We start from the raw sequence: 60,948 nt of genomic DNA, 5'->3' as shown, positions 1-60,948 counted from the left end.
CAATGCATTGCTTCCTGATTTGTACAGCAGGTCATGTTAAATTGTAGTATGTTTGTGCTTGTACATGTATACATGTACAATGAGTATTTCTACAAAAAAATAATTAATGGCGCGATGGTTTGACCCTAGAAGAGTTAAGATTCCGAGAAAGACTTGAGATTCGAGAATGACTCTGTTAGGATCCAAACGTCAGGAAACTAACCCTTTTTTGCATTTATACGACAGGTCCTTTTCATTGGCAAGCAGTTTCGACAGCTATTACTTTATCTTGTGTTTATACCGGTACATGTTTTTTTAATTTGTTTAAATTTAATTCATGAACAGGGACCATGGCTTTGCTAAGTGCTGTTTTCTGTGCTTGCTAAGAGGGCAAGTGCCGAATTTCTGCCGGTAACTGTGTAAGCAAAAAATGCCAAGTAATGTGGACTACCCACTTAGACATTAGCAAAAGTTCCCTGCAAACATATGTGAAATACACTTGACGTAAGCATGGAGTTATCTGCTTCCGTGAGCGCTGATTCTTTGCTTACGGTAAGCAGAGCCATGAAGTTGTGATTGGGGGTAGAGGTTTCACTGAGAAAACCATCAAAATGACTCGTCGTCGTCCTATGAGTCATGGCTGACCCTTTGTGACCCTGTTTATGATGTAGTTCCACTTCTGTCTATCCAGTGCAGATCGATAAGCAACGTTTATTGATAAGCCCGTGAGTTCTTTGATTCCGTCTGTCCAATGAAGTTTTTGCGGCCACGTCGGCGACTACCTGCAACACATCCTTGCATAAAGATCTTCTCAAGGTTGTCCCCCTCTCTTCTGGATATGTGACCAAAGTACTGAAGCTTGTTTTTGTTAATTTTTGAGGACAAGGTGGGTCTATCTTCTCCTATCAGGTTTCTAACAAAAACATTGGTCTTGTGCTCTTGCCATGATATTCTCAGCATTCGTCTCCAGCACCACATCTCAAAAGCGTTGATCCTGTTCCTGTCTGCTTTACCCACAGCCCACGTTTCAGACCCATAGGTGGCTATTGGGAAGACGAGAGCATTCATTAGTCGAATTTTGGTAGTTCTGGAGATCCCTCTGTCCTTCCAGATGTCAGTCAAGGAGATAGCTGATGTTCTTGCCATAGCAAGGCGCCTTCTGATGACTTTCAAAATGACTATTTGATATCTTTCAAATTTTATCTATAAAGGTTAAATCTAGTCCACCCTGACCCCTTGTACTCAAAAAGATTTTCAAACTTTGGTTCACTTTTAAAATACGATTCCCGAAAAGAAGAAAAAAAATACAGACAAAACATCTTTGATCAGATTTAAATCCAGTAGCAGAAACCCTGACTCTAAGAATGCCATGAAAGCTCACCCCATCCTGCCCTATCGGCCGTTCCCTAATGCTCCCTGTAGATTTCATCCTTTCGAGCTTGAATGTCAAGTCTAATATTGCCTATCACTCCATCATTGTCCAAGCGTAGAGCCTTACAGATGCACACACATTAGTTTAAAGGGAAGGTATACATGTACGACGCTTGCTAGCTTGGTAATCACTCTTAACATTTATGGGAATAAAAACCTTTGGTTTATAAGCCTTCAGCAGATTTTTGTACAAAGCATTTGGAGAATTTTCACTTTGAAGTTAGTATAATTATAGTGGTTAGGTAAAAAGATCAGTTTTTATGCCCCTAAATTTGAATCTGAGAAGCGTTACTGCATGAAGAAATCATGCTCTTTATTCTCAGAAACTGAGGATAATGTTCCCAGAAGCTTTTGACAATCTATAATTCCAGGGGTGGATTTCACAAAGAGTTCGGACTAGTCTTATCTCGAGTTAGGACTAGTTACTCGTCCTAACTTAGGACTATCCATGCAATTTGTATATTCTCCCAGGGACTAGTCCTAACTCTTTGTGAAATCGACCCCTGGGCTTACCAAAGATGGACTTGCCCTCATTTTATGTACATTTTCTAAATTTGGATCTCAGTTTCAGGTTTTTGTGGTCAGCAATGACCCTCACCCGTGAAAGGAATGGAGTGAGGTTTTTGCAAAGAAAAGGTTTGCATTTGATGGAATTTGATGGAATTTTTTTAGTTCTTGTAATAGCACCTGAAAATCAAAATAAACATCAATCAAAATGTTATACTTTGGGGAGGGGGGGGGGGAGACAACTCCATGTAAAAAAATATTATTACAAGTATTTTGAAAAATATTATTCATACCTGTATTTTATTGTATATAAAACAAACATTTTGGATCAGTAAGTGGTAGGCGGCCAATAATTAGGTTGGCTGGGCTGAGCACTCGAGAAGGAAATGTAATGATAACAAACCTTGCTTGTTTTTTGAGCTCAGCTCAAACAATTTCTAGACCGTGCCCAGAAAATTTGATTGAGATTTTGCTTTCAGAAAGTAGAAAAATAACACCCGGATATTTTATTGTAAAGCAAGATTGTCTGATCTTACATCTTTGGAACCCCTTGCCTGATGCATGTTTCCCTCCACCCTACAATCTACTGGTTTAAAAGGAATATCGATTCCTACCTTTGGTTCCCTTGAGCTATTTTCATCTTAAATATTTTCTTGTAGCCCCTTACCAAGATTGATTTTTAGCCTTGTTTGGAAAGCAACTTGTATAAAAAAATAACCTTCACTGATGCAGCTACAATGTACCACTGAAAGGTGGCGCCTACCCTGTAAGCAGAGAATGGTGATCGTAAGCGCAGAATTCCAACGTAAAAAAAGACTCATGCAAGTGTGCTGTGTTAGTCAGGTAGCATCAGCTAATCACTGACAATTAACAGCCCAACCACAACGATTAGATCCTATTTCCTGTTATTAAAGAAGAGTTGATGATTTTGCCTTGGGGGGGGGGGGGGGGGGGGGGTTCTTGAGTCGTACGACTTTTCACCTCCTGTGAAGGAAGGCAAGCATTTCCAAATCCATACCTGATACTTCACGGAGGCAACGAAGGCAATTGTCTCCGTCCCCCCCTCCCCCCTGGTTCACGCCTTGCCCCTTTGAAATGCTCCAGTTGAAATTTAACATTTCCTCATAGGGTGCCCTTTAACCAAGGAGAAAATGCCTTGTGCCCTTGCCCTTTTAAAAATGAAGCATACAGGCCTGCAAATCTGTCTCATGGAACTTTCTTTAAGGAATCGGGGAGCTTCCTGTGGGTTAGTCGTGTGATGAAGTACGTTTAAGTTTACGGTCAAGGTGGGGAATGTTAGGGCTGAAATGAGTTGACCTTTACTGACTGCAAAGTGGGCCGAGCAAGGACAATTGTGTCGTCGGTTTAGTTCTGTAAATAGTTCCTCTATTTCCTGTTTAGACGGCGTAAATCAGAAACTATGGGGTTTTGGGGTGTTTTTTTTTTAAAGACTTTAATTATTAATACAGATGGTTTTCCATAGTTTGAAACTTTTGGTCAGTTTGGTTTATTGGTTAAAAAAAGTATAAAGTATCTTAAAACCTATAGAGCTCATGAATTCAAAAAAATAGATATAGAATTATTACACTTTGAAAAGAGAGTTGTTGATCAAAGAGGCCACATATCTATAAACAAACTTCACCTTTGCATCTTTTTTTTCCAGAATTTTTGTTTTTGTATTCTTTTCTTAAAAGAATATTACACTTTAAAAAGAGAGTTGATGATCAAAGAGACCATATATCTAAACACAAACATCACTTCTCCTTTCTTTCCCAGTCGTGTCAAGAGTGTGACGGCCAACTTCTTTGGGGTCGGCGACAACGCCAAGGAAGACCAGAAAAGATGGCAGTCTCGAAGGTCGCGGCATCTGAGTCGGCGCCACGGCGGGGTCAAACCTCACTTGGAGGATGAGGTGGAGCGGGACTTCATGTCGATGGGGGCGGTTACGCCCTCCTCTATTCCTCACATCATCGATCCATTGGGTAAGAATACTTTTAGTTTGTCAAAGGGTAATCAATGGTGCTAAGCAATAATTATACAGTGAACCAGCCATAAACAAAATGCATTACATGGTTTGTTGGCTGGTGACCTGTTTCTGCTAAGCAAGATTTTTGTGCCCTCCTCTATTCCTCACATCATCGATCCATTGGGTAAGAATATTTATAATTGTTAAAGGGTTTATTAAAGGCGCTTACAGGTCTGATACTTCGCGCAGGCGATTTCCTCCATGTCCCTTGGACATTGCCTTGGTGTCCTTGAAATGCTCCACTAGACATTTCTTATAGGTGCACTTTACCAAGGAAAAAATGCCTTGGCGCCCCTTGCCCTTTCGGGAACGAAGCATACAGGTCTGTGCGTAGCGAACTTGTTCTGCTAGGCAATATAGGGAACCAGTCATAAACAGTGTACATAACAGGGTGTTTTGGCTGGTGACCTGTTTCTGCTCAGCAAGATTTTGTGTGTTTAAGTGCTATACATGTAATTCCCCCCCCCCCTTTTTTAAATATCAGTTCGTGTTTATTAAATTTATTGGTCATGTTTTGGAGATATCTCTGATGAAAAACCGGAGTGATTATGTGCATGCAGGGAGAGCAATCCGTAAATGGAATACATAAGCTAAAAACCATTATTGTCTGAAACCTTTCTCTGGGATTTATTTTTGGGATAAACAAAAACCCATATTACTTGAAAGTGAAATGATTCTCAAAATGCTCTACACTATTGAAAGCTACTGTACTTGTAACTAAGTAAGTTTGTACAGCCATTTATCTTAAGAGTGATTACCAGACGTATACCTTCCCTTTAAGAGTTTGTTCGCTTTAAACATCCGTAATCCTTGTGAGGTCTCCGATCTCATTACCAGAGAGGTAGTTATATTATTCATAATTATTTTCCCTCTGACATCAGCGAGACCCAAAACACGAACAGCGACGGACGAGACTGACGGCACCCGCCAGCCACTGAATTCCCAGATGAGCACGGTGACGGCAGGTAGCAGTGTCTTTCAGAAGCAGGTCTCACATCGGCTGACGAGGCAGAGCAGCAAGAGGCAGTCGGTGGCCAAAATGGGATGGGATGTCCTACGACAGTCTGTAAGGGTAAGACGATCGGCTGGGTGCGGTGTGGGAAGTTTTTTTGAGAAATGAAAATAGCAGATTCAATTTAATTCAATTCAATAAGACGTTATTCCATACCCTTTTGGGAAAATTGGGCTGGAGTTTCATCTTAGCGAGGGCAAGGTTATTTTCTGTATTTTGCAGAGGGCACTACCTTTGGAAAATCTATGAGACACTTTTGAAGGGGCACCTGAGGCCAATACCAGGTCAACGGAGCCCAATTCCTAGGCCGGGAATTTCATCTTTGAGGGGGCAAGACCATTTTCATTTTGCAAAGGGCACTTCCATTGGAAAATCGTAAAGTCTATGACAATTACCGAAGGTGTCCAGTGCCTTTAAAGAAGGAAGTTATCTCTTTGACGCAGTGCTTGACCTCAATTCATCTCGGCCATTCTCGGATTTATAGAGACTGATGTTGGAAATCGCTTGTCAACGCCAGATAATAATTGATTCCGGAATGTCACATACACGCAGCAATATCAAAAAAAGGCCCGTGCCGCGTCTCTAGTGTTAACCTTTTCAAATATCAATCCTGGCCACTGGGAGACTTTTAAATCTCTTAACGCAATTAATGTTCAATCTATAAATAACAAATGCTTTTGACAAATTGACATTAAAGGGACAGCTCCAAATCCCACTGAATGATTTGCCTAGTGTTTTTTTTAACAGAACTCTGGAATGTACTGAGTTGGCCCCTATGCAGGACCTAGTCCATTGGTGTAAGGGTAAAAACAAAATATATGTTCTTTATCACCGATGCAAAACTAACAATTCTTAAATCCTTGTGGTACTCGCACCTAACCTAATCCAGTTGCCCAACGCATTCAATTCCATACAATGGTCCACACATATAAATCCCTCAATCACTGTGCCCCGGATTATCTCTCCTCTCTCCTTTCACTCCAGACATCTTCTTACTCTCTTCGCTCTACTACTGGTAAATACCTTTCAGTTCACAAAACCCATAAACTTGCAGGTGATAGGGCATTTTCAATTGCTGCTCCCCGACTATGGAATTCTCTACCTACCCTAACCAGAAGCTCTAACAGTGTCCCAGCCTTCAAACGTGCTCTCAAAACCCACCTTTTTGCCTCTTCGTAGCTGGTCGTCTTTATCTTTGTTCTGTCTTTTCCCTCTTCTTTCCTTCTCAGCGCCTTGTATCCTTTGGCAATTTGGCGCTTTATAAATACTGTTATTATTATTATTATTAATAAGACATCTGCTGTAGCAATGCAAAGGTCACACAGGTTCGAATTCCTCAGACAATAGAGACAGTTGCCACAGGGCAAGCTTTTACTTAGTTACGTAAAGATGGTGAACACCCATACACACTTTTGAATGAATGTGTATGGCACAATTGGACCAGGGTTTGCTAAACTGGAAGTTGCTAAGTCTTAATTGTACCAGACAATATTCAAATCTAACTCGCAAATGGCTTATTGAGGTTGTTACTCGGTCCGAAGTCAACTCGGTCTGAAAAGTTGAGTAAAGTTTGGTTGAAGGGGAAGTGGCGGCACGTAATTGGCCGTGTCTCAGAAATTAATAATAATCTCAATTTAAAAAAGACATGTTTCAGATGCTTGTTTTATCCGCATTTAGAATGTTTCTACGGTTTGTTTTCCGGAATTTTTTCTCTTGACATTGGTTTCTTTGATTTTTCTGATTTTCTTCAGCAACCCAAAACCGCTCCCAAGCAGAGTGTGAGTCATGACTGTCTAGTACAGCAGCGCCCGCCGCTACTTCACAGTCGAAGCTTTGCGCCCGCCAGTATGTGTGTCGATTACGAAGATGATGACGACTTGGATTCTACGCAATTCTTTTCACCCGGAGCAGTAAGTTCTCAAATTTCGGCCCATCATCAGCATCAACACTCATTCATTCATAATAGTAATAATAAAGACTTGTAATGGGGACATATCCACCTTGCTGGGTGGTCTTGTTTATATTGTTAAAAAGCATAAGAACCTACTTGGTAACGAGTTAGGGAGAGCTGTTGATAGGATAAAACATTGTGAGAAATGGCTCACTCTGAAGTTTCTCACTCAAATAATTAAAGACATCATGCCTGAAGTCTGTTTTGGGTATCTGAAAAGATGTTTTTTCTTTCTCTATTTCTCTTGCTACTTCGTTGACCAATTGAGTCCAAATGTTCACAGATTTGTTAGTTTTTGCATGTGTTGAGATACACCAAGTGAGAATTCTGGTCTTTGACGATTACCAAAGGTGTCCAGTCCCTGGGGTTCTCTCCAACGTGACACACACACCACCATAGCCGTCACTGAAATTCAATCCTTTGGAGACCCTGGCTGGTTTTTCATTCAACCCTAGAACAATCAGGGAAAAGGAGTGATTCCGGTTGTGTCTGGTCCATAGACGGCACCTTAAAGGCAGGGTATACTTTGGGTGCTTTGTCTAAAACCAGTATCCTCACTAGGTGTATCCCATCATATGCATAAAATAACAAATCTATGAAAATTTGAGCTTAATTTGTCATCATAGTTGCAAGAAAATAATGAAAGAAAGAAAACTTGTCTTGCATACAGTTGTGTGCTGTCAGATCCCTGAGATATGGTTCATACCTGATACCTCTCTCAGATTCATACTTTCTATAACTACACTACTACAAAGGAAGTCATTTCTCACAATGTGTTATACTTTCAACAGCTCTTCAGTGCTCCTTACCAAGTAAGTTTTATGGTCATTTACTTGTGGAGTAATTACTAAAAGCATACCCTACCATTAACACGGCAAAAATTCATGGATTTTTCTGAGCACAAAGAGTAGCCACTGATTTGGAAATGAAATAAAATAATTATTCGATGCATCTTCTGTTCCATTACCAGAAATATAACAATTCTAACAAAACTGCTGGCTTTGTTTTTTTGTTAGCAGCCACCCGTAATCATCTTTCCTGTGTTCATGTTTATTCATCTTTTGTTTTCTGCTCAGCTATCCGACGAACTCAACGACGAGGTATTCTTTGACTTCTCGCCAAAGCCCGTACGGCGCAAAGTCAAAAAAGACCAGGCGGTACTGATTGACCCCATGACCTCTGACCTTACAGATGATGACCTCAAGCTACGCCAAGCTGCCTCCCTGCCAACCGTCGTTGAGAACGAAACTGAAATTGAGCCAGCTGCAAGGAGAGAAAGAGGTGTAGACGAAGCCGATAGTTTTATAGGTTGGTTCTGGGGGGAAGTTTATACAAATTTCAGTTGCCTGTCATTTGTAATATCAAACTCACAAACCCATTTATTAGAATTGAGTTTGAACCAGGCTGTAAGCATAGAGTAGAGGGCACACTGGTGATGCTGCTTGCACAATCGCAACGAGGCCGCAAGGAGACACGCGCGCCATTTTGTAACATGAAATTTGTACGCGCATTGAATGTGAAATACACGTCGTGTGTGTTGATAAAAACACGCTATGTGATGCTGTTTTGTCAACTTAGAAAATGACCGCACACCAAGCCGCGTATCTAGGCTTGTGCGCCCTCTAGTGCGTATATACAACCTTATGGCTATAAGTGACTTGAATACCGGTGTGTGGAAAATTAGGGAAACAAAATGGAGGTTTGAGGGCAAAACACTCTAACTATAGCTGTTTCATTTTGCCTGTAACTCGTGATGTCAAACTCTCATCCCACTTGTTTGAATTGAGTTCGAACCAGGCTATAACTAACTTGAATATCCGTGTGTGGAAAATTGTGGAAGCAAAATATAGTTTGGGGAAGAAAACAAATCAGCAAAATTTAATATATATGGACTTCTGTGAAAGTTTTTAGCTGTTTTCTCAGCAAGTAGGCACGTATTAAAGACACTGAACACTATTGGTAATTGTCAAAGACCAGTCTTCTTACTTTGTATATTTCAACATCTCACAAAATAACAAACCTGTGAAAATATGAACTCATTGGTCGTCGAAGTTGCGAGATGATAATGGAAGAAAAAACACCCTTGTTACACGAAGTTGTGTGCTGTCAGGTGCTTGATTTCGGGACCTTAAAATCTAATTCTAACTCGAAACCAAATTCAAATATTTTAGTGGAAAATTACTTATTTCTCGAAAACTCTGTTTCTTCAGAGGGAGCCGTTTCTCACAATATTTTATACGATTAACAGCTCTCCATTAGTTTTTATGCTAACAATTATTTTGGGTAATTACGAATAGTGTTCAGTGCCTTTAAGCTTTGCCAATATATCAGCATTTTGTTGACTAAAAAAACAATCCATGACCCTAACTTTAATAAATATATTATCACTATCATCTTATTATGAGTCTTGAGGCAACAAGTTGGCGACAGACTGAACCCTGTGACCTTTACCGCATCTCTGACGTCTTTCCAGACTTCCACAACATCCTCCGGATTAATCACTAGTTCATTTAATCCTGACCAAAAAATGTCGGTAGTGAGGCAAAAAACCTTTTATATAAATGTCCTAATCTTGATAAGACGTCAATTCGGCAATCAGAGATGGATGAACTGGGCTTACATCCGATGTATTCTTTCAACTACCTTCTTTGTGACCTTCAACAAGTTCCCTGGTTTCAATGTATGTGGGTGCGGCAATGTACAACAGTTGAAGTGATGTTTGAAGCGTTTGCATGGTGTGGATCAAAAGAAAAACTACAGTTGTGAACATTAAAAACAGGACAAAAACTCTCAAACTTCTTGAGTACTTCACATGTAGTAATTCACTCCCCCTTTTTTTTTTTTTTTTTTTTTTTATATTAAAAAAATAAGTGAACTTGCGAGTACATCCATGTATTAAAACTTTTATTGGAGAAGCCTTGAGAGGAGCTGTCTCTCTCCTGAAGACGAGCAGAGTTTGAAACATTGAGACCAAACTGGATCTTCTCAGAACCAACACTTCTCCTAAAAGAGTTTTCATACACGGTTATACAGCAAGTTTACTACTAAAGTTTTTCTCGTAAAAAAATTAATCACTACATGTGAAGTACCCAAAAAGCTCAAGCAATTTTGTCCTGTTGTGTTCCCCCAAAACTTAGTGACAGCATTTTGGAGTGTTGACATCTATTTATGATTATGATTTGTCTGAAGTTTGGTAGATGTTATTGCACTAGTAGAAGCATTACGCAGTTCTTATATATCGCTTTCTCAAAAGCGCTCAGTATTTTTTTCTACAAGGTATGTGGAGCTATGTTTTCAAAGTATGAGACCTATTCCTTTTCAGAGCTTGTAGCTTATTTGATTTTCTGGACAGATTTTGTGTCTGAGTGTCGACAGTTTACACCTTTTTTTTCTTTTGTGAATGGCAGGCAAGATATCCTCCAGCCTCCCATACATTCCAGCATCTGCAATTGGAGATGAAGAGCCTACAGAAGTGGAACCCACCCCTACAGAGGCTAAACCGATGCCACAGGTTCCCCAGATGCCGCTACCCCCACTGCCCGTGGTGCGGACCCCATCAGCTGGAGAGCCTCTAGACGGGAGGGTCGCCATGGCAATGGCACAGATGATGTAAGTACAGGAATGTGATTTCTCCTTTTTTAACTGGAAATCTTTTTTTTTTTAACCCTCCCTCAACATAACAAACCAATTTTGATTTTTTTTTCAAATTCAAATCAAACCAAATCAAGTCATCAAAGAAAAGATAGACTGTCCTGTTCTTTCTGAAATTCTTTTAGTCATAAAGTTCTTTCAGTTATGAGTAATGCTGAACATGATGTTTGAACCTGTTTTTGAAAATGTAAAGAGTTTCGGAGCAGTTATAGAAAACAATTTTTTTTACTGGAATTTGACCTTTTTTCTTCTTCATTCAGACCAACAGGTATTGGCTGGCGGAAGAAAAACACAGAAGACCGTTTCCGAGTGGCGCCCATTCTTGCAGAGGACACGACCGATGGCGTTCTGCCCTCGATACGTAGGAATAAAATCGCAGAGCAGATCATGCAAGGGGCTTACGATAATGCGGACAGGAGGCAGATAGGAAAGGGGCTGGTGGGGAGGGTTCTGAATCGGAGTTATAAATCAAGGAGGATGGACAGTAATGTCAGGAAACAGATCGAAGAGATTGAAGATCACAGGTAAAATTCCTGTTTATTTGTATTTATTTAATTTTGGAGCTGAACAAAGAACATTTTACCAGAGTAGGACTTAAATCTGCGACCTCCAGATTAACATGCCAGTGCTCCACCAACTGAGCTATCGAGCCCTAATATTTTTAACCTGTTTATCTGATCTTTTTTCTTTAGGCCTTTCTTCACGTACTGGGTTACAACCGTTCAAATAGTCATCGTCATCGTTTCCATAGCATTCTATGGGTTTGCACCAATCGGCTTCAGCTTTTCGCAGAGGACAGATCTGGTAAGCAATCGCCTTCATGTTTCGACCCAATTCACATTTCATCATCATTAGAATAATCATGGTTGTGCTAATTTGGGACTCGATGTGTTTTGTACAATGTGGTTGCCATTCTAGGCGACCCAGGGTTTACACAAATTTATGTGTAATAGACCCTTCCCATGAAATGTTCTATCTACATTTACTGGCCCTACTGGTTTGCAAACGCCATAGAGTTGTGCACTCATCAGACCCATAGTGGCAACTGCGTTATGCCGCCATTAACCACATTCAAAACAGCGCGATGTTCCCCCGTTTTGGTATTTGCCAACCAAAATGTTACTGCTCGATCACGCACCTTGTGCAATTTACATATTTCATGGGGAGGGTCTATTTGAAACCCAAAACTGACTTGGTTGGTTTACTTAAGCCAAGTTATTCAAGTGCGGACTCTGGTCAGATTAACTCATTTGAATGTTTGGTATGGTCTCGACCAAATGTTAATCCAATGTAAATAAGGGAATAAAAGGGTAGCGACGAGTTCTTACACGGCTGTTTAAAGCCGGCAGGGTCGATCGAATTGCCCTGTGATAAATTTAACCCACGGCAACGACCCTGCAAGGTTTTAAACGGACGTTTAAGAACGAGTCACTACTCTTTCATCCCATTCATAAATGCCCTTTTGTTAAAAAACGTTAAAAAAATACAAGCACAGACACCTTTGACAGTTGAAAATTCAAGGTTTGAAATATTTTTTTCAAAAACTTTGTGAAGAGTCTGTTGTGCGTGGGTTGTGTGTACGGGCGCGCGCTTAGAAATAGATTATAAGTAGATTACGCGCTGCTACTAATAGCTATGAAATGTGTTCCGCGTGATAATCTTGCGCGTCTGACACGCGGAAGCCAGCCGGTTATAAACACTGTCATTATTAACCGTTTAAACACCCCCACGTGACGCGCTCTCCACCAATAGGAGTAGAGAAACTGTCTGGGGTATTTATGAATGTAGCTTTACTCTAAGTCTGTCTGGGGGGAAAAATCAGAACCATATTTTAAGAGAAGTCAATGTTTTTATTTCTTAATATAAATGCTTTAAATGATTGATGGGTTGTTTCTTCTTTTTGGTTGTTTTTGCATGTACAGGTCCAGCAGTCTAATCTAGTAATACAGACAGTAGGTTACATGGAGCCAGATAACTTCTGGATTGGTCCTAGACCGGTAAGCTTTAATGAATTCTCGTCATCAAGTTTATCTTACTTGTGCATCTATACTTCTAATTCCAAATAGGGGTCAGACAAGTGCTCTTTAAGTCTGAGTACCGGAAAAAGAACAGCACTAGAGTAGCGGGTCGACATCTAAATGAAAAAGAAGTTTTTGTGCCCAATGGTGTCTCATGTGTGCGAACAATGTTAGACTCCTGAACCCCTCAGAGAACAGAGCGTCCAAAAGCGGCTTGTACCAAAAATGTCTGTAGCGGCCACCAATGGCAGCAAAGTTTGACCTACTTCCATTCACATATAAGAAGTCAAAGTAGAGGTCATGTCCAGATAAAAAAAAGTGTCATAGTTTATCAACATAGTATCCTAATTTCTTAACACAAAAGTAAATTTTCTGTTTCATGTTATTGACAATGTTTGCCTATTATTATTATTATTGTTATTATTGTTATTGTTGTTGTTGTTGTTGTTGTTGTTGCTGTTGCTGTTGCTGTTGCTGTTGCTGTTGCTGTTGCTGTTGCTGTTGCTGTTGCTGTTGCTGTTGTTGTTGTTGTTGTGCGTTTTCTGACTATGATACAGAAAAGAATGGTCTCGAAAGGGTTATTAAGCCATGACGATGCTTGAACACTAACTCGACTACATGATACAACTGACGTGTCAGTTCTAAAATATTTTTGTCCGTCTTTCCACCCTTTCAGGCAGATTTAATACATTTAGGAGCTAAGTTTTCACCGTGTATGCATCGAGACAGTCAAGTGCATCTTCAAATCGATGACGCAAGAGGCGCAGAGAGTGACACCGGTTGTTGTATAAGGACAGATAAATCTGGCTGTGTACAAACAGAAAGAAAAGACTGCCCGGTGAGTGGAGGCAATTAAAAAATGTTAAAGGAGTTAGTTTGAAAAAAATAGAGTAAGCTGGTTGCAATCTGCTTATCAACCAAAATGGACCTATGGTATAAATTCAAAAAAATTGTTAAATCTACATGCATATTGATCTGGTGGGATTCAAACCCACGAACCCCGGCATTTTATATCACGGCCAAATTTGCAAACTTCATAGAGCTGCCTAAAAAAACTTATTCCAACGGCGTGTAATTTTAGGCTTTGTAGTGTTTTCTACTTTTTAGATTTTTACTGACTTGTCTCATTAGGCGCCCTGTAAATATTGTTTTATTATTTTTATTATAAATTAGGGGGGGGTAGAGATGGTAGTGTGATTGATTGCTTGTACATGTTTTCCATACTGGCCGCCGGGGCAGAATACTTTTAAGGAATTGAGATGGTTCAGGAATGCCTTCTGTCTAATGAATACACAAACTCCTCCAGGAAAAAAAAACGACAAACCATCAATGGGAGGAGAGAAGTTTTCAGAGCTCAGCACCGAGGCTTTGTAACTCCCTCCCGGAAACTGTGAAACTCTCCAAATCACTCAAAAAAGTTTATTTTTCTTATTTTGTTTTGCTGCTCAATAGTTTTTCTCTTGTAGAGCAGCGCAATGAGCGCCGCTTGCGGCGGACACCGGCGCTTTAAAAGTGTCCATTATTATTAATAAATAGGAGTAGTTACTCTGTAAGGCACTTTGATAGACGGGTTTTAAAGTTGCTATCTAGTGCCTAAGTGGATCTATTGCTTTATTGATGAATTCTTTTACGAGATGCTGTTTTTATCTGTTGGATTGATTTCAGACAAGGTTTTCAAATTTCATGAAGTGGCCAGACAACACTGACCCCGAAAACTCAAGAGTGTCTGGCCCCGTTTGTGGTCAAGATCCAAGGTGCGTACTTGTTATCCTCCTTGTTATTGTATTTGATTCTTCTGTTTTGGTTTGTTTGTTTATTGTTTGTTTGGGTTTTGGGGGAGGGGGTTTTTTGGGGTTTAGATTTAACAAAACTGTTGTGTCTGTGCAAAAATGTTGTATCTGCTAAATTAGCACTTAAAATAGCCTGACGTACATACAAAACAAGTACATGTCAAGGTATGGGGTTTTTGCGCAAAATCAAGATAAAAGGTCTTTGCACTGAAGCAACGAAATTAGGAAATTTATTATTATTTGGAATGTTTTATTATTGTTGTTTTTTTATTTTATTTTTTTATACATTATTTAGTAGTCATTTCTGTTTAAGTTTGTCCCTGGTATTCCAATTGATGTCTCCCTTACCTGTTAACATACATGTGTTTATACTAGTCGTAAGCACTCACTAGATTCTTTTGATCACACCACAAAAGCGCCCTCAAGATCTGAATTATACCCTCTAGTAATCTGTCTTATTTTCACCTGTTTGTCCTTTTGTCTGCCTGTCTCTCACCTAATTTTGTTTAACTATCTTTATTTATCAATGTTCAATTATTGAATAGATCGTGTGCAACGCCTGCATCAGTCGCTCCATACGAATGGAAAGATAACATCACCAATTGGCCTGTAAGTAACCCAATTCATTACTTAAGAAACTTGTTCAGTTTGGGTTTTGTTTTGTCCCGAATTTTTCATTTTAAATGCTCCCAAAAGAGCAATAGCACTCTGCAATAATGATTTCACTTTTGCAGAATACGTCAGACAAATACATACCATGTAGCTCTCCCGCAACCACCGCATTGGCGCGCCAAACCCCAGTACCCGCAATTAACGCATTGGCATACCAAACCCATAAAACTTTGACATGTAGTAGTAGTAGTAATGGCTTCTAGCGCGCATATCTGTCAATCAGTGTCTCTCAAGGAGCTTTATTATACAGTAAAGGTTCCTGCAAGGTTTGTGGGACTACGTTTTAATTATGAGATCCACTCCTTTTACGTAGAACCATATGCTGCCAATCAAACCAATGCGACGATCATGGTTTTTGACAAATTGCATGCGATATGGGTACTGGGCTTCTTTATATTTAGCATCAGTGCAGAGTTCCTTTGTTCTATTATCCAAAGTAAGGAGACTCTTCCTAACTTCTTAATCAGCGTCTTGTCCCAAATATTTTGTCTACTCACAAAGAGTTGGCCAGGTACTGAGCACAGACTCATCCAAGTTAACATACATTCTCTCTGCAGATATGCTGGGAAAGCTATGAGATACCAGACCAGGAGCACACAACGTGTGAACTGACTGGTCGGCCATGTTGTATTGGTATCTATGGTACATGTCAGATTGTTAGCCAAGATCAGTGCACGTTTGTCAATGGTTACTATCATGAGGAAGCTACTCTCTGCTCTCAGGTATGTACTCCACGCATATCCAACCCCCCACCCCACCCCCCCCCCCCCCCCCCCCACCCCACCCTGACTTCAAGCTGCCCTTTCCCCAAACCCAATGTATTTCCATTTTCATAGACCTGCTTCAAATATAAAATATTACTTATAGCAGAAAATATTGCTTAACAATTTTCTGCTTAGCAGAAATGAGCAGGATACCAGTCACAAATTGTTCATGTTACATAGTATTTTTGCTGGCAATCCTGTTCTGATAAGCATAATTTGGTTGTGCTTAACCAATTTTTTGTGCTTTAAAAGCATCTCTATGAAATTTGGCCCAGGTCTGAAACCTACTTTAAGGGAGGGTATACCTACTCAACAAAACTAACGACCACTAAAACTTGCTCAGTTAGAAGCACTGCAGCTGTTGATAATGTATAAGAATTTGAGAAACGATTCCCTTCTGTGGTTTTAGAGAAAGGGGTTAAAAAAAAAGAAACGTTTCTCAGATTGTGTTTAGCAATTACGGATTATTATTCTTGCGTGGACATAACCATCACAAAACTTAAATTGACCTTGGAGCCCCTCTTTAAAAAGGAGACAAAGATGGCACTTTGACTTCAATCTTTATCGATTGACTCCATAGGTGAACTGCATGTACGATGTCTGTGGTCTGGTCATCTTTGTTGATCCAGAGTTTCCTGACCAGATCTACCGCATCTTTCTTTCACTGTTCCTTCATGCTGGGTAAGTCATTTATAGCTAGATCAGATTTTTAGACAATTCTTTTTTTTTTCCAATGAAAGGCAGTGGAGACTATTGGTAATGACTCAAAATAATTGTTAGCATAAAAACATACTTGGTAACAAGCAATGGAGAGCTGTTGATAGTATTAAACATTGGGAGGAACGACTCCTTCTGAAGTAAAGTAGTTTTCAAGAAAGAGGTACTTTTCCATGAATTTGATTTTGAGACCTCAGAATTAGATTTTGAGGTCTCGAAATCAAGCATCTGAAAGCACACAACTTCGTGTGACAAGGGTGTTTTTTGTTTATTATTATCTCGCAACTTCGAGAGGACCAATTGAGTTCAAATTTTCAAAGGTTTGTTATTTCGTGCATATGTTGCGATACTCCAAGTGAGAAGACTGGTCTTTGACAGTTACCAATAGTGAATAGTGTCCAGTGTCTTTAAAGATATTGACAAAATAGGGAGAATTTAACATAGGGCTAGATAGCCCCATTTGGTAGAGCGTCGTAGGTTGAAATTCCATTCCAGTAATTTTCCAAATTCTTTGTTACTTGTTACAATTTATTTGTTTGAAGCTGCTTATTTGTAATCTGCTTATTTGTAATTGTATTTTTCACTCTTTGTGTATTTTATTGTTCTCTTTATGCGCTTTGAGGCTTTTGCAATAGGCTATTACTTGTCAGCTGAACCTCATGGTGTTTGGGTGTTGTGTAATTTTAATGAATTCTTTCCTCCTTGCCATTTCGATTATTATTTTTGTGTGCATTGTTTTCAAGTTTGTATTGTTTTAAAGATATATTTAAACTAAAAATATTACATGATAAATATCATATTTACATGTACATGTATAGTAGGCATGGATGCCTGCCCTCATTGTTTCATCATTTTGTCTTATACCTTTGAAGTTGTTATATAAGTCAAACATATTCTTTACACTCTGTAGTAGAGCTATGTTACATATTGTTAAATCTGTGTACTGTGATACATTCTTACTAGAGCAAGAATTGCATGTGCAACCTCTGGATTATTGTGCCAAAGCTTTACCAACTGAGCTATCTAGCCCTTATGTTGGCGATCTTCCTATTTTGTCAATGTATTTTTGTTCGGGGGTGCCAGTCAGAAGCCCTTCATCCTGTAACAGCCATAAGAATTGCTTCTGACTGGCACCCTCAAACAAAGATATTGGCAAGAAAGAAACATCGCCAACATAGAGCTAGATAGCTCGAGGTAACAGGTTCAATTCCCGCTCTTTTCAATGTTTCTTTGTTCAACCCCAAATTATTTTAAACAAAAAGTTTTCCTTATTGTGTATTAAAGCCATTGGACTTTCGGTAAACAGTATTAACCAGGCCCACACTTCGTGTATCACAACTTATATATAAAATAACAAACCTGTGAAAATTTAGGCTCAATCGGTCATCAGAGTCGGGAGAAAATAACGGCTAAACCCACCCTTGTTTCCACACGTTTCGCCGTGTCATGACATGTGTTTAAAATAAATCGAGAATATTAGTTGTTTTACCCTGTAAGTTATTTGTAAATCTGTGAACTTTAAAAAAAAATTCTGTTCCGAAAGTGTCCAATGGCTTTAAATGATGGTTATCTTTTACCTTCTATCTTTACAGTTACACAATTAAAATGAAGTTTAAAAAACATTCAGTTATTGTTACTTATTGACCTTGTTGTAGGTGTTATTTTTTAGGTGTTATTTATTTTGTTTATTTGTCTATTGTAAAGTTTTTATTTCATTTTGTAGACTGTTCCTTGACAAGCCCCACCTTTTGGAATGTGCCTCCACATTCATATATTTACCTCTTTTTGATGATGATATGTGTAAATAAACATTGCTTTGAATTTGAATTTTTAATTCATCAAATTAGTAACAAAACTTACCGAATTCTTCTCAATTTATTTGTTGCATTGCAGAATTTTCCACTGTATCTTGAGCTCCATTATGCAAATGACTATCCTACGAGATCTGGAGAAGCTGGCAGGATGTTTCCGGATATCGGTCATTTACATATTCAGCGGCATCGGAGGCAATATAACTAGTGCAATATTCATTCCGTACAGAGCAGAGGTAAGACTGCCTCGGAGACTCATCCGAAGGGAATCTTGTTTAAACATGCTGAGGCCTGGCCCCAGTTTCACGGAGCTGCTTATAAGCACAAAAAGTAGCTAAGCACAACACAATGAGGTTACCAGCTAAAACACCATGTCACATGTACAATCTGTGACTGGTACCCTGCTTATTTTTGCTAAGCAGAATAAGTTTAAGAAGTATTTTCTGCTGAAGCAGCTCTATGAAATTGGGCCCTGATAATTTTACCCCAACTGTGTCTTGGTATACATGTAGTTATCAAGAACTAGGCCTCACCATGTTCCAACAACTTAGTGATGTTTGAAGCTTTGCATGGTGTGGGTAATAAGAATTAACTATAAATAATAGATAACATGGGGGTATAACCGGGGAAATAAATCTCTGTTGGGGGAGTGTTGGCTCTTAAGTTACGAACAGTCTTGACGTTACAAAAATGCAGACGATCATTTTGTCTTATCCATTTTTTTATCTCTCTCTCTCTTAGACTGGACCAGCTGGAGCCCAGTTTGGCCTTCTTGCCTGCCTCGTCGTTGAGGTCCTCCAGAGCTGGCAGATTCTCAAGTCTCCCTTCAAGGCTCTGGCCAAGTTGCTCTTCATCATCGGGCTCCTCTTCATCCTGGGGCTTCTCCCGTGGATCGACAACTACGCCCATCTCGGCGGCTTCATCTGTGGCACCTTCCTCTCCTTCATCTTCCTCCCGTACATCTACTTCGGGGAGTTTGACCGCACCCGGAAACGATTCCAGATCCTCATCAGCATCTTCCTCCTGACGGCCTACTTCTGCCTCGTCTTCACCGTCTTCTACCTCCGCCTCCTCAAGGACTGCACCTGGTGCCAGTACTTCAACTGCGTGCCACTGACGGACGACTTCTGCAACGACATGGATCTCAGACTGGAGAAGATTCCCACGTGAGACGGTGCTTTTTGTTGATGGGTCACAAGAGGGCGCCCTTCGCATCCGACAGTGCCTACCTGTTTTTCGATTGGCAAGATATGTGGCTTTTCCCTCAACTTCCGAGAAACCAGTGAAGGACGAACTGTCTTCAAGTTTTTAACATCCATCAAATTCAGTTGTGCTTCATGTAATGAAATCTTTGTTAAGAAGAGCAGTCATGTCGACAAAATTCTAAACTACTGTGGTTTCTATGAAGTAGAACCCGGAGATTCCTGTGTGTCTCAAAGAGGCAATATGGAGATACTGATATAGATTTGAATCTTATCTGGTACAGTGGCTTGACGACAATCATAGAAAGTATAACCAGGCCTTTTGTGCTCAATCATACTTTACACAAGTGTCTTGCATCTGTTGCATACAGTAAGGGGCTCTTAAGAAAAGAAAGATGGCACCCTCTTCTTTCCTCGAGTCTCCATGTATTTTTTATGAAAGTCCCAGATGCCCATTTAGTCACCTACTCATTTCATTTTTAATAGTCGTTTCCCTTGTGTTTAAACATTTTTAATTGATGTTATGAATTGTGTTTAATGGTCATTCCAACAAAATTGAGTAAATTTGGGGTTTTAGTTTTGTTACGTTTTGTACAAAACAATGCAAGATATTCTCAATCTTCCTAAGGGTGGATACACAACAGTAATTTTTTAAATGGTGCCTTTGTTACATAATTTTGCTATATTTAAATCCTTATTTGACCATTCTTGTTTGGATCCCTGTATACCCAGTATGATAACCTTGATGATGGATCTAGTAGCTGGGGGAACTGTGATGGCACAGCCTTGTTTTTGAGCTCATGAACAATAGAGGGCGCTGTTCAATTTTAGTTTAGATCTGGGATCCTTCATTGAATGTTGTTCGGTAACCTTATTCCGGTGAGCATAACTTTATTGTACTTGGCAACTTTGTCTTTCTGTATGAAATTGGACCTGGCAAGAACACCAGTTGGTTCTCTTACTTGAAGCTGTCTTTAATTTTGGAAGTTTCAATTTACCCACCAGCCCCTATCAACTCTTTTGACTTTACCATAGTGGCTGTTTTGTCTCCTCCACACGCACTCCCCCCCCCCCCCCCCCACCCCCATCCCAACCCTCCCCACCCACACCCCCCCCCCCTTCCCATCCCCATCCCCACCCATCAAATATATCCCAATATAAGACTTATTTTGGTAGTTCGTTGACCCCAATCACTCTAGATACATTAAGACACTTTTCAAGCACGAGAGATATAAGTTTGTCAGCTTTTATTGTACAATAATCAAACCAGATATATACATGTATTTACATTCCTGTATTTTTTACAATTGTATGATTGTATATATACATCTTGGTGTTTTTTTTTATAGTTTTTTTGCTTTTCTTTTTTACAAATCTGGTACAAATATCTGAAAAACGAAAACACTTTTTACATCCCTTTTTAATACATTGTATCTACACCATGTACATTTATGTATATTACAAAATCAAACGCAAACAATTGACATTGGTAGATTACGACCACAAAACTGCTAGTGTGTGTTTTTCTTCTTTAGGTTTTGGAAACGAATTAGAGAAATAAAAGTGCCAGCTATTTGTCACTTTTTTCTCCTCATTTTCTTGGTGAAAACTGCTGTTAATTATTGATGATGGAAACAAAACAGGTTGTATGCTAAATGTTAAAGATCCAAAAATTGTATATCTATGTCAAAGGTCATAGTTTACATGTCACGTTGTGATGAGTTAAAGTGCTGATTTAGATTGGGTTTTTTCTGGACATTAAATTTTACGAGGAAAATATTATATATATATATGTTAAACTGAAATAATTTTTTTGTTTTTTATTTCATTTCAGTTTGGATTATCTCTAGGCTTAGATATAAAAAGAGTAAATCCCAGGTTATGTTTTTTCTCTTAAGTGTCAAAACAGGTTTTCTAAAGTTTTACAAATTAAATTATTGAGACAACTCGTTTGAATTAAATTAAATTAACACTTGTGCGTAATACATATTTTGTTTTTGGTCCAACAAAAAATGAAGATTAATTGGATCTCATTACACCGGTGTTTGACACCATTTTGGTTTTTAAACAAACTTTTAAGACAAAAAATGGCAGTGACATTTTATACACTGGTAAGTGTTTAGTAAACTTTTAAAAACTATTTACAGAAGAATCAAGAAGTTAAAAATGTCATAAAGCTGCTTATCGTGGAATATTTAGCAAATTAAGTGCTTGAGAGCCAACCACAAAAAGTTTTGGTACAAATGTCTTCTGACTGGTATCCTGTTTCTGCTAAACAGGATTTTCTCTGCTCTCAATTCCTTCTGTAGCGCATAAGCAAATTCTAAATTAATTTTGTTTTATAATAGGTGCCCTGATAAGATTACTTGGCAGAAATAATTGCTTAGCAGTTTTTTTTATAAAGCTAAGCAGCTTTATGACCTGAATGATGATTCATTATTTTCACACACAACACATTAAAAATATTCCTTAAAAACGAACACACTGGTGACTTTTAAAACCACACCAACAGAAAAGTACATAAGGCAATTTTCCTATAATAATGTTGTACAACATTTTTTTGCGGGTTTTATTTTTCAAGTTGATGTGATCATTAAAGCGCATTTGAACGAAAAAATTACTATTGTTAATGCCAGTTTTAAAGCTTTTAACAAATATTTAAATGATTTTTGGGGTTGAACAAAGAATATTTAAATGTTACACTTTGTGAAAGATGCACTTTTTGTTCACTGTTTGGCAAGAGTTATAAACACTGCAATTAAAGAGGTTTGATGTTCACTGTGTGAAAGATATTTTTTTCAAACATGAGATTTTAGTTTATTTTAGAATTAAATCAACGAGTTTATATTATCAAAAACCTTTTTGTAAATGGTATCATTATTAAGATTATATTATTGAAAAAAATCGTTATACGAATTTGTTCAATCAACGAAATAAAAAGTGGATACAAAGTTCCAGAAAATTAACATTTCTTTCAAGTAGCACCTTTTTAATTTGTGGACTTGGTTGGTTTTATGCTTAGAGTTAACCATCTTTTACATCAAATATTGCAAGTTACAAACAAAACGGAAGAATATCTTATCTTAACAAAGAAGTTTGTCGATCTGCGCACGAAGTTCAGAAAGTGGTCTTGAACTCCCGTCGGCTCGTGAAGCCAATGAGAACCTTCCTTCTGAAATCATCGGGAAGCCGTGCTTTCTCCTCATCTCTGATTGGTCGGACAGAGCTGAGTGGCGATCCTCGTCGTCAAAAAAGACATCGTCGTTGGCGGCGCCCTCTCGGATATCGCCGAGTCTTCCGGAAACGGTGTTTCGGCGAACGTGTGTCTTTGGACGTCTCACTGAAAGGTGGGAAAATAAAGTGAAAGTTTTGTAAAAAATAATGATCAACCAAACACAATGTGTAGCTGAATTGGTGCCATTTTCAAAATATTTTGATCAACTGAACACTTGTGAAGCTGACTGAACTTCCGACATTTTAAAAATGTGTACCGGTTTTTGTTTATAACAATCAAAATGAACTATTCATATGAAAATCTTCTGTGTATAAAAGTTTGTTTGGTGGAGTTTTTTGCAAAATAAATCTGAAAACCTGAAGATCAACTTCATAACGGAGCAATTCAAAAGTGTTTCCCGTCGTTTTTGCGCGGGGAAAAAAAGAGTAAACAAATGAAATGAAAGAGATGAGAACATGTCTTACCTGCTGATCCTGGTCGTTGGTTGAGTGAAGGCAGTCCACAGCTCTCGGTCATACTCTCTGTCCCGGAATCTGCTCGTGATGTTTTTCTCTTTGGAGAGTAATCAGCCAGGGAGAGGGATGTCATGTCAAATATATCATCGTCACTGAAAGACTGGGAGCCCTTTCTGGTGTCAGTGTCGGCCATGTCTTCGCACCATGAGGACTCGGACCCGTAGCACGAGTCGAACTCGGTCTCGACGACTGACGACACCCTGGCGCACATCCTGCAGAGCCCGCTGCTCCGACGCCTGTCGGTCACGCCGGTCTTGGACTCTGCGATCTTGGGGAGTTGTAATCGAGAGCTCTTCGACGATCCACGGGTTTGTTTGGCCCAGTCGAACGCACTCAGGAAGCTGGAATCGGACACGGTGGTGGAGGCCTTTCCCTGTCTGATGAGGATCGTTGCACAGACGTCGAATCCCATGCTGAGGGCTTGCATGAGAGGGGTGACACCGTTAAAGTCGGTGACGTCGACGCTCGATCCCAACTCGACCAGTGAATCCACCATCAGTTTAACCGAAGCTGCACTGCCTGATGTAGCGGCGTGAAACAGTGCGGTGCGTCCACTGACGTCATTATGATTCAAGTCCAAGTTGGAGTCCCTGTACTGAAGCAGGAGTTCCACCTCCTGGTCCTTTCCCTGTAGACACGCCCACATTAGGGCACACCTACCGGTGGCATCAGCAATGGACACAATGGCACCCTTCTTGAGCAGCATCTTGGTGATCTTATTGCGCTCTTTAGGGTCCTCAATGAAGATGGCATGGATGAGGGGTGTCTTACCGCATTCGTCTCTCTCGTTGGGACCGGTACCTGCAGCCAAGAGCATCCCAACCTGACGGTGGCGAGCAGACCTGATGGCACGCACAAGGGCATGGTGGCTTGATTTGCACTCCTGCGGGAACATGATTGATTTCTCAAGAAGTTGGTGATTCTGGCAAGAGAAGATTGACAACTTTCTCAATTCGGCCTTGTCGAGATGAAGCTACAACAAACAGCGTTTAATCTCGGGACTACGGAGCTTAACAAACAGCGTGAATTGCTGAGTATCTTGCTCAAGAAAACCCGATAGATCAGACGGTCAGTAGGTAGCTACAAGACAACTGTTCCCGCTTGTGGCGAAGATCGAATGACGACGAGTCAGCCCATCGCAGTTTCTTAAATATAATTCTCAACATCTGTGAATAACCACTGAGCAATAGCCAATCGACGGTGCAGAGAAGTCATAGTCGGCTGCTTTCGTCACCAGCCATTCACTGCAAAAGAAATCTCCGTCACTCATCGCGTCTCGGCTCCGTACCTTGCGTCGTCTGCACATCGCTTAGGTGTTTTCCCACTTCGGTGTGGGTTACTCGCCGACGTCACTACACGGTCTGTGACGGGGTAGATGTTATTTTGCATTCAGAGATGACCGACTCACTGAACGCGGGAGTCATGTTTTTATGAATGGCCGATCGTGTATGTTTATCACTGACTCATTTAGATAGGTCATGGTTTATAGGTTTAAATAAATAATTTTGGAGAGACCTGGGCTTGCAGACAAACAGAATTTGGGTTAACACCTCATGATATTTAGTTTACAAAAACATCGCCTTTGTGAATTTTAAGTGAGTGATACAAGAGCTGGCGTGTTTTTTAAGGTGTCGAATTTTGTTGATTTCTTTCCATTGAAAATAAAATAATATTAATACAAGAGAATTAAACTTATAGTCATCAGACATGATCGTAAAACGAGATATTAACCTTCAAGTTGACATTAGCTTCTTCTTTTTTTTACCTAGGTGCTTCTAAAATTTTCTTTGAGTTTCTGAACACCATAATTCATTTTCAAACCATAATGTCCCATAGTTGCTCTTTCACAAAAACAAGAAAGGAGATTGAGGCTTTAAGAACGGAGTTTGATTCCATAAAATGTTGAAGGCACTGGATACCTGTGGTAATTTTAAGACATCCTCACATGGTGTATCCCAGCATATGCATCCAATACAAATCTGTGAAAATTCGGACTCAAATTGGTCATCGAAGTTGCAAGAGAACAATGGAAGAGCACAATTAGTTTTTGAGCAATATTTTGGCGTGCTAAAGCAATTTTCTAGTGTTTAACAACTTTATGGAATTAAAGGCAGTGGACACTTTTGGTAACTCCTCAATATAATTTCTAGTAGAACAAAACCTTACTTGGTAACGAGTAATGTGGAGAGGTTGATGGTATAAAACAACGTGAGAAAAGGCTGTCTGAAGTGACGTATAGTTTTTGAGAAAGAAGTAATTTTCCACGAACTTGATTTCGAGACCTCAGAATTAGATTTCGGTGTCTCTTAATCAAGCATCAATAAAAGCACACAACGTCATGTGACTATGGTGTTTTTTTCTTTCATAGTCTACTATTTAAACTCCGTTTGTTAAAAGGCACCGACACTGTTGGTTTTTACTTAAAACAACAGAGTGAAATGGGGAGCTGTTGATAAAACATTGTGACAAACTGTCCTGAACTAAAACGTAGGTTTTTTTAGAAAGTGGTAATTTCTCACTCGCTAAAAGACTGCATGCAGGCTTGATGCCTTTTTATTAGGCATCTGAAAGAGCAAGAGTACAACTTTGTGCAACAAGGGTGGTTTTTCTTTCATTATTCTCTTGCAACCTCGATGGCTTACTGAGTTCTAGTTTTCACATTGTTATTTTATTTGTGAAAAAGCAAAAAACGAGGTGTTATAGTTAGAAAATGAAATAGAGTACAGAAAAAAATTCAGAAACACCTTTAAAAAAAAAATTAGCTGTATGTCAATTTGAAGGTTAATATTATGCCCTTTTATGATTTCTGGCAGTCACTTACAATAGCATTTTTATATAGCTCTTCAATCTCATTCTGCAATGATATTCCCAAAATAAGCAGCTCAATCATTATTTTATTCAAGTCCTTCTCAATTTTATCATTTTACGTCAGACGTAAACTTTCCAAGATGCCATGATATTGTGGTCTCCTGATTATAAACATCACAAACTGAATCTGAACATCAGTAGAAAACAAACTCACAAGAACTATCCACGCAAACACATCCCGTCTTGAGCTAAACGCAGTCGTCATGGGGCAGTGGCTTTCGTAAGCAGAGATGTTAAACAACGCGGGCAGCTCCTTCTCGGTATCAATGGGTTATTTTAGGCGCCAGCCTCTTATAATAGCTAGTGATGCAACTGTTCTTCTTTGTAAGTGAAACTGGATATTACTCGATGCGATGCATGATGCCTACTGTCTTGTGCCATGGGGAAATAATTTCTTCCTCTATGCTTGTGCATAGTATGATGATAAACAGTTGATTTAAAGGTACTGAACACTATTGGTAATTACTCAATATAATTGTTAGCATAAAAACATACTTGGTATTGGTAACGAGTAATGGAGCTGTTGATAGTATAAAACATTGTGAGAAATGGCTCCCTCTAACGTAGTTTTTGAGGAAGTTATAATTCTCAGTAAAACATTGATTTCGAGACCTCATGCGTGAGTTCTCGAAATCAAGCATCTGAAAGCACACAATTTTTTAATTATAAATAAACTAGTGAAGACATTTAATTGTGGCGACAAATATAGCACCAGTGACGTTTCCAACCCTGATCTAGTGTATAATGAAGGCATTCACTTGCCAATTAAACCCATTTTGTAGTATACGTACGGATTTAATTAAAGCTTTTTTTAAACCGTGCAGGAGGGCAGCGTAGTTAAAACTGACTAAATATATAACAATCGCTAACTGGTTGATAGATAATGACTTCTTTTTTTAATCAAATAGATATTTTTTAATAATCTTTTTGTACCAATTAGGACAGCTCTCTTTAAATAGAGGGTGACATGTTAAAATTAGATCTTTATGGGACAGGAACGTTGTTATATGAGGACCGCAACGCAAAGAATCACAAAGCTGGCGAATCGAATGTCTAAATGGTTTAAAGATTATGATGGTAGAAAGCTTCCATTAAAATATTACTTACTGCGAGTTGCTTTGTAGTTTTTGAGAAATGAGTAATACAAGCCACGGAAATATTTTTGCATTTATTTTGCATGTAAAACAAATTTTCGTGACACTGTTTTACTCATTTCTCAAAAACTATACTGCATCTCAGCAAGTGCCTTTAAAGACAATGTGGACACTATTGGTAATTGTCAAAGACAAGTCTTCTCACTTGGTGTATCTCAACATATGCATAAAATAACAAATCTGTGAAAATTTGAGCTCAATTGGTCGTTGAAGTTGTGAGAACAATGAAAGAAAAACACCCTTGTCAAACGAAGTTGTGTGCTTTCAGATGCTTGATTTCGAGACCTCAAAATCTGGGGTCTCGAAATCGAATTCGTGGGAAACTACTTCTTTCTCGAAAACTACGTTACTTCAGAGGAAGGCGTTTCTCACAATGTTTTATACTATCAACAGCTCCCAATTACTCGTTACCAAGTAAGGTTTTATGCTAATAACTATTTTGAGTAATTACCAATAGTGTCCACAGCCTTTAAATACCGTGTCCAGTGTGGTCTGCGTTTCTTGGGCACAGTGAACTTTCACATGGTGCTTAAACATATTATTTGTGTGCAACAAACAGAGGGGAAATTCCTCCTTGACATTTCTCTCCGTCGGAAATAAATCTGCCATCCGGAAAAAGGGCAACTTAGAAAGGAAAGACAAGCAACAGATCTTCAATAATGTTATATTACCCTTTTATGCTCTGATGCTGATCGTCTGTAACTAGTTGGGCGTAAACTTTACTTGGGAATGTGAATGTCCATCGACATTTAGTCTTTTGTCACTTCAACAATAAACCTTTTCTTGGTTGTTAAGAAGACAGACCTTTGTTGATATGTTTGTGTATAGCCATTTGGACGAATTAAATTCACCTTTAGAATCATATCAATACTCATTCCTTTGTTCAGATGGTTTTTGTTTGGAAACAACCCAACAACAGGTGGGGTGGGTCGGAAATCCAATAAAGCGATATGAGATACAAATGGTTTGTATTTTTTAAGTTCTTCATTTGCGGTTTTACATTGTATTATACAGAAAAGTTGATGATGATGCTGATTCACCTCATTTGTATGATGCAATATATGTGTTTCTATTCAAAAGCATTCAAAGGCGCGAGCTCCAGTTATGGGTGCGTTCGTTCGACCCCGGTGTGTGGCGTTTTTTTTCCCCAGGACGAACATGGGTAATTATCTGCACACGTTCGTCCTGATAAAAAAAAAAAACGCCACACGACGGGGTCGACCCAGGGAAGCTAAACGAACGCACCCAAAGTTAGCATTTCAATATCAGAAATGAAGATCAGAGTCATGCGCGAAGCTTTGAAGTGTTCCGGGTTGTCAATTTCGCGACGAAATGATGGGAGGGAGTTCCACAGGCGAGGAGTAATAGAGGAAAATGTTGGAGAAACACCTTGTGTAACTGTAATATCTTTACTTTTTTTTTTTTTTGATTGCCGATGACAATTATAGATACAACTTTAGCCGGTGGTTTATATTTAAGAGGACCATGGCCATTCTGGCATGCCCATTTTCTAATTGCCAATTATATATAATAAGGGTGCATCCCCACCAAAGGAGAAAACAGAGCGTCGTGCTCATTAATATTTTGTAGGCCCTGAAAATATTCTATATTAGACAGATTTGAGAGCCCCCAGAAAGTGTTTCAGTGTAAAAAATATTGCCCAATTGTGACCTGGGGGGTTGTTGACTTCCAGCTTGAGGTCTTTGGATGACATAGGCCCTGAAATAAATGGTTCTATTTGCTGAGAGGTGAAGGGACATTTTTCAAGATTGATGCATGCTCGGACGTTTTGAAAATTAGACCTGTGAAGGGGTGTTTTTACTTGGAGGGAGAATAACTCGACGGGCCCAGGGACTCCCTATATAAAATTGAGCAGATAATGAAAGTTCAAAAGTCAATCAATAACTTTCCCTTTTAAGTTAAAAGCTGTGAGACTTTTAAGTATTTTTCGTGTATTTTTGAATATTTAGCATTTTGCACTGTGTGCTATGGGAAATTATTTGGTGGGGTGCACCGTTTCTTTGGAATAGTCTTCCTGTGCATATTCACCAAGCTAATACTTTACAATGTTTTAAGTCCTTGTTGAAAACTCATTTGTTTAAAGCTTCTTTTTGTAATTTGCCTATTTGTATCTTGTATCTTTCTCTAATTGTTTATTTTATTGTTTCTTTAATGCGCTTAGAGGCTTTTGCATTAGGCGCTTCACAAATGTCTTATTATATAAGGGGTTTGTATTTCAGGACTGTAGGCCTATACTTTGTTTTTGGAACGGCAAGGGCGCATAGGCATTTTCGCATTGATAGGGCACCCTATGAGGAAATTGTCTGGAGCATTTGAAGGGCACGAAGGCATTGGTTGCTATGGGTGGGGCATGAATGTACTTCTAAGGACACGAAGGCATTGGTTGCTATGAGTGGGGCATGAATGTACTTCTAATGGCACGAAGGCATTGGTTGCTATGGGTGGGGCATGAATGTACCCTCTCCATGTTGTTGTGCACTCTAAATAATAATAATTATCTTAATTAAGACTGCCCTCTAGGGTCTGGTAACAGAAACAACCCACTTGCCTCATGGCCCAAAATCACGAACACGAAACCCATCGCACCCCTCTTGTATATATACCCGAACCCCAAATCACAAAGTACCACAAACAAAACAAAAAAACCTTTATCCATCGTTACAACAACGCAGCAACCACTTGCCAAATGTTTATTGACAAGTCAAAAGTCTCAGCTCGCATGTTGAGTCCGTGCGCAAATACTCGTGTGGGGGATTTAAACTGTTTGTAAATTTACTCTTTGTATTTAATTTGCCTTTCTTGTTTAACACTCGAGAAGGATGGATGAGTCTGGTCCCCTTTTTAGCGTGATGAGAATAGTATTACTTTATATATCTAGCATACAGTGGAACACGACCAACCTGTGATACGGGTTTGTTAGCCATCATCATTATTATTTAATCAACACATTAACGGCTGAGATAGCGACGCTCTGATGTTTTATTAAAAACTGAAACCGTCGATTCCAGTCCGCGGTTTGTGTTGTTACGTAAACGATGTGAATTAATTATCCGTGACGCAATGTCACTGTGTCTACGTGTCAACGGGACAATAGCTAGACTGGTGAATTGAATTAGGCCTAAAGCACAACCTTCAAAAAACCAAGTAGGCAGTATTGTTGCTTTTGTTATTATAAATAATGAAACTGATGAGAGCAAAAAAATGTGGCCTGACATTTCGACCCCCCTGGCAGAGTCTTTCTTGAAAGCTGTCCCTTTTAGCCTTCGAGAAAGACCCTGCAAAGGTGCAACACGTCACAGGCCCCTAACTATTTTTTTTTTAAATAGACACTTTTGGTTTATAAGCAGTCTGCAACAAATTATGCCCTAACTATTATGCCGAGTAACATGCCTGTGATTTTTTTCACATGACCATGGAAAGTACAGAGTATACAGTGCTAACACACATCGGTGTATGGGTAAAAAACAAAATTAATACTCTTTATCCCCGATGCAAATTTAACATCTCTTAAATTATGCCCTGTTTCGATTTTCTCGAAACTGACAAGGTAATTTGTGGTTTTCATTTGAAGACAATCATTTAATACTTTGCTAATTTCGATGTTTGGGCTCAAGGACAATCAAATTATGCTAACAGTTGCCACAAAATATTAAATACCATGCCTCAAATGTGTAATTTTGTGGCTAATATCCCGTTGGTTGTTTTTCTGAGCAGAACATTTCTCAGCATTTCAGTGGCCTTTTTAATGGAAAGTAACTACAACTGTGAACTGAATAAGAGATAATAAATTAGCACCATTGACGCAAACCGCTGTGGATTGGAATCGACGTCTTTCAACTCAATGAAGTAACTTTCAAGTACCAGTAATTTTGCGGGGTACAGCCATGTTGTTTTAATCTTATCGGCTCTTTTCGGCAGACATACATCTCAAGCAAAAGTTTACCTGTGCGCAGGTTTACTTGGTAGATCATGCAAGCTCAAAACAACACATTTGACTTGCCAAGTGAGTTTACTGGCCAAAATATATTATGTGCCTAGACAAGTTTAATTGTAAATGGTCTTTGAAGCTTTGCATGGTGTGAAGAATAAGAAGTATACTTGCGGGTACAACCAAAGTTACTTTGAGGGAGTGTTGGCTCTGAAAAGAACTGGTGTGGAGATTCTCCTGAAGACGAGCAGAGTATACTGTTCGAAACGTCCATACCACACCAGATCTTTTTTAGAGCCAACGCTCCCTCAAAGAGATACTATACCCGCAAGTTTACTATTTAGCACTTCTTAAAGGCAGTGGACACTATTGGTAATTACTCAAAATAGTTATAAAACCTTACTTGGTAACGAGAAATTGGGAGAGGTTGATAGTATTAAACATTGTGAGAAACGGCTCCCTCCCTCTGGAGTGAATTAGTTTTCGAGAAAGAAGTTATTTTTATGAATTTGATTTCGAGACCTCAGATTTATAGTGTTAGGTCTCGAAATCAAATATCTGAAAGCACACAACTTCGTGTGACAAGGGTGTTTTTTCTTTCATCATAATCTCGCAACTTCGATGACCGATTGAGCTCAAATTTTCACAGGTTTGTTATATGTACATGTTGAGATACACCAAGTGGGAAGACTGGTCTTTGACAGTTACACCAACAGTGTCCAGTGTCTTTAAGTTTAATTGTGTTCAAAGGCGATGTATTAAATGCGATTTGTTGGATTCGGATTCAGTTATAACGTTCTAACAACATCCCATAGGCTTGGATGAAAGTTATCTAATAAAACTATTATTTATTAATTAGGCAAATAATCCTTCCTTGAAAGGTTGTGTGTACTAAATAAGCATCAGAAAGCCCACAACTTGTGTGACAAGTGTGTTTTTTCTTCCGTTATTATCTCGCAACTTCGACGACCAATTGAGTTCAATTTTCACATGTTTGTTATTTTATATATATGTTGAGATACACCAAGTGAAAAGACTGGTCTTTGACAGTAACCAAAGGTGTTCGGTGTCTTTAAAAAGACGAGCTCTCAAATATTCCTTGACTGAGTCTAGATCTTTGTTATACAAGATATTTAAAATAAAACGGTTATTTTTTGATAATTTACTAATTAATTTTAATTTAATCTGTTTCTATCCAATTACACGGAAAATTCAAACAAATTGCACAGTGTTTGTTTTTGTTGTTTGACAAATTCATGTTTATTTTTTAGAAAAGCTTTCATATTTTCTTTTTTAATTCTTGTCCAGTCCATTCGTACGAGAAGTTTACTGGCACCTATAGTTACTGACAGTTTTTTATGTTTTTAAAAACAAAATTGAAGCATGAATGTGAACTCATAAATAAAGGAACTGCACTGCAAATAAAAATACACTTATTTGTTCGTTGGCGTTTAGACCAGACTTCGGAAATTTTGATGTCGAATTTTAAAATAAAATCAAACAAAAAGTGCTGGTCAAATTGTGTCACTCTTCAAAACGGAAACATTTTCGTATCTAACAACAACTTTCTAACTCGTTATGAAATAAATAAGTATTAAATTTACTCAAATGAGATATTCCTTGTGGTAAAAATGAGTGCAAAAGTGGTTGCAGGATGAGGACATCTTTCTTTGAAAAATGCCGAAATTTGACAATTTTAAAACGGCAAGTGTTCAAAAGACACTCAAAGCATGCGTGTATAACTAGACTTTCTCGTCTAATTAAAGAAGGGTTGCCATATTTCTTTTGCCTCTCATTTTTCCAGTGTTTTATGATTCAAAATTTTAGTTTCACTTAAAAATCAATCAGTCAGAGTCTATGTTAAATTGATTTGATTTCCTTAATCGTTTCTCTGACACAAGTTTCTTAGCAGCAATCACGCCACCAGCTATACTCGCTATATCTCTAGACTCCTGCCAAGCAAGATGAGGTGCGAGGGTATGTTGCAACCTCAAGAACCTATCGTCTTCAAGAGGGTCATTGTCACAACCTCTGGTGGCCGAACTCCTCTTTCGCCTCCGATGGTGCCCTCGCATCTTCCTGCCGTGCTGTGTGGGGAGTCTCGGGCACTCTTTGATTTGAATTCTTGGCAGAGCCTCCGAGATAAACGTCGGCGACGGTCCGGTGAGGTGTACCTCTCTAAACGGAACGGTCTCTGCTCGGTGATGGGGTTTCCTTCTAGCAGAGGTCACTCCCTCATCAGTTGTGAGGGCCTCATGGTTAGCCAAGTCCGCTTCAGCTTCAGATGTTATGAGTACCGAGGGAAGTCGAATACCCTCGGCAGAGGTTGTGGGTTTGTCTAAGGTTTTTGTTTTCTGCAGAGAGGGCAGTGAAATATTTCCCTGTCTGCCCTCTCCGACCCTCGAACCAGAAGCAACTCCATTGTTGCTTTTCACGGCCCGCACTCCCCTAGTGATGTCAGGGAGAGAATCCGCTCCGTCTGAATGTTTCTCCTTAATTTCCGGTAAACCCACATTCTTGTTCTCACCTTTCTCACCCTCAAGGTTCGTTTCTTCACCTTCTTCCTCGATGTCCCGCGACTCCTCATGGTCACCCTTCTTTCTCGCCAAAGAATTGAGGCTGTTCGCCCTCCTTGAGTGTTCCCTAACCCACGTACTCTGCCTATGTTCCATTCTGTTTATAAACGTCTTCTTCTGGTGAGTGATAAAAGTAGCCGTTTTCTTCCTTGCATTGTGGATGTCTGAGAGCCTCATATCCAAGAGTCGCTCCTGGCTCGTGTTGTCGTTAAGGAGTATCCGCCCGACGTGGCTCTTGCCCGGTAGGTTCTGTCGAAGCGCCGTGCTCTCAGCCGTACGCTCGGCCCGTCCGGCGAAGATGGTCACAAGATTGCCGGCAAAACTTGGACGCTTGTCGACATGAACTGTCTTTGACATCGAGGCCTTCATCATGGTAAAATAATCTCTCAAAAGTTAGTTCCAAATTGTCAAACCAAACCTGGTTGTCGGGTAGCCGTTGTTGCACCCTCCCCTTGCTGCCAGACCATTGCCGCTAATGGGCCACTACCCGTTATGTTCGTTTTACGCACAATACTTGATTAACAAATCATGCTCACGATCGTGTTGAAGACTGAAATATAACCCACTATCACGGCGATAAACTATCACAATATTGTGTGAAAAGGGTCCTTGATGTCGTGACTCCACTACAAACTGTTTACTCGTTGTTCACGTTCACTCAAATATTACCGAGGTTGAAAACTATGATTCCTCGCTTGGAGACACTTCATGGCTCTACACAAAGAGCAAGGACCAGATAAGCAGCGAAAAGGAAGATGTTTAGGCCCCTATGCCCACCAGATACTTCCCCATCCGTGAAGCATGCGACCCACCTCCATGGTTAAAAATTCACTGGAAACCACTTGGCATGACAACGAAAGGAAAGTCACCTCCCGTAGTGAGGATCTTTGGAGTCAATCTGCTCGATTGTGTACACAGTCTATTGTTATGCTGTTTGCAAACACTGGGGAAAATCATCTGCCTTGCTGCGTGTGGTATGCAGCAACCCGTGTGGTTCACAATCGGGTTACATGTTCTCCATGTTCTAACGCAGGTGTGAAACACCAATGGCTACTCAATGACGAGAAGGACCATCCCCCCGGTCTTGAAAATCGGCTCTTTCTTCTCTAATGGGGGTAAAGAGTTTGAAGAGATAGTGGTCTTGTGCCCCTTCACTTATCCTTTCTTTCCACCACGGCCAAATGAATGAGCAATCTGTGAAGCCTGCTGGTAGCCCACTCTTGCCTGGGTGTCAGTGCGTGCTTGCACCCTGGGGGTAGGCCTACTCTCGCATACCTTTCATAGTGTTGATGGAACTTTTGACGCGTGACGAGGAAAAATTGATTTGTGTCTGTCGGCAGTGACACCAAATCGATGAAAATCAACAATGTCCCGAGTTGCGACCGTCGTTTTTTTTTTAAGTGAAAAAAAAAAATTGCTGACAGAAAACTTTAGCATTGCAGTGCCGTGACGGTTAGCAACGAGGAAATAAAACAATAATTACTCACTTTTGTAACTTGCACTGATGCCTCAAACAATGACAGACACTAATTTAATTTGCCGTTAATATTGTTTTCTTCTCTCTAAATGTTATAGAGTAAAAAACACCACTCTTTACATTTCGAGCTGTCCTCCATACGGCTCTTCAAAAAGAGTGGTTATTATATCACTCTTTTAGAGGGTTTCACTCCAGGACAGAGTGAAAAATCACCCAAAAAGATGCAAAATTCAATCTAAAAGAGTGGAAGACCACTCGAAAAAGAAATGTCCTTCATATGGCTCTTCAAAGAGTGCTTTTTCACTCTTTTACATTAAGAGAGTTTGAGAAATTGTTTTTTTGGTATGCTACACAATATGTTGTTACTGCAAACTGAATATACATTGATACCTCACCATACCATGCCTCAAAACCCATAAACAATAACTTCAGGTGATTACAGTTCTGTAAATGAGTTGCATATTTCAAACTCACAAAGTTGTGAGTTTTTTTTTCAAACAAAAAGAATAGACCTCTTTCAATAAATTACGAAGGACAGACGGGTGAAACGAATCGCAACAAATTTCACTTGTCAATATTTTGACTACGATCATGTTTTGGAAATGAAAAGGATGTTCTTGTCAAACCATGGAAGTAAAACCTTTGAGCCCGGAGCGTTTTCACTTGGTTCTTTCCAAGGGAACCCCGCTATCTTATACAGGTTTTGATATTGTATGCCTTCAAATGGCCGTCTTCAACCGGGTTTGTTGTTAAAGATTTAGCGAGAATCAATTCTTGCCAAGAAGGAATGCTCAAGGTCATAGGGCCGAGTCGGGTGAAGACCTTAGCAACAACGCCAGCAATGGTTACGCCTGGCCTTTAATGGCCAGATGGGGGCGCTATAGGGGTACTAGATTTACGTGGGATCCTAATGCGAAATACAAAAAAATGCTTAACAAATGAACAAGTCTTTCAGCCTTCTCCATGTTTAAACCAATCAAATATATTTTATAGACAACTAAACTTTAGATTTCTTTTCAATTTGTGGCATGTTAGCCGGTTGGAGGTTTAACTAATCCAGAAGAACACTGTTGTGCTTAAACTCATAAACTCGCTGTCAGCTTTTCACGAGGCACCGCTCCTCAATTCCCAAAGCCAAGGATCAACTTGAACGCCTAAATTGACTAACTGGGTTCGGATAGGTTGTTGTATTTTATACTATCCATTGACCTAAAAAACGTCACTACTCAAAAGTACCTGTGGGTTTACATTAACATGATAGCAGGAAAGAGAGAGAGAGAAAGGGGGGGGGGGCACTGTCAGTTAAATGCTTCTAATAGTGAACTCATACCACTCATGTGTGTGCTCAGAAATATTATCGAATGTCAAGTGTACTTCGAACCAACCAATACCACGCAACATTGCATATCATCTGCATCAGCATCGGCAGCAGTTGTCAGCAGCGTGGGGTTCGAATCTCGGTCATGACACCATGTTCCCATGAGCAAAGCTGCGCATTAATTTGAAGTTGAGATGACATATCCATTCTCTCTCTACCGAAGTTCCTATAGTGAAGGACACCTACATTATAGTAGCGTGAAAGGGAAGGGGGGGGGTAAACCTTGACTCAGCCCAGGAATAAGTTGTAAACGTGCCAGGGGTGACAGTTGATTTGGGTCAATAGCTCTGGCCTAAGGATTACTGAGTATAGCCCTAACCTGTGCGGCCCGGAGCTGCGATGCATGTTAGGCATTAATTGCTCATCCAATGTAGGCATACTATAATATTCTTAACCCCGTGTACAAATCGCGGGTAGGCCCTGCCCGTTGTTAAAAATATAGGATTGGAGCTGCCTCTAGCTATCGACCATCGGTGATGAAGACATCTTTGAAATGGCAATAAAGGTCGTGGGTTCGAATTTGTCATGGATATATTGAGTCGCTTGAATATCATTAAATCTAAATTTGTGGATCAATTCTGCTAAAAAATACTTTCAAATGAAGATGGTTAGGTCTATAAATAAACAATATTTAATATTTAGTTAAGAAAACCCCTCCCCGCCCATCCCAACGTCTCATTTTGACCTTGACCCTCTGACTCACTGAACTTTGGCCAAAAAGTTCGACAACTTCTTCTATTTTTTTTTTAATTCATAGAAACATTACTTTATTTATATTTAAACCTCAAATCAACCAAAAAACGTAACCCGTAAACCCCAAAACAGGCATGGATTAGAAGAGGTTTTCATAAGCAATTAGAGTTCATTTTTGCATGGAGGAAGAAATAAATGATTCCTGTAAGTAGAGAAATAGAATTTGCCACCCCATGAGGGATGAGCCACTGAACTGAGGTAGACCTTTAACATGTTACAATAAAAACCCCGGTTCATCCGTGGTCTGTAGTCTGTACTGTACGCATGATTCACGTTGACCGGATGGCGACCCAACGCATCAAATAATATTAGGATTACGTGTGTGAGTCTGGTAAGTGCATAGAGGCGGGTGCTAGACGTGGTAGTGTGCGGCGCCGATCTCGACAGGAAAATAGCGATCTATTTTGCAGGTTCGTGGTATAAAAATGAATTAATAACTGAGTGCTATTTGTAACAATAAATTAGAACAATGTGTATATTTTGCGAAAGTCATTGATTTAGAATTGAAATACATTCAGCTTTGCACGACGTTGTTAAAAATGTAAAAAATAGATTAGACCGGTAGAGGGCTGTCTTGGTTATTCAACTTCTCAATGGTGTTTTGAGTTTAACTAGTTTCGTGAGGAATTTAAAAATTTTGAAGAAAATGAAATCGAAAAGCACAGTTTTGTTGTTTGTATGTTTGTACGATTATCAGAGCTGTGTTGGGAAAAGTTTCCGTATGGCGCCACCACTTTTTCATTCGATAGAAAATAATATAGGAACTTATTTACCTGATTGATATATCCCTTTTTGTAAAAATGAGTGAAAAAGTGGTGGCGCCATACGGAAAGTTATCCCTGTGTTGTGTTGATAGAATTCCCCTCTGAATGTGCTATAGACATCCAAAACCTGTTCTCTTTTCTATTTTGCAGGTTCGTGGTATAAAAATGAATTAATAATTGAGTGCTATTTGTAACAATAAATTAGAACAATGTGTATATTTTGCGAAAGTCATTGATTTAGAATTGAAATACATTCAGCTTTGCACGACGTTGTTAAAAATGTAAAAAATAGATTAGACCGGTAGAGGGCTGTCTTGGTTATTCAACTTCTCAATGGTGTTTTGAGTTTAACTAGTTTCGTGAGGAATTTCAAAATTTTGAAGAAAATGAAAAGCATAGTTTTGTTGTTTGTACGATTATCAGAGCTGTGTATGCTGCAAGACATCCTCTCGGAATGTACTATAGACATCCAAAGCCCCCTTCTTCTTTTTCATTTAGGCCGAAATTTAATTATGATTAGATTTGTCTGTTTTTATTTGAAAACAAATTTTAATATTTATAATAGTTATTAAAGTTAAACTTATAATATATTTTAGGCCTACAATACAATTAGCCTAGCCTATTTTGAACTTTTTAATAAAAAAGAGATATTAAAATTGTTAATATTTTTAAATGTTTTAAATGTTAACAAGTTTATCGAAAATGTTCAAGTTTTATGTGTATTTTGTTCCCGGTTTTTGTATTAAAATTGTCTTTCTTGGAAAAATCTGACTGCATAATAAAGGGGGTAAAGAATTGAAAAAAAAATGTTTACATTTTTCAAGTTTATTTTTAATTAATTTAAGCCATTTCAGGCAGTGTATATTTTGGAAGCAACAAAGGAAAATATCAAAGGTGGAAAGAGGGATTTTCTCCCTCTTCTTACTTGTAAACTTTTAAATGTTCTTGCATTCCGGAATTTCAAATCTCGAAACTTCAACGAATTCAGAACTCTGCCGCCAGACTTGTTACGCGTTCATCTACACGGCAACACATAACCCCCATACTCCGCAATCTCCACTGGTTACCTGTCAATAAGCGCATCATTTTCAAAATTCTACTTGTCACGTACAAATGCATCCACGGCTCGTCACCGTCATACCTTCGCGAAATCACAGAACCATTACGCACCCTTCGCTCCAGCTCGGCACTGCTACTCAAGGTTCCTGCCATTCGAACCAAGACGTATGGACATCGGTCCTTCACACACTCATCACCTGCTCTATGGAACTCTCTCCCACAACACATCAAGACTGCTAGAACTGAACTTGAATTCAAAACTGTACTGAAGACCTACCTGTTTAACATTTAACTCTTTGTTATTGTATGTAAAGCGCATCGAGACACTGTGTGATGCGCTATATAAGAACTGTTATATTATTATTATTATTATTAATGTGAGTCGGAAGCGAAGGTAAAGGTTATAATTTGTTTCCCTTCATTTTGATTTTCCTCCAGTGCAGCCTGTACACATCAGCAATAAGTTTTAAAGCAGACTGTCAAGAGATTGTTGAATGCTTGATTGGGGGCAATCATGTATGGACATAGGGATGTACGCATCCTACTTATAGGAGATTGTAAGTATTAAGAAATAGGCCTACATTGACATTGACATAACCACTGTGTTCATTTATTTGCCAATTAGTTGAAGGGTGTCATGGCCGAGCGGTTTAGAGCATCGAATTTAAGTCCTGGTGGTTAAGTTGTCGGAGTTTGAATCCCAGTCGTGACACTTGTGTCATTGAGCAAAATGCTTTGTTATAATTGTTTATCTTCACACAGGGGTATAAATGGTTAACGTCAATGGTAGATGTTGATAGTGTATTTGAAAAAGCCTTTGGAGCACCAAACATGACTCCCAGGGAGCTGAGAAAGATTAATAAAGGAATGCTGTTTGCCGAATGGCCAGGGCACTAATGTAAAGCGAGCCAAGCCCTTTATTACAGTTAACAATCTATCCCCCTACAAATCCAGTTATTTTGTTTGAGAAAGAGAACTTTACAATAAAAAGGTTTCAAGTGAAAATCGTTTGGAAGTTAACTGTTTTGTGCAAAACAAAGCTGTATGTCTGAATTTAGATAATCACAATTTAAATAATTTTGTTTTGTCTAGCTGGAGTAGGGAAAACTTCACTGATCCTGACGCTAGTGAGCGATGAATTCCCAGAGGATGAGGTGAGTTGATTGCCAGCCAGAGCGGTGGTTTTGAAATTTGTCACCCCACTTTTGTATTTCATTCGCTTTTTTTTCTTACAAGCGAGCCATTTGGACACCCCTGTTTAGAATGGTGACAACCTTCTTTATTGAAAGAGTTGAAACCAACGAAGAATGTTCAGCTTTGCACAACCTACTAGTGTTAAAGAACTACCCCAACTCATTTAGAGATAGTCATTACATGGTGTTACCACAAACCTTTCATAGCCTACTTTATGTTTTACAAATGTATGGACATGTCTAGTATAGGTGAGCAATTTAGCATCCTGTCTTTTTAATAAGGCATTTGTGAGTTAGATTTGAATTAGGCTTGGTGCAATGCGTTGTTCACTAACATGTGAATGTTGGAATTACTCAGACTGCTACCAGTGTTGGTATGCCCCATGGTTCAGGGCAAGCTTTTTTATTGCAACCTCCAGATCAGCAAAGACATGTATCCTTGTGCCATACATTTCTTTGGAAATTTGGTACAAGGAGGTGAATAAGAAATATTGCACAAGGGAAAAATCTTGTATTAAGCATAAACCAAATGCATTTAAAAAGCATACTAAAATGTTTTTCATTCTTTTAAGAGTTTTACAATTAAACTCAGGGGTTTTGATTTTTTGTACCTAAGAGTTCATGAGTTTTGGGGTGGTGGTAAACTGAATCCCAAGGGTTGGTGACCCTTTGGCTGAAAATGTTCACTTCAAGTTTTCTTTTTCTTTGATCAGATTCCTGCCAGGGCGGAGGAGATCACAATTCCTCCAGATGTCACACCAGAGAAAGTCCCGACACACATTGTGGACTACTCATGTGAGTACAATCAAACACAGTTTCAAGCCTTGCACCTCGCTCTTGAAGGTCAATTGGAATGAATTTATAAACAATTTAAACCCTTTTTTCTTTGCAGCGAGAGAGCAGAGCGATGAAATCCTAATGGAGGAAATTGCCAGAGTAAGTGGTTTTTCCTTTTTCAAGATTCTAACAACCTTTGCCCACCCCACACCCTGATCATTGTAAAAAACACTACTTAGGTTGGGGGGGGGGGGAAGGAAAGTACTAGATCTTGTGTGTTGTTTTAATACACATACAAAAAACAGTCACTTATTGTAAAAAGTTCACCCCTTTGCTCCTGGTTTGATTTGCAGCATATTTTTCAACAGCACCTTGTAAAACACTTCATGGTGCTATGTAAAGGAATTGGTCTTATACTTCAAAAGGCAGCTCCACATACCTTGTAAGAAAAATCATAAGCGCTTTGAGAAGTCCATTGGGAATGATGAACTCCTTATATAAAAATCATTACTATTGTTATTTAATCAGGTGATCCCCTGGCTGCCGCTTCCCAGATTGTATCATAATTTGGGTGTGATCCCTGGCTACACAGTGGTTAACGGTTGTATCGCATCTGACTGGCACCCCTGATCGAAGATATTGACAAAAATAGGGAGACCGCCAATATAGGGTTAGATAGCTCAGTTGGTAGAGCGCCGGAACAATAATCCGGAGGTCGTTGGTTCGAGTCCCTCTCTAGTCAATTCTATGTTCAACCCCCAAAATCAATTAAATCAAAGAGCATTCAAGTAGCAAAATTGCTTCTTCTCCCAAACAGGCCGATGTGATATGCATCGTCTACGCCGTCAACCATCGTGAGAGCATTGATAGCATCACAGACTACTGGTTACCACTGGCAAGGAATACCCTAGGTGCTGACCATAGCACCCCTATCATCCTGGTGGGTAACAAGTCAGACCAGGCGGATGCCAACAGTCTGGAAGGGGTGGTCCCGATTATGAACGACTACTCGGAGATTGAGACTTGTGTTGAGGTAAGAGTTGTCCTGTCGTCGGAGAATTGTTTTGTTTGTTCTTCTTTGTAGGGTTTGCAATTACTGAAATTGCAGCATGATATGTTTCAGCCAGTTTGATTTGAAATGATCTTGGTTAAGCTTGGGCGATATCGATGTATTTTATTCACGATATATCGCCGACAATATGTCGCGATATTCGATATTATCGCGATATTCGATATAATCGCAATTAATTAAATTTGACATCATCAGTCTTCAAACTCCCAGTGAAAGTTGTAGAAGAGACAGTCATAGCATAAGAGGGGTGTTCTAATGACCTATTATTTTACTCCAAACCTATGGGGTGCAAGATGTCTCAGCTAGGAAATACATCGAGATATTGCGATATTTAATCGATATCGCGATATAGATCGCGATATATCGATATTTCGATTAAAACCAAATCGATCCGATATCGAAATCGTTTCCAAATTAATATCGCGATATTCGATAATATCGTGATATTGCCCAAGCTTAATCTTGGTTATTGATAAATCATGTAGGTCCTGGGGTGGCAGAGCTTTCTTTGTCGCAGCCGCAGCCCTCCGGTTATGGAACTCACTTCCAAATCATGTTCAGACTTCCCCATCGCTTGAGACTTTCAAAAACAGGTTGAAAATGCATCTAATGCAACTCGCTTATGGTCAGAGTCATGTGTAAATGCTTGTTCTGTTGGTTCATTGCTAAATCTTATGATTGTGGACATGATGTATGTTGATTTTGTTTTTATGATCTATTTGGCTCTGTATATGCGGATTGTGTGCATTATAAATGTTCTGTATCCTATTTTTATAATAATAAATGGTGCAGTTATGGCCAAGTTTGCACGAGGACCATTGATCGACTAGAGGTTGATTTTGCCCAGTACCAGCACTTGTTTTTGAGCATGAGTAACCAGTTAATATCAGCTACTAGCGGACAAATGGTCTCACATGACCATGTCCCCAGACAACAGCTTTGTCAAAAACAGTGACTCTGACTGCAGCTATGGCTAGATCATTGTACCCAGTATCCACAGCCGAAGATGCTCAAGCCGGATCTATTGTGACTTGTATTATGATTCAAATTTAGCCAAAGTAAAAACAAAAATATCCCACTGTTATCACAGATTTAGTTGCGCTATTCCTCTTACATGCCCCTTTTTGATCGTTCATCTATTTTTTTTGCAGTGTTCTTCGAAGAACCTAAAAAACATCTCAGAGGTGTTCTTCTACGCTCAGAAGGCCGTGCTGCACCCAACTGGTCCCCTGTACTCAGCAGAGGACAAAGAGCTCAAACCTGAATGCAAGAGGGCGCTGTGTAGGATATTTACGATATGCGATCTGGACAACGATGGCGTATTGAACGATTATGAGCTTAACCTATTTCAGGTGGGTACTAAGACATGTTTTTAAAAAACAGTCATGTGTTAGCATTTAACCCCCAAAAATTAGCCTGTTCCTTTTTACCGGTCTTTTCTAACATCTTTTGTTCCTGTTTTCTTGTTTTTTATGTGTGTGTTTTTGTACACAGAGGCGATGTTTCAATGCACCGTTGCAGCCCCAGGCTCTGGATGATGTCAAAGCAGTGGTTAGGAAAAACATCCCAGAAGGAGTCGTCAATAACGGACTCTCACAAATAGGTAAGGCCAACAGGCTGCCATCTTGTTGGTCTCTCATTCAAAGCAATTTTTAAACTCTTTTTATTGATATATGTGTATTTTTTATGAGAGATCGCTTAACATCACAAGGCCTTGGATGGTCGCTTTAGGGAGAGGGCTACACTTTACTGATTTGGTCTGTCGACCCAAACCAACTGTCACTGTATACTCTACTATATGGGGCCAGGTATGAGATTGTTCAGACCTTTGGCTGAATTCAGACTTTTTATGTGGGCCTGGTGAAGAAAATCAGGCAATATTTGTTTCCACAAATAAAGAAATTCTGCTCATTATTTTGTCTACTTCTCTAGTGCTTTGGACTCTGTTTCCAAAAGCTCCTTGGAATCTATAACCCCAGGGAATACCAAACAGTAGAAATGCCATCATTTCAACATACCTTCGAATGTGTATCCAAGTTTCAGACTTTTTCATTAGTAATGACTCTCACCCCTGAGGGGCTGACACAGGGTTACCTCCTTCACAGTTCATAAGGATGTAGGCTTGTTTGCTTGATTAGTGTTTGTCAACGTTCAATTATCAACATCTTGATTGATTTTTCCCTGCTTTTTTTGTTTGTGACCGGCAGGTTTTTTATTCCTTCACACATTATTCATTCAACGAGGTAGACACGAGACCACATGGACTGTGCTTAGGAAGTTTGGTTATACGGATCATCTCAAACTCACTGCAGATTATCTACGACCAAGGTACGTATGCAGAGCTGTAAATATACCCTCGACAAGTTGACTATCAAAGCTTTATTTTTTTAATTATTATTATTATTATTTTTTTTTTTTTGGGGGGGGGGGGAGTGGGGCATGGGGGACAGAGACAACCATGTTTGATTTTTTTTAATTGACTTTAGGGGAAGGGGTGTGGAGGGTAGGGAATATAAGAATAGATGGGATTATCTCAGAGGATATTGGTTATATTTACAAAAATAAAAATAAAACAATAATAATAAAAAACCTAAAATTCTGGAAAAACCCATCATGATTAAATAGCCTGAAAAGTCTATTAGAGTCTATACACTATTTTGTACATGTTGATAAGCACTTGCAATTAATCAAATAGTCTTACTCTTTTCCAAGGACCAAATATCATGCCTGTGTTATTTGTTTAACCCCATCAAAACTATTAGAAGACTTCATGGTTCTGTGACGACGATTCTTTCGTCCCAAAGTTGACAATTGCAAATTCTATATTTGTAATTCCAGTTCAACCTTTTCTCTTTTGTGTGTTTCAGGTTACGAGTTGGTCGAGGCAGCTCAACGGAGCTGAGTCATCTAGGCTACCAGTTTCTAACCTCACTTTTCGAAAAATATGATCAGGTAAAAAATCTTGTGTAACGGACAATAGTAATAATAATAAAGGATCAAAGGCGCTTTCAATGTGCATAAGGAGCTCTCAATGCGCTTAACAAACCACATACTCTAACATGTATGTGTCCCGTGCTCCAACCACCAGGACTTCTTTCACTTTCACCTGCCAAATATTAGCCAGGTCTTGGTACTTCAGGATCTTTACACTTATCACATGAATTCACAATGCTTAGATCTTGAATCACTGGCTTGATATGTTGAAAGTTTTTATCACAGCTTTTCACAATTTTGACTGTTATAAAACTTTGAGGTAAATTCTTTGGGATTAACTTTTGTTGCCTCTCAGGACAAGGATGGTGCCTTATCCCCATCAGAGCTGCAGAATTTCTTCCAGACGTGTCCAGTCATGCCGTGGGGTCCTGACGTCAACATGACGGTGTGCACCAACGAGAAAGGCTGGATTACACTGCAAGGATGCTTAGCTCAATGGACGTAAGTATCATGGTGTTAAGTCCTTGTCACAATTTCATAAAGCCTGTAAGCACAAAAAATGTGCTAAGCACAGAATAGTGTTGCTTAACAGAAATAATTTTTTGGGGCCTGATTTTCTGTGAATTTACGTTGATGTGTGTTTGGTTATTCTTGTATTCTCAAACAGACTCACAACTCTTCTGGACGTATCGAGGACCCTTGAATATCTAGCGTACTTTGGTTACCGTTACGTTATGGCGGAGCATGAGAACCAACTCTCTGCCATCATTGGTAAGTCTTCCAAATTTCTGGCTACGGCTACAGCTATGGGTAGGGGTGGATCCCTGCATCATCATGTGTTGAAGTATACCTCGTCCTTAACAACTTCCTTAGCAACAGTCATAGCTGTAGATGTAGGTTATGGCCTTATTTTCATTATATTCTTCTATTTTGGAAAAAAAAAAGGAAATTAAGAATACCCCATGGGGACAAACAACCCCCTGGAAAAGGGACATTACAAGGATTATTTTGAATACCTGATGGCCCTCTGTGTTAGGGTGAAACAAAGTGTAGCACGCTAGATGCATGCCTGTGCATGGTACACGATGGTATGTTCTGGGTGGATGTACACGTCAGCCGTCCAACTTACTGGACAAAATGCAGGGTGCTCCAGCCTTTGAAAAGTATCTGCCTTGGGCCATTCCAGTTACTTGTGTGTGTTAAAGGAACACGTTGCCTTGGATCGGTCGAGTTGGTCTTTGGAAAGCGTTTGTAACCGTTTGTTATAAAATGCATATGGTTAGAAAGATGTTGAAAAAGTAGAATACAATGATCCACACAAACATGCCTCGAAATAACACGGTTTTCCTTTTACCTCGTCGACTAACACTGTCAGCCATTTATGGGAGTCAAATTTTTGACTCCCATAAATGGCCAACCGTGTAAAAGGAAAACCGTGCAATTTCGAGACAAATTTGTGTGGATCATTGTATTCTACTTTTTAAACATCTTTCCAACCATATGCATTTCACTACAAACGGTTCCAAACGCTTTTTAAAGACCAACTCGTCCGATCCAAGGCAACGTGTTCCTTAAACATGTAATACTGGGCTTGCACCCTAAGGTTTGCTGAGCTTCTCACACACTGACAGATTTCAATCAAATCGTTCCCGAAATATTTTTAAAATTGGGTTGATGTTGGAGGAAAAATCTCCCCTTACCTTAACCAATATTTTCCCTCCATAGTATCAAGAGCCAAGAGGATCGATCTCGAGAAGCGGCAGACGTCTCGTAACGTCTTCCAGTGCAATGTGATCGGTCCAAGAGGGGCAGGAAAGACTGCGTTCTTGCAGGGAGTGAACAATCGGACCGTAGACTCCAGCAGTCACTCCATGAGGGAACATCTGTCTGCATACACCATCAATACTGTACAGGTGTATGGTCAAGAGAAACACTTATTGGTGAGATATTTTGCCTGTATTTATCCTCTTTTGCTTGCATTTTCCTGTACTCGTGTTAACCTGCCATAACATGTGTTCTGGATTGACCTAAACTACCTGTTTTTATCTAAATTTACCTACATTTATTTAAAGGCAGTTCACACTATTGGTAATTGTCAAAGACTAGCCTTCACAGTTGGTGTCTCTCAACATATGCATAAAGTAACAAACCTGTGAAAATTTGAGCTCAATCGGTCATCAAAGTTGCGAGATAATAATGAAAGAAGAAACGCCCTTGTCACACGAAGTTGTGTGTGTTTAGTTGGTTGATTTCGAGACCTCAAGTTCTAAACTTGAGGTCTCAAAATCAAATTCGTGGAAAATTACTTCTTTCTCCAAAACTACGGCACTTCAGAGGGAGCTGTTTCTCACAATGTTTTATACCACCAACCTCTCCCCATTACTTGTCACCAAGAAAGGTTTTATGCTAATAATTATTTTGAGTAATAACCAATAGTGTCCACAGCCTTTTAATATACCTACATTTACCTGTGTTTACCTGTATTTCTGCATTTACCCATATTTATCTGAATGCGCCTGTACATTACCTTCATCCACCTGTTTCCTGTGTTAACCTGTTTTACCTGTATATACATGTACCTGTAATTGCCTGTACTTACCCCTTTACCTGTGTTTACCTGTACTTGCCTTCAATTACCTGCATTTACCTGTATTTATCTGTTTTCGGTATTTACCTTCATATACCTGTATTTACCTAAATTTACCTGCATTTTACCTGCATTTTACCTGCATTTACATGTGTTTAACTGTAATTGCCTGTATTTACCTGTACATGTAGTTGCCTGTATTTACCTTGTTTTGTAGTTTTTGTGGTTTTCAATTTACATACATGTACTAGAACCCTTACTACTGGAGGGTGCAAAACACAGCTTTCAGTTTTGATGTTTTCATATCAGTTTACAATACGAGTGACAAAAAGTATAGTCTATTCAATGAGACTCGTAAATTTGGTTACTGTTTGCTTTTACAAAGATCAGAACAAGATTTGTGTTTGGCGTCACCATACTGTAGGTTAAAACTACTGATATTACTTTTTTTATTGTTTCTGTTTTTTTAGTTTGGGTTTGAACAAAGACAAATTTACTGAGCTATCCAGCCTTTTGGTAGCGTTCTCCCGATTAGTCAATATCTTTGTTCAGGGGTGCCAGTCAGTTTCCTTTGTGGATAAATAACTTGTTTTATGGTTGTTGTTCTGATAGCTTCACGAGATTGACGTTGGTCTCCAAGATGAACTGACATCAGAAGACTTGGAATGTGACGTAGTGTGTCTCATGTATGATATATCAGATCCAAGGACGTTTGAGTATTGTGCTAAGAGCTTCAAGGTAACTTCATTCGGTGTTTGGGCTTTTTTTTTTTCTCTCTTCTGCTTCCTCCCCTCGACTCTCCAAGATTACCTTTTACTTCTCTTTTGTTTTCATCTCAAATCGCATCTCTGTGATTGTGATGTGCGCTCTACAAAAATGGTTCGGTATTATTTCTCTATATCATAACCCTTCATGGATTAGCTCCATCCCACAAACAAGGACAAATGAATACATGTATCTTGTTATTGGTGTGACTATTATTATAACTCAAAATTTAAACTGAGCTAAGCCTTGAAACACATCAGACAATAGGCCATATGCCAAAGAGCCATCGTGAGAATATACTCGCTATGCATATTTGGAAACCGGTAACAGTTAAAAAAAGCTGTAAGTATGGACGCCCTACTGTAGTTGACATGAATCATTGCAAAGTTTTATAAATGGTTGCTACATTGCTAAAAAAAATTAAAATTCTTTTGCCCACTTATCATGCGCATTGGCTATTGAACATCAATATGAAGTGAGCATGAACTTGATGTCAGTAACGCTTCTTAGACTCAACATTTTGGGCCATGACAAAACTTATATCTTTTTCAATAACCACATTAATTCAAAGTAAGATAATTCACAAAATCTCAAAGTTTCCTTTACCAATAATATCTTTTTCATAACCCCATCACTTCAAAGTGAAATACTTCTCAAAATGCTTTATACTATCCAAAGCTACTGTACGTCTAAACAAAACTTTTGATCGCCATTAATTTTGTGAGTGATTACCAACTTTATACCTTCCCTTTTAATAGCAACATTTTGAGAACAGCAGCATCCCGTGCCTGTTTGTGGCCTCTAAGAGTGACATGCACCCAGTACGGCAGAACTACACTCTCCAGCCGGCCCAGTTCTGTGCAAGCCACAATCTACCCCCTCCCCAGACCTACTCCAGTAAAGGGAGACCCAATAAAGATATCTACATCAAGCTGGCTACACTAGCTGCATACCCGTGAGTACAGTGTTCTTTGGATTTTATCGATAGCTTAACTTTTGTTTGGGGGGGGGGGGGGGTTTGGCGGGCTGTACACAAAAAGTCCATTCTTCTGTAAGATTACTGTGGTCCAGAGGGTAGACTGCAGGACTTGCAATTACAAGGTTATGGGTTCGAATTTTCCAAAGGTAATTATGGTCCAGTGGTTAGACTGCAGTTATTGCTATCACAAGGTTTTGGGTTTAAATCCCACCAAGCTAACCATGGTCCAGTGGTTAGACTGCAGGACTTGCAATTTCAAGGTTGTTGGTTCGAATCCTACCGAACTATCATCTGATTTCACAACGACTTTTGATTTTAGTCTTGATTTGTAAATTTTTGCTTTGAATTATGGCTGCAGCTTTTGTGGACTTGAATACTATTCCTAGTTCTGTATTTGCATTGCATGGCGGTGTTTATACCATTTAGCAAATTGAATGAAAAATTGTAATCATTACTAGACAAGGCTATATTCCCAGAAAAATCTACCCCCCCCTTCCCAACCCTCTTCCTTTCAATCAAGTCTGTCTCAGTGCATTTTTAATATGATAATTGTGCTCATATATTTGACATTTGGAGACAAAGTTCAGTTCTTGCATTTATTTATGTTCTCTTAAACCCTTAACCCCGAGACTGATATTTTTTATCGGTGGAATTTTTGTCAGATTTGTCCCCTGAGAAAAGAATGCAGAACCTTAAACAGTTAATAACAATGACTTCTATTGTAATGCTCATAGAATTGTGAACTCTTACTCAGATACTACACACGCGCTCCCACGCTGTCCATCACATCATAAAGGGTGCTGTTTTTGTTACATTGATGTGACAGCCAGCGCAAACGCGCATAGAGTAACTGGGTTAAGAGTTCATAATCTATGTATAGCATGCCTGCTGTGTTTATGATAATAGTCCACTTCAAGTGTTTTGCTCAAGGACACAAGCATCATGACTGTGATTCGAACCCACACACTGATGACTCGGTCACCAGAACTTTAGTCCAACAACCTAGACCGATCAGCCATAACATGTCTTTTTTATTTTAAAACCACATTTTTGACTCTCATTATAAAAAAAAGAGGCTTTTCAGGTAAACAAATTCTCATTAAAACTAAATAGTTCATAAAAAAATATCATGCTAAAGACTTACTGGTAGTTTCAAAGTACATATGAAAAGGGGGGGGGGATGGTGTGAGGGGGACGGGCTTGGGGGAGGGGTTTCTTAAAGAACCATACATTTGTAAAGTCCTCTCTTGTTGATGTCTGCAATAGACTTTGTGCATTTTCATACAAAATCAGGTGATGTCCTTGTTGCTTTCATTGTACACTTTGTTGTCAATTTGTAAACGATGCTGATTTAACCACTCTGATGATTCAACCATCAGACCTCGAACCAAATGAGTAGACCATTACTCATTAGGTTTCTATACACAAAATAATGAATGGGTTTTGAAATATTTCTCATAAGACTCTTATTAAGAGTCCACCCGTTTCCCGTCACCAACCGAAATTAGATAAACACAGATCGTCATCTGACCCAGTTTCTCCCCCAGACTTCCTTTGATCACACTTGGTCCAGGTATTCACTGATCACCCCCTTTGATATGATTTTCTGTTAAGTTTTTTTTCTGACACTCTCTCCTTCCCTTCCCCTTGGTATATCTACATTTCCTCTCTTTGTCTACAGCCTCGTTAAGGGGGTACTGGTTGAGCACCCCGCTGCCTTGTGGATCAGGGACAAACTGATGCTAGCTTCGGGTCCTCTTGCTTCAAGGTTCTCATGTCGCTTCACTCTCTGTTACGCCTCCCCTCCCACTGCCCCTACACCTGCACTGTAACCCCCTTCCTTACTTCACAAAAAAACGTGATTATATCCAACTGCTTCTTCTATTGTTCGTGTGTTCCCCTAATCACTACCAAAAAAAAAAAAAAAAAAAAAAAAACAACAACAACTCTGAAAGATACAATATTCACGTTTACAAACATAGGAGTCAAAGTACATGAATAAGCTTTAAACTACCCATACTAGTGGTTTAAACACGCTCTATGATATATTTTCACTAAGACAAAGAGCACACATACATGTACCTCTACTTTCCATCACACAAGGGCCAATCCCAGGCTAAACAGTGAAAAACAAGTGTCTGTAAAACTCGCCTGCTGCTAGCTTGGCCCATTTTCAAAACCATGGCCTTTGGCTTTGGCTGCGAACTTGGCTGCGGCTGTGGCTGCGGCTGTGGCCATGGCTGTGTTTATGTGTGCCATCTCTTTGAATCCCCAAACTGAAAGTGTATGTTCTTAAACTTACTGATGGAGCCATAGCCTAAGCCTAAACTTTGGTTGTAAATAAAAAGTACATGGGCCTCATCTCTAGAACTTCTTCCCCCTCGACTCTCCCACACTGTTTTTCCCTTCTTCTTTTTTTTGCTGTTTGTTCCGTTGGAGAATGTGCAACCAGATTGTCCTGTGAATGACAGTGTTCGATTCTGTACTCTGTTTTGCATCCTGTACAGTAGTGTGACGGGTATTGTGATGAATATTGAGTTGGCATGACAACCCCTTCTCGTCAAATTGTGATTCTTATTTTTTTTTTTTTCCTAATAGTCAGCAGATGGAAGTCAGAGAGACATTCCCAATTAATGATAAAAAATAAATTTAAATTAATAAACAACAAGAGAAACTGACTAGGTAAATGTTTCAAAAAAGGTGGGGTTTGTTAAAGAGAAATTTAGCAGAGCAGGATTTGACCCAATGACCTCCGGATTAACGTGCCGGTGCTCTACCAACTGAGCTATCTAGCCCTGTGTTTGCGGTCTCCCTAATGTAAATATTTTGTAGGGGGGGTGCTAATCAGAAGCCATACATCCAGGTACTTTCTTTGTTCAATCACAAAACTAAATTGAAACAAATAAATAGCAAAACTCAGCAATTGTGATAGGGAAGAGTGTTTACCAAAATAGGAGAATTTTACACAATTTTAATGTGAGTTTAGAGACCTTCTCTCGGACTATTGGAAAAAATAATGATTGCATCACACAACTGAATTTGATTGTGGAGCTCCCTATTGATCAGGTTTTAAAAAAAATTAAATAAATTAATTTTGCATGCATTTTGTCGTTGAATTTTACCAAGCTTTTGATTTCAGAATTACTTTTGCATGTTGAAAAATTGTTGATATTATTTTCTCCTTGTTGTTGCACATAATGGAGCTCTCATTTGACTGTAAAGCTACTTAAGATTAAAAGGTTGAATCAAGCGAGATTAGACTGGTGCCAGTTGAAATATCTTTAATACGTTTAACTAGACTTGTTCCTAGACTGCATGATTGCTATGTGTCTCACTTTGCAGGCATGAAATTGTAACACAAAAACAAAAGATGAAATGAAAAAAAAATCAATGATTTTGTATAGTATTTTTCAATTTTGAATGGTTAAACTGAGAATAAAAAAAGAAGAAATCAGCTGATCGGGAGAAAAGTTGCATGCCTGACTTTGTATGAGATGTAAAGATTCAAACATGGTAGATGCACAAAAGTTTCATCAAATTTAACACCTCTCGTTGGTTAGAACTTTAATTTTTTGAACCTTTAAAATATTTTTGGTCCGAGTGGGTGGACCAAAACAAATGTAAATTTTTCTCAAAGAAGTGCCTCCTTACTAGAGGAAAGTTGCTGTGCCCCTTTAAGAACGAAATGATTTCAAGGCCAGCATTTCAACCATGCATAGCTTCAAAGCAATCTGTGCAAAATACTTGTAGCATAAATCTATGCCTTCTTCAGGAGGATAAATAAACAAATCCTAATCATTTCAAAAATATTTATAATGGTTTTGATTTCCAACCCGCTTTATTTTCTCCGCAGACATCTTAAAGGTGTGTCGCAAGAGAGTCACTCTATCTGGTTGAAGGTCGGCATCTGCGCTGCCGTCGCGGCCGTCGGAGGAATAGTCATCTACAGATACTACAAGAGTCATTGATTGGTAGCCACCATGCCTGGACACCAGGGAATAATAATAGTATGTACAGAAAAAAAAATGATGCAATTTATAAGAAACCAAAATGGTAGATGCATACCTGCCAACTGTACAGACTTAATTGGAATTGCAGTTTTTTGAGATTAAAGGCCGATGAGAGATAGCAATTAAGAAGATCAAGAAGCTCTGTCAATAGAGGGCGCCATTTGCCTGGGACAGTATATGGTTTTTTGGGGGGAGAAAAAGTGATTTTTGTACATTGTTTGAAGTACATCATTTGTATGTGTACTTGTTATAAGCATTACTCTCACCTGACTACTTGCGTCACTGTCTGTGGACTCTTAAAATTGGTGTTCCTATTTCTGAGGTTTTAATGTTGGCAGGTATGTAGATGGGGTTTATGGATACCCTCATTTAAGATGGTATACCAAGGACTGGGGGGGGGGCACACTGTTGAAGAAGAAAGGTAGAGGGACAAATGCAAAAAAAAAACGACTTTAAAATTGGAAACCTTTTCAGAATGCATGACGTAATTGTTACTCTGTGACAGATTCTAGAGGTATAGGACAACGGAATGTGTTGGGAATGTTGGTAAGCGCTTTCCCTAATGATGAATCAATCCGCTTAATGGAAATCCCTATTTTGGAAAGCAATGGTTTCAACTGGTGGTAAAGATTCCAGAGTTCTTAGGGGGAGGGGGTGCTGTGCTTTTTTTTAATCGGACCCAACTGGACTCTTAGAAGTTTGGAGTATAGTCTGTTCCGTATGTAACAGAAAGTCCTCGGCAAATGTTTTTTCAAAGTCCGGGGTGCGTTTTGGATTGACAAGATCTAATTGACCTACCGGTAGTCGTTTGACAAATGTACTGTATTTAATCCAGCCAAATGGTCTGCGCTCAAGCTGGGGCTTACATCAATGAGTTCCGGAGCAGGGGGATGGGGAAGGTATGTTTATTGTCAACGTGGCCCAATCATTTTAGCCAGTATTGTAGCGTGGCGAATGTCTCTCATTCTGATGAATTTGTTATTGTTTCAAATTTTAGTTTGATATGTGGTTCACTGCAATCAAACAATGCCCGTGTTTCCATGAAGGTTATGTCCAGACAAGTGGCTTTGCTGTGGCTGTGGCTGTGGTTGATTGCTTCAGCTGCAGTACAGTAATCCAGCTGTAGCCATATCCACAGAGAGTCTTTCAGACATTGCTTATAGTAATTTGTATTCATAAATGGGCTTAAATTTAGTAATCCAATAGACCATTCGTTTCTGTTTAATCATTACTGTTTGCAAGACATGGCTACTGCTGTTTGTTTTGACATAATTTTTCCCGGTAAAAAACTTCTTTATTGGGGAAAAATTATATGAAAACAGAGATTTTGTTTTGTTTTCTAAGTGTATATATACATGTACTTTGCTAAAACACTGGAAACATTCAAAAATGTCAAATCAGGGCACGGCCTTCAGTTTGACCTTTTGGAAGAAGGTCAAATCTTGTGGGCATTTTGGTGCAAATCACTTGCGACTACTGGTCTTGAAAGGGTTGAGCCTAGCAGTGAATATCAGCAAGAAGGCTCTAAAGCAGTCACAGTAAGTTCGCATGCAGCTTTGCATGAAAGTATAAACTCGTCGGCTCACTATAAGTTCATTAATTGCAATTTCACATCTGTAACGATCAAAGGTCTTTAAGGGAAAAAAAGCCTATACATTTGGGGAAAAAAATAATCAAAATCAACAAATAAATGTTTTACTTAAAGAAAATGAAAGATTCTTTTTTTGCCAAATATATATACTTTGAAGACCACTCCTTAGAGTAATAAACTTCATTTACCAGATACCAAGTCATGCCATTTGTGCCCTTGAGCAAGGCACTAAACAATAAATGCTTTGTCAAAAGTTGGGAAGAGCCAGGCTCCTAGTGGATGATACCCATGCCTTCATCCTTATGGACTGTAAATCCTGTTTCAGCCCCATGAGTAGGTGTCAACAGGCCCCTTGGTGGCATTTGATTTGGGTTGACGGCCCAAATCAGTGTAGACCCCACCAGGCTCCTAGTGAATGATATCCATGCCTACACCCGTATGTACTGTTTCAGCTTTGTGATATTAGGCGATCTCTCAATAAAAGAAATAAATTTAAAAAAAAAATGATTCAGGAAATAAAGAAAAATTCATACAAACTGCAGTAATGACTTTATAGTCCCGAGCAGACGAGCTGGCTACTATTATTGCATCCCAATACGTGCGATACGTTTTAATTATTTTATATTACTGATCTGCTAATTTCATAGTGCAGATGGCACCTAAGGATTTATGTACAGATTTTTGAGTTGGAGAATTGCCAAGAGTTGCCATAAGTTAGAATTGTATCTAAGTTATGAGAAAACGCATGCAGGTGAAATCAATTGACTGTTTTAGATGTTATTTAAAAAAAAAAACTATAAACCTAAAATCAGTTTGTTTTAAAAAAGAGTAGGTAATTGCACTTGCAGCGTCATTGAAAATATTATATAGGAAACACAATTATCAGGGATAACAATTGCGGATAAATTTGCGGATATTGCAGATAATTTTTTAATGTTCTGTTTCTTGGATGATTGTTGTTTTTAACTCTCCTATTGTCGGACCATTTAGTATCATCCACTGTACTTTTGAATGAGAAAAAAATTGATAAGTTTATCACAGTTTGAATTGTCTCTGAAAGGAGTTTGCATGTATATTAAACAGTTTCATATGACTGAGTGCATTTTTGCAGGATTTATTTAATAACGACAGAAGTAAAGTCGGTCTGGCAGAATACACAAAATGAAAAAAGCATTAAAAGGTAGATCAGAGGAACAATCAGACAGGTAGTGGTTGATAAAGAAAGCTTTTATTTTGCTCACCACTTCAACCCATAACATTGCCTTTATTCACCGTGGCCAAATGGTTAGAACGACTTGCAATCACAAGGTTGTGGGCACGAAGCCGGCCATGGTAAACACCATTTTTACAATGCCCATAAAGTATTGTCTGTTGTTACCGAATTACAATTTCTTGATTTGTGCAATTCATAATCACATACATCAATAACCAGTGTTTGTATGAGAGAGTTTGGCTGTTGCCAACTTGGCGTTTGTGTCACCTTGTTGGAGCTTCGCCTAGTTCCTTTGACGGGAAAGATCATCTTAACAACAAACAATCATCCAGTCAGACATAAAAGTGGGGACTGTTTAGAGTGCTTGTTTTTAAGGTTGTATGTTTTAAATACTTGGGTATCAGAAGTAACAGACCTTACACACATGACTTCATTTGAGTAGGGAGCTCTTGGCTAGAGGGCAAGTAAAGGATGCTCATTGCCTTACCCTATGCGGCTCGCGCTTTCCATTGTTTCATCATCGTCTTATCTCTAAGATGTCGTGTGACGACGTCAATGCATAATGTCTTCAGGAGACCTTTTTAGGGGTGCATGGTGGCAATAGGTTTACACACATGCAACCAGTATTTTGTGAATTCTGGGGTATATGGTGACAGTATGATTTCGCACGTTCACCCATTGCTTCTTAATTGTGCAACGTGTGATGTGTGCATGCAAGGGGGGGGGGGGGGGTCGAAACTTGGGTTCACCAGTTCCAAGGTTTTGCAGGGTTTTAAATGTTTTTACCATCATCTGCGGGTACATTATTTCATACCTACCCAACTGTCACATTTGAGAAAAAAATTGACATTCTTATGATGTGTTAAGTACAATAAATTTTAGCAGATTCCTGAGGCAATAGACCTTTATCATGGTGCAGACATCTTGAGTTTCTCCTATTGATATCAATGTTACCAAACTGAGGCTGGAAGAACAAAATAGTCTGGTTTCTATTTGCAAAATGGTTATTAGCATTCATTATTGTTATTAGATACGAAAACATGACCAAGATGGAGGCATCATGATTATGGTCTATAACAGCTAGAGGATGGGATATCTCTCTTGAAGATTGTTTCTGTAAAAAAAAAAAAATAAGTAACTACTTTTTGATCTTTTTGCAATATAATATTTCACAAAAGTAGTTTTTTGGATGATGTACACGTGAGAGTCAAAACCTTCACCTCATCTAGGTGACCTAACTATTTTACACATTTTCCTTTGTTTTTAAAATTTCTGATTATGTATTTAATCCAAGTAACTTTGAAATAAACCGGACATTTTCAGATCAAAATATTGTCTGTCGAGAATGATTTGAAGCTTTGCTTGGTTGACGAAGGTAATGAGTACTAGGAATATGATCCTTTAATATTAACCTTATTATGGAAGAAGTGGAAGTCCGAAACAGAAACTTGACCAGAAAAAAAACTAATAGAAGTGGAATTGTATCCCAATAAAAACTGTTTTAATATCAAATAAGGCAGTTTATTTAATCTGATTGTTACATATTAATGGTAATTACAGATCCCTAAAAAGGCACAGGGACCTCTTAAAGACACTGGACACTATTGGTAATTGTCAAAGACCAGTCTTCTCACTTGGTGTATCTCAACAAATGCATAAAATAACAAAGCTGTGAAAATTTGAGCTCAATCGGTCATCAAAGTTGCGAGATAATAATGAAAGAAAAAACACCCTTGTCACACAGAGTTGTGTGCGTTCAGATGCTTGATTTCGAGACCTCAAATTCTAAATCTGAGGTCTCGAAATCAAATTCATGGAAAATTACATTACTTCAAAGGGAGCTGTTTCTCACAATGTTTTATACTATCAACCTCTCCCCATTACTCGTTACCAAGTAAAGGTCTTATGCTAACAACTATTTTGAGTAATTACCAATAGTGTCCACTGCCTTTAAGTACATTATAAAATTATTTGGTTTTGTCCTAACAAAAAAATCACAGGCATATTACTTTGGTGGGATTCGAACCAACGACCTTTGTCAAGAGCAGATGTTCCACCAATCAGACCACCAAGACAGGCTGGCAGCCTAAGTAATTGTTCACCTTTGGGATGCTGGGCATATTTACAGGGGTTAAGGTGTTTTGGAGATGCTGGGTCCACATTGTGTCAAAAACCTGTAGTTTTTCTTTCTGATGATGCACAGTGTCTATAAACCTTCTGAATTGTAACATCTGAAGGGGTACTGGGTCTTGAATATGGGCGAACCCAGGCCACCAAGCCATTTTACAGGAATGTTCATATTCAGCAAATCTCATTCTTGTAGAGTCGGGTAAACCTCCTGAATTGTAATATCTGGGGGGATCCGGGTCTAGAATAAGGGCAAACATGGGCCAGCAAACCAGTTTTCAGAAATGTTCACATATTCGCCAAATCTCATTTCTTTCTGTAGTGGGCAAACCATTGATCAAGTTAAACACCCCCCCCCCCAAGCCTTAGTCACAGGTTCATATATCCCATGCATTTCCTCATTCAAAAAATATTACAAACATATTTAGAAAAATGTCAAACTATAGTTATAGTTTAAAAAAAAAAACATTTCAGTTTATGCAATTAATATCACTTGCTTCATTTTCATACAAAATACATAAACAGGAGACTAATCAAAAAAAATTGTGTATTGCTGTTGGCACCAGCACACCAATAAAATAATAACAATAACAATAATAGTGGTTATTTTTAATGTGGCATGTCTGTTATAAATTACAATCCTGGCGCCGTAATGCCAAATTTTACGCGACCATAATACAATACCTTGCAACAGACACAGCCAGCATTATGGAGTAGGGTCGGGGGAAGCAAAGCAAATTTTTTGTCCCCATTTTAAAGGGACACATGGCTTGGATCGGTTAAGTTGGTCTATGAAAAGCGCTTATAACCTTTTGTTATAAAATGTAATGGTTAGAACAATGTTTTGAAAGTAGAATACTATGATACGCAATTATGCCTCGAAATTGCACTATTTTCCTTTCACTTTGCGAAATAACTGGGTAGGCCATTTTTTTAGGGAAAGATTTAACGCAAAAATTTGACGAGTCCCGTCTGAATGATTGAGCAACTCGCCTGATCTTAACGTATCCCTGAAAGGTTAAGGGTCTTTATGACCCAATTTGCATAAGACTTCTACTTTTGAGCATGTTTTCATCGGCAGAGCTATACGTCGGTTTATGAATGGACAATGCAAGCTGTTTTTCTCGTAATTTAAACCAAAAAACATCAAAACAATTTTGACAACATAAATTGTGTCATCACTTTAACTAATTATATAAATGCTATACAAAAAGTAATTATACAATGAAATAGAGAAAATGAGATGTCAATTGCATAGGAATATATAGCTATTTTGTTGCAAATTTAAAAACTTAAAAACATCTGTTCATTTTGTTGTCCTTTTCCGAAAATAGTTCATTAATTACCTTTATCCGTAGAAAATTATTTTGTATGCAACGTTTTTGACTCTTGTGAAACAAATTGGTTTTAAATTAACAAAAGCTGTGCCACAAAAGTGTACAGTTCCATAAGTTTCACATCATGGTGTCATGTTGTAACCTCACCAACCAAATATAACCGCAGCCGTTCACAACAGCAAGTGCAGCACCGGCCCACGTAATCGCAAACGACCAACCGAAGTATAAGAGGTCATACGGCGATAGGCCAAGCTCATCAACCGTCCACTCCGAGAGAAGCTGGTCACTGCGGACTGTGAAGACAATTAGACCGGCGGTGAGAACGGCGCCTGTGGGGAGAGAGACAATGTGTGAATCACTGAGGGTAATTAACCCTCGGGTTGATATATACGGTGACCGTCGGTCTGGTCATGTTTACGGATGACCGATCTATTGGGGACGGACACCATGGCTCCAAGGATAAAAACACACAAGGCTTGTCATTAATTTTTAAATGATATAGTTTTTCATTACCACTCTTTATGTTTTGCGTAAGGTTACCTCTTTTGGTAAGGAGTAAAGAAAATTGAAATGGTATATAATTTCAAAATTGCTTAAGCAAATGATAAACCATATAAATATGATGATTGGAGTGACGTATTACTCTAACCTTGTCAAATCTACTTTGTTTGGAAAAGGAAATTATATATTGCAACTAAATATCAATTATACACAATGTCCCACAACGACAAGTTATTAAAAAGATGGGAGTTATATTAAATGGAGGAATGATTGCAATCCCAACCATGTCAAGCTCGTTCCCACGGGTCAGGAATCCACACTCAGTCATGTTATAAACGCTGGCAACGAGTGTGAGGAATAAGGGGAAATCCCAGACTGAGCAATATTTGGAGAAACACGTGCACGATGTCACGGACCTCATTGGACAACACTTTCGGTTGCCACTTTTCATGAATGAAGTGGACGGGATCAAATCGTTGAATCATTTGACTGGCTGGTCTGTAAATATTGTGTAGGCACCTGGTGGATACAATGGGAAACCTTTCTGCCAATCACCAAGAGAGGGCGCTCTTCACCAGGTAATGTCAACAACTTAGGAATAGG

At 39.0% G+C, this 60,948-nt stretch overlaps 5 protein-coding genes and 1 non-coding gene across 8 annotated transcripts in view; 3 read left to right on the top strand and 3 right to left on the bottom strand.

Annotated features, from left to right (window-relative positions):
* Nucleotides 1–3,175: 3,175 nt before the first annotated feature.
* Nucleotides 3,176–20,593, top strand: LOC117292426 (inactive rhomboid protein 2-like). Its single transcript, XM_033774457.1, has 16 exons — nt 3,176–3,180; nt 3,694–3,899; nt 4,825–5,015; nt 6,707–6,865; nt 7,983–8,214; nt 10,314–10,515; nt 10,818–11,081; nt 11,250–11,361; nt 12,480–12,554; nt 13,252–13,413; nt 14,241–14,329; nt 14,911–14,974; nt 15,595–15,759; nt 16,382–16,482; nt 18,412–18,565; nt 19,071–20,593. Exons 1-16 carry the CDS (start codon nt 3,176–3,178, stop codon nt 19,497–19,499), a joined length of 2,610 nt encoding a protein of 869 aa, XP_033630348.1. The 3' UTR covers nt 19,500–20,593.
* Nucleotides 20,594–20,763: 170 nt separating this feature from the next.
* Nucleotides 20,764–24,554, bottom strand: LOC117293058 (ankyrin repeat domain-containing protein SAT10-like). The gene is made up of 2 exons (XM_033775270.1): nt 23,231–24,554; nt 20,764–22,871 (listed from the first exon to the last, which is right to left on the bottom strand). The coding sequence occupies exons 1-2, from the start codon at nt 24,174–24,176 to the stop codon at nt 22,615–22,617; spliced, it is 1,203 nt and encodes a 400-aa protein (XP_033631161.1). The 5' UTR covers nt 24,177–24,554; the 3' UTR covers nt 20,764–22,614.
* Nucleotides 24,555–32,492: 7,938 nt separating this feature from the next.
* On the bottom strand, nt 32,493–35,035 carry LOC117292817. Its single transcript, XM_033774982.1, has one exon. The coding sequence runs from the start codon at nt 34,198–34,200 to the stop codon at nt 33,097–33,099; it is 1,104 nt and encodes a 367-aa protein (XP_033630873.1). The 5' UTR covers nt 34,201–35,035; the 3' UTR covers nt 32,493–33,096.
* Nucleotides 35,036–37,770: 2,735 nt separating this feature from the next.
* On the top strand, nt 37,771–55,671 carry LOC117292305 (mitochondrial Rho GTPase 1-A-like). 3 transcript variants are annotated; one of them, XM_033774322.1, is made up of 17 exons: nt 37,771–37,846; nt 39,698–39,816; nt 40,352–40,413; nt 41,166–41,247; nt 41,345–41,388; nt 42,047–42,262; nt 43,453–43,653; nt 43,796–43,904; nt 44,509–44,629; nt 45,169–45,253; nt 45,591–45,736; nt 45,903–46,006; nt 46,961–47,175; nt 48,435–48,560; nt 49,346–49,542; nt 51,248–51,334; nt 53,420–55,671. In XM_033774322.1, the coding sequence occupies exons 2-17, from the start codon at nt 39,774–39,776 to the stop codon at nt 53,532–53,534; spliced, it is 1,953 nt and encodes a 650-aa protein (XP_033630213.1). In that variant the 5' UTR covers nt 37,771–37,846; nt 39,698–39,773; the 3' UTR covers nt 53,535–55,671. The 3 variants fall into 3 exon arrangements, with proteins under 3 accessions (XP_033630213.1, XP_033630212.1, XP_033630214.1); XM_033774321.1 differs by having other exon boundaries at nt 37,779–37,846; nt 39,703–39,816; XM_033774323.1 differs by lacking the exon at nt 51,248–51,334 and having other exon boundaries at nt 37,779–37,846; nt 39,703–39,816.
* On the top strand, nt 41,899–41,971 carry Trnai-aau. The gene has a single exon. It is a non-coding gene; the product is annotated as a tRNA-Ile (tRNA).
* A 3,669-nt stretch (nt 55,672–59,340) lies between the features above and the next one.
* The window catches only part of LOC117292997, a 17,238-nt gene continuing 15,630 nt past the window's right edge, over nt 59,341–60,948 (bottom strand). Inside the window, exon 4 of the mRNA XM_033775197.1 lies at nt 59,341–60,173. Coding sequence (XP_033631088.1) covers nt 59,962–60,173 — 212 coding nt within the window. The 3' untranslated portion in view covers nt 59,341–59,961. The remainder of the gene's footprint in view (nt 60,174–60,948) is intronic.

This window comes from Asterias rubens, chromosome 7 (genome assembly GCF_902459465.1).
Source record: "Asterias rubens chromosome 7, eAstRub1.3, whole genome shotgun sequence".
Taxonomy (NCBI): Eukaryota; Metazoa; Echinodermata; class Asteroidea; order Forcipulatida; family Asteriidae; genus Asterias; species Asterias rubens.
Note: the sequence above shows the minus strand (reverse complement) of the source record. Positions and strands in the feature narration are given on the sequence as shown.

What these genes read in the sequence shown, in the direction of transcription:
- LOC117292426 (XM_033774457.1), top strand. An exon ending in TCCTACGACAGTCTGTAAGG is followed by an intron (nt 5,016 to 6,706) that starts GTAAGACGATCG and finishes GATTTTCTTCAG; the next exon opens with CAACCCAAAACCGCTCCCAA. An exon ending in TCACTGTTCCTTCATGCTGG is followed by an intron (nt 16,483 to 18,411) that starts GTAAGTCATTTA and finishes GTTGCATTGCAG; the next exon opens with AATTTTCCACTGTATCTTGA.
- LOC117293058 (XM_033775270.1), bottom strand. Translation starts at nt 24,176, where the DNA reads ATGTTCCCGCAGGAGTGCAAATCAAGCCACCATGCCCTTGTGCGTGCC. An exon ending in CCAACGACCAGGATCAGCAG is followed by an intron (nt 22,872 to 23,230) that starts GTAAGACATGTT and finishes CCCACCTTTCAG; the next exon opens with TGAGACGTCCAAAGACACAC.
- LOC117292817 (XM_033774982.1), bottom strand. Translation starts at nt 34,200, where the DNA reads ATGATGAAGGCCTCGATGTCAAAGACAGTTCATGTCGACAAGCGTCCA.
- LOC117292305 (XM_033774322.1), top strand. Translation starts at nt 39,774, where the DNA reads ATGTATGGACATAGGGATGTACGCATCCTACTTATAGGAGATT. An exon ending in GCAGATTATCTACGACCAAG is followed by an intron (nt 44,630 to 45,168) that starts GTACGTATGCAG and finishes TGTGTGTTTCAG; the next exon opens with GTTACGAGTTGGTCGAGGCA. An exon ending in GTCAAGAGAAACACTTATTG is followed by an intron (nt 47,176 to 48,434) that starts GTGAGATATTTT and finishes TTGTTCTGATAG; the next exon opens with CTTCACGAGATTGACGTTGG.